The following is a 72,089-nucleotide window of genomic DNA, read 5'->3' on the forward strand; positions in this document are numbered from 1 at the left end:
CTTGTCCCTCCTTCCTCGTGTCCTAAGAGCTACGAGGCTACTTGCACACACAAAAATAAATAAATAAATAAATAAATAATACCAGCCCAATAGTAAGGGTCAGTGTTGCTTTCGTTACACCAGCCTCTTAGTACCTAAAACTAAAATAGGGACTTGGATCGTAAAGTGACAGTTGGGTATCGTAGTGTTAGGGAATGTCTGGGTGCTTTTGGAAGAACTATGCCCAAAAATGGAAATTATACACCTGAAGAGGATCCAAGTCGGGCCAAAACTGTCGCTTCTTTTAAATACACAGCTTGCAAATGTGAGAATAATTCGTCCATTTGAATATCTATCTATTTCTCTGTCTAATTATCTATATCTTTCTGTCTGTCTATCTATATGTAGTCAAACTCCTAAATGCAGGAAAGAGTGGCCACAAACAAATCGCCTCTGTAATTCTGTCCTACGCCATCAGGCTGCTCCCTCTTCAACTCACACACCCCTCATATACCTCCACGTCATTCCTCTATCTCATCCTCGGTCTCCCCCTCCACATCACTCATATACACTCTCCTAGTCAGTCTCTCATTCTCCATTCTCTCCACACGGCCAAAACACCTCAAGGAATTGTGAAATCAAGGGAACTGTGAGTACGTTCTTGTCAGGCACAATATTAGTTAGAGAGAGAGAGAGAGAGAGAGAGAGAGAGAGAGAGAGAGAGAGAGAGAGAGAGAGAGAGAGAGAGAGAGAGAGAGAGAGAGAGTTATGAGTGACTTCGAAAAAAGAAAAAAAAAACTGCCAATCAGAAATGTCAGTCGGGTATCAAACCATGAGAAAACGATAATGGCAGACTTCAGAAAAAATGGAACCAGAAGGAAAAGAAAATAATCGGATATATATCTGATCAAGAGAACGTGATAATGGGGAATTCTGAGGCAAAAAGACACCAGTAATAATAATAATAATAATAATAATAGTAATAATAATAACTGGGTGAATATCTCAAATCAAGAGAAAATAATGGGGAGTTTCGGAAATATCAGGAAACTTAGAAGAGAGAGAGAGAGAGAGAGAGAGAGAGAGAGAGAGAGAGAGAGAGAAACACATTAATACCCGTGTACCAAGAATCACAATAAATAAATAAATAAATAAAAAGCAAAACGCAACACAGACGCAATAATATTTCTCAGTATTTCATCTTGACCCATTTCATATATTAAATTTAAACTGGACCTCATAAATTGATGGATTTTGAAACAACTCTCATTAATCCCGTGAACACAACTTGGGGCGGTATTGCAATATAGTTAGGAAGCTTACTAACACCTCTTCCTTACCGATTTATTTGTGATTCTTCTCCGTTACTATATTCCTGTGTGTTATTCATGCACTCTATGTCTGTACTGAGGAAGCTTACTAACACCTCTTCCTTACCGATTTATTTCTGATTCTGCTCCGTTGCTATATTCTTGTGTGTTATTCATGCAAACTATGTCCGTACTGAAATGACATAAGAAGCAAACCAGGGGATACTAATGAGTAGTTTGGAAAATAAATCGCTAAGGAAGAGGTGCTTGGGAGTGTCCTTACCCGGCAAGAATACGGGTCTTGATCTTTCGACAACTGAATATAACGGCCTGACGGTTGGGACAAAAGAATTCAAATTTTCAAAGTAATGTGACTGTCGAAAAAAAAAAAAAAAAATCAAACAGCAGTACCTAAAATAAAATAAAATATCGTCCTGCAGTAGCAATAACAAAATAATACAAGGCAAAAAACAAAAACCAAGAAAACACCAAGAAAACTGAAGAAAAAGAAGAATAATTCGGTACTGCCCTACCTTAGAAGTGCCATGTCGAGTGCAGTGATGCCCTTCTGTCCGATAATCCGCAGGTGAAGTGAGCTGAGGTGCCTTGAGGTGTCGGGGGTGTAGGTGTAGGCGGTGGGTGTAGGTGAAGGGCTCCTGCGTGAGTGGGAGACGGGCCAGCAACACACCCACAACCACCCTTCCGCTCCCAACCACTGCCGGAGTGAGACTGGATTCAGAATGGAACACACACGCTCTCCTAACCTCGCTGCCTCACTGTCCTGCCTCACCTCTCCTCACCTGCCTCTCCTTATTGTCTTGCCTAACCCGCCTCACCTCACTGCCCTGCCTCACTTCACTGCCCTGCCTTACCACAGTCCTCCCTCACCTCAATGCACTCCCACATCTCACTGTCCTGCCTCACCTCACTGCCCTGCCTCATCTCAACTGCCCTCCTCATCTACTTATCTACAACCAGACGCCTTAATCACGCAAGAGGTAGCCACAAACAAATCGCCTCCATGTCGCTCTATCCCCTGCCATTTCGCCGCCCTCCTCCCAACCTGCTCTACAGAAACTGGGCAATATAAAGCACAGAATCAGCCCCCACAATGATGCAAGCGAAATTCGGCGGCAAATGTCCCTAGAGTACTGCGCGACACTGGAACGATGCCTGAGAGAGAGAGAGAGAGAGAGAGAGAGAGAGAGAGAGAGAGAGAGAGAGAGAGAGAGAGAGAGAGAGAGAGGTGGCACTCAGTAGGGCTTGCACCTCCACCACAGCAGAGTTAATCCCTTCAGACCGAGGACGCGTTTTCTATGCTTTTTTTTTTTTCCCGATCCTCCTGGAGCTGAAGCGGTTAAGGCTATATCTAACCCTTCGAGTTGAAATCTCTCTCTCTCTCTCTCTCTCTCTCTCTCTCTCTCTCTCTCTCTCTCACACACACACACACACACACACACACACACACACACACTCACTCACGAATGTCTCCCCCACACCTGTTTAAACATGTGAGAGGAAGATCTGGCAAATTATTCCAACCACAGTGTGAACTCTGATCCATAAAGATAGACACGAAAAGCACACACTTCATCTCAGTCGCAAGAACTAACACAAACAAAAGCGTGTGTGTGGGGGGGGGGGGTTAACAATCATTTGAGATTAAATTTTAAGTGGGTTGATAACATAAAGACTAAGAATAATAGGCAGGCAAAGAATATGTATTAAACTCATTATCTAGTTATTGCTATATACCTAATCCCCCTTGGAGTTATGCTGCTCGGTGATAGTCTCTGTACTCCCTGGACTAAAATTGCCATCTTTCAGTTTTAAATGTGGAGTTGTGTCAATAGATTACACTAGAATACGATGCTCATCGCGAAAAAATGTTATGGAAAGAATACTGAGCTACAGCACTGTTCATTTCTACCACGGAACTCTTTCGCAAAAGAACGAAAATCAGAGCCATGTTTAGGTGAAAGAACTATATGTTATCCGAGTTCACGGTATGAAGCTCATGTTGTGATGATAGTGGGCACTAAAAGTATGCCTCATAAGACCTTGCATATGTTTGCTTTCACCTCCTCACTCGTCCTACGATCTTTGCTAAATACATTTCCTGATATTCAGACTCCCTCATACACTCCACTGCATTATTTTTTTTTTTTCTCAGCCTACGAAACAACTATTACCAATACCACTCAAATACCATGAAACTACAACTTACCTTCATTTTCAGCTTTCGTTGCTCACACACACTCAGTTTCACGAGTCAGCTTCAGCATCTCTGTTTCATTCTGAAACAGCATAGCATCGTCTGTAAAGAAAACAAGACTCATTTCTTACCATTTTCCCTCTCCACTTCCAAGTTAGTGCTACACATAGTATTCTCTCCGTGACCCCCCTCATAATTAAGATATATAACATGTTTTTTTTTTGCATTATTTGGGTACCGTACTATTATAATATCTAAGCATTTTATAAACAGTATTATTAGAGTATTATGTTTTATGTAGTCACCGAATCTTTTTTTTTTTTTTTTTTACACAACGGAGGAAGGAAAAACAAAAACAAAAAAATAATCCGTACACCAGATTACTGGCGTCCTCCATCCATAAAAAATCTGTAACAGTTGAACTTGAACAGCTGTAGGTTGAAGTGTGGAGGGAAACAACTCCGGGGAAGCGAGCTCCAGAGAGATCCAGCTCGGGGAATAAAAGAATTCCGATAGGCAGAAGTTCTGCAATATGGCTGTGTGACATTCCAGTCATGAGTGGTACCAGATGCCCATGTAGCACGAGGGAAGGCCTGGGGAGGTGGCACAATGAACACAGCTTTGGGCATTTGCAACAAAAACGAATTTCCTCTACAAGCAATACACAGAACATCACTGATCTAATGTATTGCTTGTAGAGGAAATTTGTTTTTGTTGCCCAAAGTCTGCCCTGTGGTTGCCCTGAATGCAGTGTGTCTGGGGTACACTGCATTTTGATGTCTTGTAAGTGGTCCTTGAGGGCAACCATAGATTAATGAGATGCCAGATCGCAGGAAAAAAATGGGTAGCCAACTCTGAAGAAATCAGCCAAACCTAGTTGTTGAGACAGAAGGCTATGGAGTCAGGTTCACAGTAAACATTTAGTCTCTAATATTTGACATCTCTGAAAAGTTGTGTTCATTAATGGAGGGGTGCATTATAGTATCCATTATATCAAGTGTTCATGTTATTTATGATAATAATTAAACCCACTACAACTGTATTCTTTCATCCATCCATGCATCATCCAATCCTACATTGCCCCATGAGGAACGTAGGAGCCCAGGGCTAGGCAGTTGGTCCCAACATTTAAGATGAGAGTGACCAGCCTCACTAATCCCCTCAATTCTATTGGAGTGCAATAATTACCCACTAAACCACCAGGTGCCAAAATCTGATTATATGGTTACCACCCAGCATAGTACATGTAAATGGAAGAAACATGGAAACATCAAGAGAGGTAGAACAGAAGTGCAGAAGATAGTAACGAGAGAAAGACTGGAGACAAAAAGGCCCCTTTTAGTTGCCTCATAAAAGCAGGGATACTGGGGAAGTATTCTTTCCCCCCCTCCCCAAGGGGAACCCTCTATGGGTTGGAAAGAACTCTCTGATCTCTAACAAGCAATCTGCCTTGTATGGTTGCACCTGGCTAGCTAAACTTCATTGATCACTGGTATACATATATTTGCCACAGGAAGATAATGTTCTGAAGAAGATGTTTGCAACCAAGAAGCCGTTTTCTTCCTCTTTACACTTGCAAAGCAGTTAATGTAAATGGCAATCCAAAGGGAGTTTTCATTGGCCTGTTTTTTCTTGCCACCCTAAAAAGTGCATCTGGGGTGACACGCACCTGATTTAAACTAGGTGATAAAGACTGCTAATACCCCTCTTTCAGTAACAGTGATACTGATTGGCAGATGATAAATGTAATGGAAATGAACTTCTCTATGGATTGTTAGAATATTGCATCATAATTATTGGGCTGTTAAAGAGACAGGCTTTTCACCATTATGAATAACCCTCCTGGTTAGGGCAAACCTTCAGCTTGGTACAGTACAGTAGAGTGGCTACCATCAAACCTGGTAGGTAATGTAATACCGTGAGAGTAAAATGACATTGCAAACTTGGTAGCTGGCCACACAATCATCACTTTTAGGCAGGAAACATTCAGCTACTCATTGAGCATTCTTCTGAGTGACTGTCCAAGCCGAGATAATCACACTGTTACAAACCTTATTATACATCTCAAATTTCTTTTGCCCAACTGCTTCCAGCAACTGTCGTGAAGCAATTAGCTGGGGCTGGCACTTGGTGTAGCTTCCAGTACACAGAAAACATCAGCTGTACCATGGTCAACTCCAGTATGGGGATTCTTCAAGAGGATACATGGCATCATTTTTAGAGTACATTAGATTTGATTCAGTGATAATTTTTAATGCCTAGTTCTACATGTCTGATCATGCCAGATACTCAAAGCTCAACTTTTGGCTAACTTTAGATATTCTACTGGGTTTGATTAGAGGCAATATTTGTCATAAACACATCAAACATTGCAATTGTGCATACTTTATGCTTCTAGTATGGCTCTCTCATACCAAAGAGACACCTGGTAAGGCTGATGTGCCACTGAATATGCTTATGGTTACAAGGTCAGACCACAGAAAAAATATTCTGTACCTGAGACTGATTTATTCATATTTTCTTTTCCACTTTCTGAGTCAATCAGAACAGGAGTAAGCACTTAACATTTGTTTTCATTTTATAAAAACGTTTGATCCTTACATGTGTCAGTGCTGTTCCCCTCAGGATCTAATCACATAATATTTGCAGCTAATCAGAGAAATAAATATCCAAGTACCTATCTCCACACATATCGTAAAACAAACTTCTATTAACATACACTGCTGCCTTCACCATTCAGATCAACATCAAGTACAGCAGCACAGAAAGAAATGTGTCTGTAACTGTTTAGGATAGGCAAGATCTGTGTAAGCTTGTATATAATACTGTACTGTACTTGTATTTTACTCATATACAGATCAAAGGAACAGTATTCTGTTCAACACTTGATACACAAAGTTAATCTTAGCATGTAAACACCACCATCAGTACATTATATGCAACAGGGTAACACATCCCCAAACCAAAAATATGCAAATAATGTGCAAGATCTGTGTAAGCTTGTATATAATACTGTACTGTACTGTACTTGTATTTTACTCATTTATAGATCAAAGGAACTTAGTATTCTATTCAACACTAAATAAACTAAGTTAATCTTAGCATGTAAACACCACCATCAGTACATTATATGCAACAGAGTAACACATCCCCAAACCAAAAATATGCAAAATACTGAGCAACAATATTTCACTCTACTCCTAACTTACCTGCAATTAGTTGATTTGCAATATATTTGATTGTTAGGTTACATACTATATGTGTAAAACTGCTTGGAAAACCATACTGCAAAAACTGTCCAACAGTTCAAGAACTAAAATGAATAAAAGGTGATAACATAACAAGCTACATTAGCTGTACTTTAAGTTAAAAAAAATTAGTATCTAAGCTGAATCAACAATAGTAATAAGACAATCATACAGTACAGTGTTAATTATAAAGTACAATGTTAATAATTAAAAAGATGCAGTGAATTCTCTCCTATATTATGAATGCTCTGACAAGCAATATCATCATCTGCAGTTGTTGTTGCTCAACCAAGGTCTGTCTGGCCAAGAAGACCCACTGACCACAGGTAAACAACCACTTCTGTGGGGTTGTCCTACATATACTGTGCCTACACTTTGTTGGAAACTGGTGTTCCCTTGTGGTAGACTGAACCTTCCTAGGGTTGGATTAGGGTTCAACCCATGGCAAAGTTCTGGGAAATATGAGGAGATTGGACTCCTGGGTGCATGCCACAGCTGCTGCGCTCTACCAAGGGTACACAGTGCCACAACGTGTTGGCTTCTCATCAGCGCCTAATCATTTACATTAATTCCAAAAATAATCATGAATAAAAGAAAAATTTTTTTTTGGCATGCTTCACCTGTATGTAACTTCACAACAGCGCTGTGTATGAAGCACAACTCAAAAATACCATATTCATTTGATACTGCACATGGGCCTAATCACTCTTTAAAAAAATTAATGCAACACGCATATATAAGTGTTGACACTATAATCGGAACAGCCTTCATTTTGTGTACAAAACTGTAATATGGCTATACAGTGTAATACTTCCATTAATACAATCATAAAGCAAGTAAAATCAGCATTAAGAACTGTCTGATAAAACTCACTGTGCTGCACTTCAGAGATGCTATTTGTATTAGGAATCTGGCATGTAAATACTGTACAGCACTTCTTTTATATTATTATTCTGTCCTCGTACAACATTGCCAAGGACCACTGCACTGCCACAGGGAAAGATGGGATAGTGATAGTGAACTGTCAGTATACCATAACCTGCCACATGACTGAAATTTAAAGGAATACCTGCCTACATTCTAACATCCATCTTTTCTGAACCTTCCAATCTTTCCAGTCTTTTAAATGAAGTGTCCACTCACTTCAGAACTAAGTAAACTTTGACTTAGGCTCATTGTCTATAGACTATCTCCATAAGTGTGGAAGACATACTGTAATATAAATAACCACATCATTGTTAACACTGACTGTAACAGCTTATCACTTCCATCTTAGGTAAGAGAGGCAAGATACCTTAGGATGCCTCCTTTGTAACAAGAGGTAATCACAAGTGCAATATGGGTAGACCTCCAATATCTGGTTTGCATCAGACCTGAACTACATATATATGTGTACACTTCTGAGTAATCAGCTTCTATCACGAGGCCACTGGTAACCTCCTTAATTAAGTAAATACATAAAAAGGTAAAATATAAATAACTGGAATAAAGATGATGATGATGATGATGATGAATAAAAAATAAACTGAAACAATCAAATACATTCTGAAATAGCAGCCACTTGTAAGAGAAAAAAAATAGTTAAGCTGCTACGGTTACTGTATACAGCTTTCCAGGAGTAATTTTTTTTTTTTTTTTTTTCATTTTAGGTTAAGGGGTAGGTGCTGGCTAAAACACTCTTCTGAGGCATTTTTCTTTTTAAATACTACTGAGGAAGTAATACCCTGTTTGGCAGGCTAATATACCTATCACAGTTCTTGTTTGTTATCCCATACGTTGCTGAGTACGAACACTTCATGTTACCAGTAAAATAAGATACCTCTCAGGGCAAAAATTTCCTCACCATGCTGATAATCAACATCTAACAGTACTGTGGAGCTACAGCACATGACTAAGTACCAGTAATTCTCTTTTTTTTTCTCTCTCTCTCTCTCCCTCTTTAAATACTGAAACCTGTCTCAGCACCAACAAGGACTTACATCACCAGGGTAATTGCACTACTGTCTACCCAGACACCAGTGAAGGGAACATAACAAATAACTGACATCAATGAGACAGCAGAAGTAACTCTATTAAATGCTCTATAAACCTACTGCTGAGTCACATGCCTTAATTCGAGTGGTCATGAAAAAATTGTCTTCATATCACTTTGTCCTCCACCATCAGATGACCCTCTCATTTTCTCATACCACCATCACCCTATACCTCTCCACTCCCTGCTAAAAGTTAAAATATGAAAAATTTATTAAAAATGCTTTACAGATGAACCCTTCTCACGAACTCCAGTTTCTATATACTCTTCATCTGCTGATCAACTGTCTTGCCTTCTTACTCTATTAATGGCTGACAGTGTTGTGGCTACTGAACTCTACAGTACCTGACTCTCTTATATTTCTCCTTTGTTTCCTATAGAACTCTTTCTTCCTTCGGCTAAAGGTTAAAATCTCCCTTTTAGTTCTCATTAATTTCCTACGTGTCAACAAGTGGGTTGGCAGAGGGTTACTGCCCCTCCCTGTAAAACAATTAACTCAAAGATAAACAGCCACCCCTTGAGGGATTGTGGCATCTGGTTATAAATAGAATAGACAGACTCTGTACTAGCAGTAGTAAGAACTCCACATCGTTTACGCTTGAATCATATTGGCTATTCCTGGGTCTGGATAAACTCTTTGCCTTCACTATTAATTTATCATCCTCACCCTGCCCTAGGATGGAAAAGGAGGTCTGGATGATGATGATGATGATGATGATGTTGTATATTACTCCTTCCCATCAGATCTTTTGAATCATTCAGTATTTACTCAAGGCAACCTACCCATACAAGTGAATGAATACCCTCCTCTTCCCAGATACACAGGTTTTCAGTGCACAGGCCCTTTTAGTCCTTGTTACTGGATTGCCTACATCAAACTATGTTCACACCAGATCGCCTTTTATGGTGAAGATTATATTTAACAAAAGTTTCTGATATGAAATTTTGCATGGGCTGGGAACCCCTCTTCCTCTTTGTATTGATGTAGTGACATATTACAAGCACCTCTGTACCTCCTGCACAACAGTACTGTAATGGGAGGGAAGAGACTACTTGTCACTTCTTCTCCTTGACATCATTGTTCCTAAAATTATTTCAGTCTTGCTGTGGATCCCCTCTGGCCCATGGGCATGGGAAACTGGTTTATGATAGTAATGATGACGTATTTTGCAAAACTAGCTGTTACACTATAGTGATATCAGGCAACTTATTTACTACTTTGAGCAGCTCTATCATTGATACATAACTCTTCTGTTATGGTTCTACTAATCTACGACAATGTCACATCACATGCTGCTAATTTTGTACCATTTCTTTTCTAACTTGATGTCTACCAGATGACACTACGCTTCTGTAACTGCTACTGCTACAAAATATTATACAATAACATATCAATAACGGATGGCTATCTCTTCTGTGCTTACAGAACTAAATTTACTTTTATAAAACTACTACTATATTCTTTCATCACACAGATGTCATCTCAGTGAAAGCCTGCTCTCTCCAGGCAAATCCCCAGCTGAGATGGTCATGGCAAACCAGTTTCAAAAGTTCTATACTTCTATTAGACAATACTCAGCTAACAGTCACCTTCAGTTAATGTAGGAACCACCTGTAGAGCCCTTGGTATTGGTGTACTAACCATTACATAAAAATATTCTTTGAATATTCCTGATTTTTCTATGCAAAGGGACACCCACCATCCATTCATTCAATGTAGGGCTACCTTTAGGTGACTCCACACTGACAAGTAAATGGTTTCCGGTAGCCCTAGAAACTAACCGTTTATTATACTCACACACTTCATTTCATCTCTCAGCTAGAATTATCTAATGATTATCACATCACCAGGAAAAAATGGAGACCTAACCTTCGTCCTAAACTCCTGTGGAAGGTTCATCCAGCCTGCTTGATCCAATGTGGTAGTTTTGCATATTTTCCCTTGCAAAATCTGGTAATTAGCTGCCTTCCACGTAGGTGGCCGAGATGCCTCTGTTTGAAGAAGAATGATGACCTTATCTATGTCTCAGCTCATGAAGGAGAAAATGTGTTTCATAACAGCAATAAAATGTAACACAATAACAATAAAAGCAACAACTTCAACCTTGTTCAAAAAGATACAGACTGCTGATAATATGTTTGCAATATCATCATCATCTCCATCTCCCTGCGAACCTCCGACCAGGGAATGGCCGACAGAAATGCCTCCAGGCTACCTTAACCTCACACACCTCTCTCAAACATGCTTCTTCCTCTTCCATCTCTTGAACCATTATATTACTCTGCTACTTTTTCATTTCATGTCACAGCTATTACAGGGACTTCTGAGAATATGAATGTTAATTAAAGTTTGCAATACGTTTTATCTTCCCACAAATACATTGTAAAAATATCCCTACTTATACAATACCATGGCATCAGTACTGAATGAGCTATCCATACTTTACCATATCAAAATATGGACAATCAGAATTAGTGCCAAAGTGATGACATGTGAAGACGCATGGAACAACCTGTTATTACAGTATACACGTGGACTACTAGGCCTCAAGAATACCTTCTCAAGTTATGTATACATTAGGATACCCATCTTGCAGTTTACTTATGCAGTGAAATCTGAATAAAAATAAAAAAACAAAATAGTATATAGTCCTACCATGTGGTGGTAATGTTAAGTACAGTGCTGTCTGATGGGTAGATGGGAAGGCAGGTGGCAGGATGGATGTAAGACTGGTGTAAAAAATATTGGCAGAGTGTAAAAATTGGCAGAATAAGTGTAAAAACTGGCAGAGTACATGTAAAAACTGGCAGAGTAAGTGTAAAAACTGGCAGAGCAAGTGTTAAAACTGGCAGAATGAGTGTAAAAAGTGGATGAAGGCATTATCTCTGTGACTGGTATGAATTTCTCCCAGATGAGTAAAAATGTCTTTGATTATAATAAAATACCCAAGTCTGACAATACCAGAGATAGGGTTAATAAGCTATGGTATTTCTTAATCATCTGACTAGTAGGAAAGTCCCATAGCTCAGTAAAATTGTGTCCTTTGCCAGAATAAAATACATACATGTAACAGTACCAGTAAAATCATTAACCTACCGAGCCCAGGGACGTCTTTCTTATTTATTTATTTATTTTTTACCATTTACCGTCAAATTTATTCAGCTCAGGATAGGACTTTCTGAACTGGAGGGGTCTGATGTAGCAATAATATACTCCTTAGCAACAAGAGGAATATCCTAAGCTGATAAAGCTGTCTTACAAAGCAAATCTACAAACAGTACTTGTTATAAGTAAGATGTGATTTACTGCATTAAATATCAAACCTTTTTACAATACAAGATGCCCTTGTTTTACAACTGTGATGTGTTTTTGAAAATGAAGTGTATTATAGCTCTATAGCAATTGTATGGGCGAGAAAACTGATTGTATAAAGAGAAATCAAACCAGAGTGATCATATATGTGAAAAACAACCTTAAAAAAAAAAAAAATCCTTAGAGATTGTATACTTAGGGTGTACTGTACATTTGCTAATATAAATTGGGAGAATTGGTATAAAAACTACATGGGTGTCAAGGGAACTTTGATACATAAATTTTCTTTGATTTATAGAAGGCTTACCAGAAAGGTTACTTATAACAAGGACAGTCCAAAAAACTAAAAAGGACGTCACCCAGGTTCAAGGTGTTAGCTAGCGAAAGACCTCCGTGGGTGTGTCTTGGCTATCCCTGGTGGGTGTGGAGGAGTCGGACATCCCTCCGCTGGAGTCCTCTGAGCCGAGTCTAGCCATGTGCACCTCACTGTCATCACTACTGGGGGTGGATAAGTCCTGGGGTGGGCAGGGTGGGGCAGTAGGGGCAAGTATCTGATGAAGGGCCACCACCAGCAAAGCCCCACCCACTGCCCACGACACACGGTAGATGTGGATGCTCCCCCCCAACAAGATCACAACAGCAACTCCATGTAAGCACCACGATACCACTCGATACCACCTCCTGTGTCAAAGATATAATCATGTTCTGTACCTCAACAGATATAAGATATGCTTGTTATTTACCTATCAGCAAAGAAGTGAAGAAAATAGTGAGTCGTAAAACAATGCACTCCAACATAATACTGGGAAAATTTGGTGAATGAAGGATCTGTCTACAAACTAACCAATTACACATGATTTAATGAACAAAGAGCTGTTCATGTAATTCAGTTAGATATGTGAGATTTCAGTTATGAAGCCTATCTGTGCATTAACTTTAATTTGGGCTGTGATTCCCCTCAGCTGAATATAACTGTCTGGCAGTAGCCAGAATATAATACATAAGAATCCTGCCTTATAAAGGAAGGATCAAGACTGAAACACAACCCTCTTGCAGGCAGGAGTGCCTCTAAGCTGAATGAAATCACTTGGTGACAGCCAGTATAAAATATAGCAACTTTCTGCACTGCAAAGAGTTAAGGATGTAAGTGCTGTAAATGGTCAAATAGCTACACTAAGGATCTACTGTACATGAATATTTATCCATCCATTCATTACCCAACTCTACGTTGCCCCGCGAGGAGCGTAGAAGCCCAGGGCTAAGCAATTCGGTCCTAACATTTAAGATGAGAGTGACCAGCCTCACTCATCCCTGAGTGGCATTACATGAGCAATAACCCCAACCACCCCTTGGATATAAACCTTCACCGGCTGAATCCGATTGGAGCGCCTTAATTACCCACTAAACCACCAGGCACCATAATTTGGTTATATGGTTATAAAAAAATATATATATATTAGAGTAGCTTACTTGTTAGCATTTGGCATCTTCTTCTGCCAGAAGACACATAGTGTAAGAAGTATAATCACACTCACAGTCAGTGTGGGATCTTCCTCCAGCTGTCCTTTACTCCTGTGCATATAAGATAGTTTGATATTTAGCTAACTTACAAACTAAACATCTTTGCCTGTACAATGGAAAATTATCAAAACATTAGATTCACTGAAATACACTGAAAAACAAGAATGTTTAAAACATTTGAATATTCACTTTAGCTTATATTTTATTTCATCATCATCATCATCCGGACCTCGTTTCCCACCTTAGGGCAGGGCAAGGAGTAGCAATGTCCAGACAGCTCAAATTTGCCCAATCCAATAGGCCATTCTTCCATTTTATTTTATTTCATTCTTTTTTTACCACTAGATTTAGTTTTCAGTCTCTATGGTTTTTTGTCAAGGACTGATGAGGAAGTTTCACTATGCAGAGAGTAACCCAATGCATTATAGCTGTTTTTATACTATCTATAAGTCTGTATCTGTTTTCAGTGATTACCTACCTAATATACCCAAAATACTGCTAACTATCATTTTGTTGTAAACTATAATTTATTTGGTTCCAATACTGATGCCTAAAACGTTTTGTTACTGCTATTAATCATCACCATGTGTAACAATATAAAGTCCTTTAGGAGCAAAAATATTTAAATAATGTACTTTAAAATATGTATAAACTGCAAGTAGCTTTCAAGCAAGCACAAGATAAATGGCAGTACACTATGCTATATAAGGGGGAAAAAAAAAAAGCAACACTCAAAAGAGCAGAGGGGTTTTATAGGTCACATGTGCATAATATTGTACTGTATAGTGGTGTTGTATTCCTAACTCAAACATACATGTAGCAACATTTGTATAATTACAAGTATATATCAAAGTACTTTTTTTATATCTTGGAACAAACACTCATCAGCATTTGCATTATTATCATTAACATTAAATCATACCTGGCCAGCCGTGCCCAGATGACAAGGGTTGGTGCATTGAGGACAGCCACCAGAGACACCAGCATCAGCAGAGTCAGATGGAAGTGTAAACGGGCCAATGCACGCTCCTTCCCACCTCCAGTCTCGTCTCCAACAACCAGCCCCAATATCATTCGTTCCAAGTACAACTCATAGTGTCGAAACACCTTGAAAAAACATCAACAGACACTCTGACTAACTTTGCCAACAAATTACAATATGTTGTTGCAATCCTAAGCTCACCTGATTGTGAATCTGGCAAGCTGCAGTTTAAAGTTAACTTCTGCAGTCCACCATCCTCCTCACAAAGGATGGGAAAAAGGCTGAGGGACATTTGTAAAACTGGGCAGTAGAACTGCCTGGCTAAATTGGTGCTACCACAAGACAGCATCCCTCACCAGCACCAGTAAATACATTAATACAAAAACATAAACCATAACTAAGAAAAGACAACCAGATAATTACCAACCATATGGAAGAAAGTAACCAAAACACGGGGCGAGGGGTAGGAACAACCAGAGAATCCTATCTTGTTAACCCCACTTCCCACTAACACATGGGGTGGGAGGGTAACAGGTACAAGAAAGCAAAAAACCTGAACCATCAACAGAATGCCCATTCAAATGGACAACACATCCATCCCATCATTCCCATCCATCCATTTATCATCCAATCCTACATTGCCCCATGAGGAGCACTCTTCTGAAATTCCCAACTCCACCTCACAAGTGAAATGATCCATTCAAAAAAAGTGTCTTATATAGTCTATCAGACAGATAACTCTGTTAAAATGACAATTTAAATGTAAAAAGGCATAAAGCTCAATTCATGTGGACAATACTTCTTAAAACACTATCAATTTCCATCATCAATTTTTCTGCTTCTTCACCTCTTATACCTTATTTATTCATACATTCATTTACTATATTCATCCATTATGCTGACAAAGTTTTTAACACATCCCTATATACTGCCCACTCTTTCTTACCTTCAGGAAGTAGAAGACAGCAGCAAGAGTAAGTCCCAAGGTGCCACAGGTAACCCAGGCAAGAGACATGAGTGCCACCCCAACAACAATTGGCACTTGTGTAAGTCCAGTCATGGCCACATCAACTGTCACACCTGTCCCACCAAGTGAATGTCCCAGCATTCTGTGGTGGTGGTTCAAGTACAGTTCAGTATACAGTTGGTCCTTGTTTTATTTAATGATGCATTTTCTACTTCATTCTTGCTACTCCCAGACAATTTTTTTGATCTTTGGAGAGATTATTTGTTGTGGTGGGGACAAAAACTATCTATTAACAACTTCACCATCTAATGTCTCTCACTTAGCTGAATAAAACGTTTTGGTGGTGGCAAGCATAACACACAGAATACATCACTGAGGTGATGGGATTACAGTTGGTTCACAAAAAGTTGCAGATAAATTACACTTTTTCTTAACTTTCAGTTGCTCATGAGTCATTAAAAAGTTGTTTTGATGTCTTAAATGAGTGCTGTTTTGTGCCTCCTTAATCCCTTAATCATGAACCAAAAGTATGTCTCAAAGGTATGCTCTCCTATGCAAACAAAAACTGTCTGGCACAAGCAACAATAAAACACACATGTTGTCATTATGTTGAAGGGTTATTGAAGGCTTTTCAAGCCAAGAGAAATCATACAACAGTAGTTTTGTTACATCACACATCACATTTTTTAAAAAGTACCTGATAAATATAATGTAAAGCCACATTATAATACAGTATACAATTTCGGGGAAACTGTGACTGACCAAAGCAACGCTGGACTACCGAGAGGTTGGAATAAAGGAGTAGTATTAGATATAAAAATGGAAGGTACATGTCTACAATATTTATCTAACCTGATGATAAGGGAGTGAGCAGCATGTCCTGAGAGAAGGATGAAGCCCCATGTGATGGCCCCAAGCATCAGACTGAGGGGCAGGGTGGCCAGGAAGAGAAATATGGGTAACAGTGCCATTTCCTCACCAATCTGACCCATGAAGCTGAAGTCATCGATAATGTCCAGGTTCCTGATAGACACAGAAAAACAAAACTCATCTTAATTTTGCACTGAGACAAGTATGACAGGGAAAAGACACTCTAACATTCCCACATAACTGATCATAATTAGAAGAAGAAAGAAGAGTAAGAAATTGGTTCCTAAAGAGAAGTGAAGTGAACAGGTGGTGAGCTTCATAACCTTGGTAGATAAATGAATCAAGTAGGTTGTGTGTTCTGCCTTTCTATCTAGAAGCATGCCCTTGCACAATGAAGTTGCCAGCTAGCTAAGATTAGCAAAATTACAGTGTGCCAGAAACACTTGTACAGAACTTTCTCCTTTACTGTACAGCCAAGTCATACAACAGCCTTCAGACTGTTAAAGAGGATTCTTTCATACTAAAAATTCTTAAATCTGAAAAAGTACACATGGAACCAACATGAAAATGATTCAGGAAATCATACTCTCTAGCTCAGATAGGGTTAACTAGGGAAGTAAAATTCACAGGTGGGATGCTGGAGGGGGTCAGTGAGACTACCCAGCCTCATCCATCCATTCTGATACGTATCATTTTACACAAGATGGCTACAGGAGGCAATAATAGCGCAAATCACCACCAGATGACCAATAAGAATGTGCCAGTCCCACCAAGCTTCAGTCAGATTCACACAGAAGCCAGAGAGAGCAATGGATATTTGAAGAATTTATAAATTTAGTCAACAAAACCAACTTTAATGTACCAACTTTGTTATCTGGTATATATTTCATTTCAAATACAGTTACCTTATTAATGTTTTATCATATATTTGAGAGAACATCTGGTATGTTGGGAAGAATGGAGGACAACAGGTCCTCAATAAACTCTACTTGAGCTAGAAGATTAGAATTTTGCATCAGCTCCCATAATTCATTTAATGGAATAAACTGCCTACAGAAGAGCCACAAATACCACACAAAGCAAGGAATCACCTTCATAATTGTGCAATGATAAGAATAAGCTTCCAACTGATTTTGTGACTTAGAAATTAGCAGCTGAGAGAAAACATGAAGTCTGAAGAAGCATAGAATGGCCTGAGACAGTAAACTGCAACTGTTTAAATTACACTCCAATAAGATGACACATTCCAGGTAGCTACAAACAAGTTTTGTTGGAACACTGTAGAGTAAGACTATAATCCAATGCAATTTACAGCCTTACTAAACACCAGTGTATACTCCTTGGAATATTTTTCTCTTGGACAGAGATTTCCATAGGTTGTTTCAATAACTGTTCATTAAGAAGCAAGTAGGATTTTAAAAATTTCTTGTGACTTCCATTACTGGAGAAGATAATAGGCATGGTGCCTTACAACTCTGTCCTAGAAAGATATTCACTTTAGGTTATACCACAACTAATGCAGCAGAGCAATGTCCTGGAAATAAATGTTTACTATACAGAACCAAACAATCTCATAATACCTAAGGAAAAATGATACCATTCTGTACTGATGCTTACTCAATACCTACTTTAAAATATTCATACCTAAATTCATAATGAAAAAAGTGGAGTGACAGCAACCAATATTAAATACATAATAACACAAACAGTATTTCTTATATGGATATTATATGATACTGTTCCAAACAAGAGGCAATAATTTACCTGAGAATAAGATTAGCAATCTTGACAAAAGGTACAACAGCTACTGGTGTGAGGGTGAGCATGGAGGAGAAAAAAGATGGACAGTAGCCCTCTGCACCTATAGTCTGTGAAAAGCAGTTAATTAAAACTATTTATATACATTCAGATTAGATATTCTTCTGCCAAAAAGGTTAATCAAGCAGAAAGTTGAAAATAACCACATATCACACAAACTGACATCTTACTACGCCAATATCTACAATAAGAAGACAGAGACGATGAGAACTTAACTGCAAACTCTTCATTTTACCACAACTATTCACTTTAAACTTTTCATTATGAGATTAGAACAGGATAGCACTAACACAGAAAACAGAGTACTTGCAATTAAAGCATGAAAATTGGCACCTTACACCGTCAAACTTTTATGTACAATCTAGGAGAATATGTACAATGAAGCTTTTGAATATTCATACCATATTCCAAACAAGATGGTCCTTGCTATATTATCTGAACTGTATATTATGTTCTATGTAACTTGAACTTATAAAGACTAACCCCTTAAATATCTGAGTTCTCCTCTCTGGCAGTAGAAAAACAAAGTACAGTACAGTACATAAAACGTTAATGGAGATACTACAGCTCCTTAACCCCTTTAAGTACAGTATAAGCAGTTATATCCTCAGGAAAGTACAGCAAAGTGGTAATTTACATAAACTTTATCTACCCAGACCATCAAATTTATGGGAGAGTACCAATGGGAATCTACAAATGCTTTATGGTAAATGTGGAGCGTGTGATAATCAAAACATGATAAACTTAAGGGATAACTCAATGCAGAGAATGTAGTACTGTAGTCTACACTAGGGTAAGTGGTGTGAGGCTTACTTCCATGGCTCACTAACTTTCCTGTAAGAGGATGACAAAATAGGGTATTTCTGGGTCACAAACAGCTTACAATATCATCATTTCGACTCTTTATACATACATATATATATATATATATATATATATATATATATATATATATATATATAAAGTAAGTAGAAGTGTGTGGTGATTTTCTAACCTTTTTGATGAATGGATGCATTATTTTTACTTATCTACTTATTTACTTTTACATAAATAGGATACCATACTCACTGTGAAGTATATATTGCTATGATTTTAATTAGCATCATTCACATTATGTGGATGACAATCCAGGGAAACTCAAAACTAATGCAGAGGATAACACCAGAGGAGAATAATCTGGATATATATACCAACACAAACCATATTTCTACAAATAACTGCCTGACAATATGATTTAATAACGTATGACAAGGTAATTTAAAAATCCTTACCTTGAGTTGATGTGCAAGAGTAAGGAGGAGGTGTACAGCACAGTAAGTTGGAAGCTGTGACCCATACAGCAATGCAATCCGTCGGAACACTCCCACTAAGCTACTCTGAACCCTATAAATACAAGAAAATTAATCCATGAAGTTTTATCCATAACACTAATCTTTTCTCAATAAACCAGCACTAAAGTACTGATACGATTCTATATCTGATATAAAACATTGCCAAAAAGTTAATGGCAACAAAGGTGACTCAACATGTCAGGTGCAGATGAAGAAAGTGCTTCATGTGATGCAAAACTTTTAGTGTAGAGCACTGCAGGTGTGACTGACAAACTACTGAGGATGTGCAACTAAAATGGAAAACAAAGTAGCTCAAGGAAGGAGGGAAGGAAGATGGCTTGTGTGATGAATGCATGCCAAGCAAAGAGACCTATACATGCTAGCAGTTAATGGTTTCTAAATGCAAAGCAATCTATCACACAGAAACTGCAAGAGTAATAAATGAGTCAACTCATATAGATGCGAGACACTGGTGTGGCCTGAGTATTAAAGATCCAATTGGAGAGAACTGGATACATATATGTTTGGGGGCTGTCACATGTAGGTACGGTACTTTAATTTGGCTGATGGCAGATAATTTTACTCAGCTATAGGAAGTCTCTGCCAGTCAGAAGGTCAACAGCTGTCCAGTCATCTCTTTAACTTGCAATGTTGAACACAGGTATCATATTGTAAATAATGCATGGTAATCTTATGCCACTACTGGAAGTATATACCAAGCAAAAAGGCTATGGCTACAAGTAACTTTGCATTATCCAAATTAACAAAACTATTTGCCTGTGTGGATTGAGCTAGACTGTCAATAAGAAATTTTACGGTACAAATGACATGTGGAAGCGTGGTAAGAGCTGAAAAGGTTGTTTTACAGTGCAATGGTCATATGGAGACAGAGGATGATGCAAGAAAGAAGAATTTGTAATGCTCGGAAGTAGAGGGAGTAAAACACATGGGTAATCATACAGAAGGTTGAAGGATTGTGTGAAACAGATTTTGGTTCATAAAGGTTTAAGCAGCTAGGAGTAGGAGGCATGCATCTAGCATAGCAAATTGGAATGAAGCAATTTATGCGATGAGCAAGGTGTCAGCTATTTATGAGGGAAAGAAGTGATTAATGTAAACACAGAGTGATCAGCAAGGCCTGGATATGAATGTTTCAAATTTGCTTTAGTATACATCATTAAAAACTACAGCTGTGAGACTGAATGGAAGTGAATGAAACTGTTTTCTCTTGCTTTTGGACACAACCCCACTGGAGTAGGTAACAGCAGCCATGCATTTAAAAAGGTAGAAAATGTTTGAAAATCAATCCAACACAGTACTGTATAAATAAAATGAAACAGTTCTTCATCAACACAACTACATTATAAATTATAAAAACAAATCAATATTTGGCATTCAGTTATTACAAAGAAGTATTTTATATTAAGTGAACCACAGAAACCGTCATCATCATCATTAGCATTTCCAGTTTTACATCTATTTATTCACATATCATGGGTCGGACAAGTTCACATGACAGCACTCCACCATCTTGCTCAGTTCTGCATGAGCTACCGCATAATACCTCTAGATCTAACATCAGCGCATACCACCTAATTCCATGTCTTTCTTGGTCTCAGTCTGCAATGCCCTGGTACCCATATACGGTACTCCGCTTCTACACCTTCTCCCCAACTCCCCTAATCCATCCTCTCGACATGTCCAAACTATCTCAATCTCCTTTCTGCCTTCTTCTGGATGCTTTCCACTTCCGGCCCTCTTCTGAGTCCTTCTGAAGATGTCCCGTCATACAGTTTTACTCCACAAAACCATTCTAAGGACATACCATCACCCAGCTTTTCACCACAAATCCACTGGATCATTCTCGTGTTATTTCATTTGTCTGACCATTGCACATCCTCTTCTTTTATCTACTGTACCTCAAGTCACTGCCATACAATATGGCACTCCTAATGCAGGTATCAAACACTTTCCCTTTTGTAGACAATGAAATTGCTCAAGACATGACCATGGGTAACTATTCTCTTAACACCTTCCCACCACTACACCCCATTGCAATGATGCCCTGCTTAGCACCATCCCTGCACTGATGACATTATCAAGGTAACGGAGTTTGTTCACAATATTCAAAGAGTCATCTTTGATTATCATGGACCTTGAACATCTACCTTCAAGTGGTGTGGCTGTGCCCCTACATCTACTACACCTAAAATTCACCACCAGCCGCCTGCTGTTACTGTTTTCAGTACATCTCCTATGCATTTTAACGTTAATGAAAATGAAGAGTATTCGATACTTTCTTGTTCTAACTAAGAGGTTTTTAGCAGTTGTTTCCCTGAAACCCACCATTCTTCTTGTATGCAACAGATGTCATCAACTCCTTCTCATGTTGCTGCTTGGGTGGAAATATCATACCATCTATACTGAAAACATGCAAGGACTGTCTCATTCCAGACTGGTATGATGGTATTAGTTGGGGGGTTTTTATGACATATCAGTGTCTTGCAGATCAGTTAAAATCTTCATGAAATTTAGATTTTCAAACTAATACCTGCCCCAACCTGGGATCAATCTCAGAACTTTTAGGTCAGCAGTCCATTTCTCAACCATTTGACCACCACTGTCTCAGCCACCATAAAGTACCTTAAGGATAACAAAAAAAGAAGAAAAAAAAAGTTATAGAGAACTGTACTAAATGAGAAGGTACAGTAAATTTGGTGTCAATCATTATGTATACAAAGAGACTAATTTTAGAAATTTATATTAGGCCTATAATTATCAGATTGGCAGAAGACAGGTGCATGTGTGTGTGTGTGTGTTTGCATATGCATGTATGTGTGTTGTGTGAAGATTCGTGTCTCTGAATGAAAACAAGCATGCATGTGTGTGTCCATATGTATTCATCTGTCGTGGAGCTACAACAAAGAGCTGACCATTCCATCAACATTCAAAGTCACTTATATATATGCACTATTCACCAAACTGTTTATGTCTATCCTCTTCACATAACCTAACCATCAAACCACTCTCTCATGTAGTTAAGAATCACCTTTTTATCTCACCAACCATCAACTTACTCTTATCTACACTAAATTTTGAAAAACTGCACACACAGCTATTCGTAAAGCTAATCTGGTCTGCAAAGCTCCTGATTATGATTACCAACACAGTACCATCTGCACATATTAGATTTGAAATAATCATCATCCTCACCCCTATAACTCAAGCTTTAAATTACCTCAAAACACCATTCATATTTATACCGAACAACAACAGGGACACCACATAACTCTGGCTCACTCCTACACCAGTACTACACCATGCATTCAAACATCCACCTACTATTACATGTATTTTCACAACAACCATAAAAATTCTCATCAGCATCCAGCATCTTTCTCTCTACACCACATACCCAAATCTTCCATCCCTACCAATGAGAAAACGTATAGCAAAATCAAGATGATATTGGTTTGAGACGTCTTGGCATATTTTGTTTCTAAATCTGAGATCCAAAGCTGAAGGGAGGACAGACTGATGACTATACTGGTCTTCTAGCCTCTATTAACTCTCATGGTAGGATTTTCCAGATCAGATGATAAACACCTTAATTCTCCTTTCTGTCATCATTACATTTCACACTAAAAATTTAAGGCAGGTATGATCCTTACCACTTATTGCAATGTTAACAATACTATTCTGAGAGCTTTTAATAGTATTGCTATTCTGAGAGCTTGATACTATCATATACCACTATCAGGCATAATACTGATGAAATAAAATGCTGAGTATATCTTACAATATAGTGTAGGTGCATTCTGGGCTGAGCATAAACTGGATACTAGCGGTGGCGTTGCTCTCCATGGGCGGGACATCCAATTCAGCTGTATATGTGATCCCAGGACCACTGAGGAAAATATTTTGATAATACAGATATTCTTGAATGCATAATAAGAAGCAGACTAGTTTTGTTGGCTCTGGCAATTTTGTATTCCTCTTCTTCATCTACTTATTTTACCTAATACCTGTACTGCACACCTAATATCTTCCTGTATTTTATCTGGTAATGATTTAAATTACTGGATGCTGGAATTAAAAATGATATATGATAACACTGATAACTGGGATTATTAAGGTTTTATATAAACAATGAATCATCAAGGGAGAAGTGCTATGAAGTCTCCTTTGCCAGAGAGAATGCAGTATTTAGTGCAGGGACAATATGCTTATTTCTAGACTGGAAAAAAAAAAAAAAAAAAAAAAAAAAAAAAAAAAGTTACTGGATTCTTAACTTTACTGACAGTTTATCTGGTTTATGTAATAAGAAATTTTGAGTGGTAACTGGATGCAGTCCACAAGAGTTTAACAAAGACATTATAGTATTGGGGTAAACAGTTCACAATATGCAGCTCAAGAGACATATGAGTGGTTACCCTTGCCTTAAATGTCTAGAATAAGTAGCCTACCCCCAGATTCCTATCCCCTTACTGAGGCAAAAAGGACTGGGTGGACAGAATGGCCCCTATGCTCTTATTAAGGTAAAAAAGGATTGGATGGATAGTGGAGCCACTATGCTCTAATGAGGCAAAAAAGGACTGGATAGACAGAATGGTCTTTAAGTTCTAATGAGGCAAAAAGGGACCGGGTAGAGAGAATGGTCCTTGTGCTCTAATGAGGCAATAAAGGACTGGAAGGATGGAATGGATGGGAACACAATTTCCATACCTGCTCTGCAAGTAAGACTGGTGTTGTGCCCAGGGTATATCCAAAATAGCCATGGGTGCTGCCTGTGGAGCACAACGCCCACGAGGTTTGAGGGTGAATCGAAAGGACTGCCAGAGCTCAGAAAAGCCCAAAAGGGTGACATTATATGATACAGCTTTCAGAGGGGTTGTGTCTTCCACCAACATCTGATTGAAGGATCGTATAAAGGCTGGAAGATGCACTGTTCTTGACCGACCATCCTTGCTGTGTACATCCACCCACACCTCAACCTGTAGAAGGATATCAAAACTAATCACTGAGCCCACAAGCTGTTAGCAACACAATCTTCATCAATACACATATCTTACAACTAAATCATACACCTGCACAATATATGGCAGATTAGCACCCTACAACTCCTTCAAATATTATCACACTCAAAGTATGGCCAACTACTCTACATTTCTCCAAACTGAGCAACAACTAACTGGGCTTTTTATTAAATATACAAAGGCTGCTGCTAAACAAACAATACTACCTGTACAACTGCTAAGATTTCCTAATTTACACTTGGGCATGGAAATCTACCCCCAACAAGATCCACCAATACTACTGGGGTGAAAATGCTTATAAAAAGTAACCCTTTTAATGTGATGATAAATTTAATTTCATGCTTTTTTACACCAAACAATCATATCCAGTGTAGGTGAGCTTTTTTGACTGGAGATGTTGGACACAGCCTTTATTAACCTTTCATAACAAGGCATCTTCCATCCATCCATCATCCAATACTATTTTGCCCCATGAGAAGCGTAGGAGCTCGGGGCTAGGCAAGTTGGTCCTGACGTTTAAGATGAGAGTGAATGCTCTAGACTGGAAAAAAATCATCTGTATGTTGCACGAGTCACCAAACTGAAGGAGTTAGCCTATGTTTGGAGGAAATATGATGTTACTTTACTTTATTTGACTGGGTGAAACATCAATGTTTCATATAGCTTAGAGAACTGCTGCACTTGTGCTACATGACAGGTATCACAGCATTCTTTAAGAAAATGGATCTCATATAATAATACAAATCATTAAGGTTTAAGAGAAAATACAGCCACTATCCAGTCCATGACATACTGTATACTGTAGTCCAATATGACAGAAAAAGCATACTAAATATCCTTTGAACCTTGTCATCTGTGGGTGGGATGTTGATGAGGATGTGAGTGTAGCCAGCTTCTCCAAGGGTCATCAGGTCTAAGTTCACCACCTTCATTTTGCCAAAGATCTTCTTGGTTCCACTTGACAAATTCACAGCACTCTTACTGTCAAAGAAGGGAAAACACTAATTTGACACCCTCCATATTCAGGGAAATAGCCCCTGTCTAAGTGTTCATAACCAAGTATAGACGGCAGCTTCCGTGTAGCTCTGTTTAAAGAAAAAGATTTGTTTTAAAACAAAAAAAATACATTTGTATTGTTGTCTATCCCTAACTTTATTTACCTTCTGCAGTTCTGCCTAACAATATCTTTCTTTTCAATGATGCCTCCTCATGCCAAACATTACCTAAATCAACAAAAGATGTGTAAGTTAATAACAGCAACTGACCAGATTCTCCCATCCTTGCTTGTGGCATTTGCAGTACAGGCTAAGACCCAGTTTTTGGTTTCCAGTGCAATGGCAATAAATGTGGCTCTTTCATAGACGTTGTTGCCGGGGCTAAGAGGGAGTGTGAGATAGGTGCGACGAGGAGTGGAGAGAGCAGAATGGGTGTGCTGACGTCGGTCCACCATAAGCCATTTTGCGTTCTGTTCAATATCCACCCTCATAGGATACTGACCAGTCTCATAACGCTTCCCAGATATTCTCTGTTCAGGATATAATGAAAAACGATCATTACTTATATGTATAGTATTCTCAAACAGCCTATTTAGAGCAAATGGATAAAATAAATACAGTATAAATTTTTCTGAAGCTATTGCCATATCAAGCCAAAATATTCATTTTACACTTTGTTCACAGAATCTAAATTCAAATTCAGCCCGACAAAATGCAGATGCATTTGGATGAGATTTCTGATGCAAAACACTATACTGCAGCTGTAAAACTGAATGATATGATGATATATGTGATTAATTACAACTGCTACACATATCAAACATCAAGTTTAAGGCAAAATATACTTCACACAAGTCTGAAAAACATTTGATGAATAATAAGGTAAAACTTACAAACACAAAAGTTTATATGAACCTTAACAAGATGATAGTTAAAGACATCAATTATTAATGTCCTGTTGGTGGTGAGCTTGTGAGTACTGAGGTCAATACAGTCAAACAATGCTCGAACAGTTGCCAACACCAGTTGCCGGCACCACACAACAGCTTGGTGATCTGCTGTTAGCCAACAGTATGGTACCTGAAAAATGGGAAATACCTTACTTAGCTGTTTAATCAGGCAATACATAACAACATTTTTAAGTTGCACAGCACATACGGTAATATAACAGGTGATACAAGGAGAAAAATCTAACAATAATGATAAAAACAAATAACTGTTTTTATGCACCTTTTGTAAATATACAGTGCATGACATACTATGATGATGATAATGATGACGAGGGTGACATACTATAATGAAGCTTAGTAAGGAACAGAAAGCTAATGGATCATGTACACTGTACTTTGGGACTAGGAAGCTTCTTAGTTTAGTTTTATCCAGATGGCAATACTCAACAGAAAAGATGGGATCAAATGGCAGGCCAGAGAGAACCACAGGTATGCACCCTGGATGTTTAAAAGTCATTATTCCTCCACTATGCATGAAGTAACTACCAAAATGTCAATTAGAAACAGCATGGCAGCATACCTCCAGGAGGTACAACAAGAACCAAACATAAGACGAAACACTGGGAGCTGATGTGCTATCATCACCAATGAAGCAATAAGTAAATAAGGAATAATCCTGCAGAAACCCTAGGAGTCAATGGAATGCTTAGCATTACATTCGTAAATACTTTACCATACACCTCCATTACTCTGAACACCCAATTCCATGATGATTCTGCTACCCCTTATTTCCCTGCTCTTTGTACAGTACAGTACTAAGAAATTATACCTGCTAGTACCAATACTCCACTACTGTTTTGCTCTCATGTAGCCTGCAAAACCACCTAACTCTCTGCCTTAAGCCAACTGCTCATCACTACTATGCCTTCACATTTTTTTTAAAGTGTATCCTTGCCAATCAATATATGCATTTTCATCAAACTCTAACAGCTGCTCACTTTTCCCTCTTAATTAGTTCCTGTATTACAGGACCACCAAGACTCTTCCTACACTCCAACATTAAAGTACTTTCTTTGCTAGTGCCAAACCACAAAAAAAACTCCATTCACCTTTTCACCACACCATCTTCATCAGCTAGTACTCTTTCCACCTGAAGTCCACATCTCTCACCTATGCCCCAATATCAACTACATGATTATGACATTACTTACATTAGCTGTAGTAGTCGCCACATCAGCCAGTGGAGTGTTAGTATGGGTAGTAGGCACCTGTATATCATTCCTCCCACCACCTACAGTTACCAGCACCACATCCTTCAGGTTAAAGCTCCTCTCCATGGTCCAGTATGTATTGACCTGCAATATGATAATATGCACCAAGAAAAAAACATAGCTACATCCATATTTTGTGTGTGTGTGTGTGTGTGTCTGTGTGCACATGTGCATGCATGCATGCATGCGTGTATGTCCAATAAAGATGAGGTATATTACAATATATTAAATCAAGTAGACTCTTTAACTTCTTGTATGGCTCATGATATCTCAGTGACACTGCAACAAAACCTAAGCTAAAGTGGTGGCATATATTATATGAAAAAAGTGATATGATGATGGAAACAATATCACTCACCTTTTCATAGAAATCATGTAGGTGAGTGTCAAGCATGAGAACTGGACGAGTATGTGGTGTGGCCTGAGTCACCACCAATGGTACCATCTTTGCTGTAATACCTTCATGAGTAAATGCTGCACGACCTACCATACCACCCTGCAAAATTGACAGAACAGCGCAACATTATCATTAGCAACAGCAGCACCATCCCAACCCCAATTCCCACTTAACACAAGGGGTGAAGTAGGATCCAGTAACAAGGAAAGCGAAAACACATGGGATAGGACGTACCATGGAATGCCCCACCAGGATGACAGACTCTGGCTTGATTTTGGCACCTTGGTACAGCTCTAGGATGCGCTTCAGTGAGATGGCTACAAATTCAGTCTGCTTTTCCAGGGCTGGACCATATAATGCTCCCAGATCTTCATTGATATCAACAGTGAAGAAGTTGAAGTGTATATCTGGGCCATCATCCAGAGATTTCCGGTATGCAACTGATGCCAGGGATCGAACTGCAATGAAAAGCAATTCTGATGCATGGTTATCTATAACTAACTTGGTACTTATGGTATACTGTAGATACTAAAATAATATGGGTATTTGTGGCCACAATAATAAACCAGCATTAGCAAAGCCAAAATCTAATACAGTACAGCTAACTATACAGTAAACTCTCCATTATCCATCATTGCAACATCCTGCACTGCTAGCTCGGCTTTATAAAAGCAATATCCAGCGAAATTATGTAATTTCAGGCACCAAAAGGGGACGTACGGTAACTGGCAGTTCTATACGATATCCGGCATTGAGGTGTATCAACCAACACGTAAATGGTAGCCAACTGACTCTGTATTATTCTATTACTGTACTGTATCATTATTTTCTTGTATTTTATGTTTAATTTTCATCTTTCACTCACGAGGAAGTTATTAGGATAGAGGTTCAGGACAGTAACGCAACATCCAACTCAACGCCAAATACTATGCAATATCTATTGTTTTGCTTTAACCAGCCTAGGGTCTGAATTATGCCAGAAAATTTAGAGTTTGCCTTACAGGGGGAAAAAAAGAAAAAAAAAAGAAAAAGAAAAAAACTTCTGTATTTCAAAATGTAAAATGCCACAATAATATCTTGCTTCCCCCCAATAGCTGGTCATTTTCAACAACTTCATGAAATGAGACAACACTGTCAGTAACCATTACCAACAAGCAAAGTTATCAATGAGAGGACCATCCTGACACACACATAACACCTTCAAATCCAGCGATATATTTTTTTAGTTGCTTTCTTGTAACCTCTAGAATAGAGGATACTATTCAGTATATGAGATTCTTTCCAACTGAAAGGTTAGACATAGCATCTGTGTGCTAGTGTACAACTTGAACAAGTTTAAAACTAATATAGCTACAGTATTGCTAACTTTCATTTGCAATGAAACAGTGAATCACTTTATTGTTTGAAGATTATGATATCAAAGGTTTTAAAAATACAGACTTTAACTGTCACCTCAGCCTCTAGGTTAGATCTACAAACAGTAGTTTATGAGCTATGTACCATACTGCAAGTCTTCTACAATTCTAGTGTTAGGATCCTTGTGAAGTGAAAGCTGATGACAGATCAAGATTTACCAAAAAGCTAGAAGTTTCACACTTTCTATCAGAAACAGCTATAGGGTATAAGCATGCTGCTCCAACACTGGTACTTACCTTGCTTATGTGAGCCACCATTGCCTGGGACAAACAGCACTGGTACACCTGAAAACTGTCCTTTTTTTAAGGAGGGAGTGTAGTCACCTTCCCCATAAGCATATAAGCCATAATGAGGGAAGCGTTCAACAACTGGTGCTGGCAACTCAATAGGCTGAAAAAGAAAAATTATAATAGTAGTAGCAGTAGTAGTACCTTAGTAGTAGTAGTAGTAGTAGTAGTAGTAATAATAATAACAATAATACTAATACTAATATTAATAAAATTAATAATAATAATGCTGTAACATTAACAATAAATTCCCATGAAAGAAAAAACTCAAGCACAAATAACTTAATAGAAAACTCAGTAGCATAAAAGATTGCTGCAAGGCTTGAAATATTGCTATTCAAGTGGCAGATGGCTGGCTACCACAGACTCTGCATGATGATGAGGGTGTTGCCTAGCGGACACCATCACCTAACTTCTACTTGCCTTACCTTAGCTAAATTTCACAGCCTAACCAAACAACCAAAAAACAACAAAACAATAAGGAAATCATACAAGTACTGGACTACCGGTAAAAGAAATGAAAAACAGTCTGCAACTGTCGTGAACTTACCGGTACTTATTTCCATTGAAATTTCAAATCCTAAAAAAAAAATAAATAAATAAATAAAGTTCTACTGCTTGTTTTAAAAACCATATAAAAGTATAGTAAGACTGATCATTTACTGATAAATGCCACAACCCAGATACCAATCTCCTAGCAGTGCAAAAATGGTGGTGCTATGCATCAAGGAATAGCCTGTTACATTTACATAAACTGTACCAGCACTATACAGAACAATTTACAGACAGACCCAACACTGATGGAAAGAAGAGTAACACAAAGATTATTTCCGCAGAATCTGGGTGTCATAACAGAACTACACAATTATGAAAGATAATACCTGTCATAAAATTTTTATCATTCGTTAATGGGAGCTCTACTGTACTTTGTCCCTTGGTTATACTGGGAGCATACTCAAACTCAGAGTAAGTCTAGAATGAGAGATTTTTTAAAGTGGTGCCCCTGAATTAAGACACTACCAACAATTTCATACTTACAACAAAATCTGGTCGCTGGAACATGTAGGTCATTTCACACTGATTTGGTTCGATATTGAAGACATGTTCAAAAACCCCACACACTAGCAAGGCAGACAGGATTCCGGCAAACACTAACTTCACTTCAGATGCCATTTCGTGACTTGATTTTAGTTACCAACACAGGACAGATCGCTAGTTTTTCTTGCCCTTAACTTTTAGCAACACTGTGATTAATCCGTAGAGTGAATAAAGCCATTTCAATCGTACTTCTGCTTCGTTTACATTCCTCCCTCAGCTGCCGGCCACATCACAACACTTTAGTTGTTTCGGCACATAGTTTGTACTGCTTCTCTGCACGATTTATAGTAAGGATTATTATATATTTTCAACCAAATTACCTAATTTTAGAATATCACCAACACGGGTTCATTTAACATGAAGAATTGATGATCAACGACATTAATATAGTGCTTATATGAACCGAGGCATCAAATATTCGCCGAATATCAACTGCCCGAAACATGCATTTTTTGTTTACAAGTGTTCCCTTTAAATTAATTATTAATCCTCCGATAACCTCGGCTTAGAATTGGGTAAATGTTACTAATAGACGGTCGTCAATCAAGGAAAAATTATCAACTGTTTCTTAAATAAGCATTTTCAGTACCGTCTCGAATATCTTCTTATAAGAAATATCCTAAGGAAATGAGAGGTGGCAATTGTATCATTATATGAACATAGAGAAACATTTTTTTATTAATATTTTTCCACAGGAGCGCGGACCATACAAACTTCAATAATTTTTTCTCCCTTCATCAGTCTATCCACCAGTCCTTCTTATTATTCTCAGGTATTCTGCTCTGGAGATTAATTGACTATACCTATTCCCTTTCCAAATCAGCATATTCCTGCATGTGGCTCGTTAAGACAAGACCCATCACCTTTTGTTATACTCGTATTAGCACTCTGTACCTTTTACAATAAATAGCTCGCAACACAAGAAATACTAGAATATAAAATGACGGGAATAAGGGCTCATCTGTAACCATTATCATCTATAATAATAATCTAAATGAATTATGCATGTTAGCAAGTATATATGCCATTAATTTTCTATTCCTTCCTTCTTCAGTGGTTTTCAAATTTCTTGTTTTTTGTGTTCATTTCAAATGCTCATCATATTTGATCAATCAATACGAATTATTGTTTTTTTTTTTATTATTAGTATAATACTTTGGGAGTATGAAATAAAATAATGGTACTTCCTGCGCTCGAATGCTACCTCCTCTTGATTTTCACGTCTGACGGCATCGCAGGTGAGGGCATTTAACTAGCATTTAAAAATGGCTCCTACACTTGTGCTGTTCTTTATCCTCATCGTTTTTCCCTCTTTTCCTTATATATTCGTTCAAGTAACTCCTCACACTTTTTAGTACGTATAACTCTGGCTGTTTTCATATTGCAGGTGTAAGTAAATTATGGCCGCAGGTGTTCGGGTCGTAGGCAAGTGGAACTTTGGATGCCAGCCCACATGCACGTTTTTTGTATTTATTTTAATATGAAAGATCCATACCGCCATCATAATCAGGATTTCACCAAACGAGTGGAAAGGAATAGCCCGTGAGCGATGGTAGTGGGAGTTGATGAGAGGTGGGATTACACGGAGGCCGTTTGTTGATAACCTACCCTGGGATTTGCCAATGGAAGTAGAAAGCAGTGTATTCATTTATTGGAGTTAAGTGAAACTGTAGCAGAGGTCCCATGCTTAAAATTTACAGTTGTATTTTTTTCTCAATAAACAAAAAAGTAATTATCTCTGGTAACTTTAAGAAGTTGCCAAATGTATAGTTTTAAAGGTATCATCAATAAAACTTCTTGTTTGTTTTTTTAGTTAGTTGTTTTCCGGGGAGGGGCACTAACCCTCCGCCAACCCTTTTAGTCGCCTTTTACGACAAGCAGGGATACTGGGGGAGTATTCTTGAAAACCCCCTACCCCCAGGGGTAGTGAGGTGGAGGGGGGAAGAGGGAGGGGGAGGCTGAGGATGAGATGGAGGGATGGGGTGGAGAGGTATATGAGAGAGGGGGCCCGGGGGTGTGAGTTGGGAGCAGGGCAGTGAAATGGCGGGGGACAGGGCGACTTGGAGGCGATTTGTTTGTGGCCACCCCAAACGGGATTGAGGCGTCTGGCAATAGATAGATAGATCAATAAAACCACTCGGTTTACCATGGTAAGTGGCCATCCAGTGTGTCAGACTTCAAGGTTTTCATCTCCAGAGTTGGTCTGTCATTAATTGTTCATCTCTACTAACGTAATTTAATATGACATGAACTAACTTAACCATATTCAGCCAAACCTAAAAATTTAGCCAAACCTAACCAAAATGATTTGGGGATAAATGAGTTTTGGGTCTGAATTTACCCATTGCTTTCAGTAGGACACCTCTGCCGACATCAGCAAACCTGTATACCAGGAAACCATTTTCTACACTGGGTGGTAACCATATAGGCCAAACCAAATTATGGGGCTTGGTGATTTAGCGGGTAATTACGGCACTCCAATCGGATTGAGCCAGTGAAGGCTTATATCCAGGGGGTGGTTGGGGTTTATTGCTCATGTAATGCCACTCAGAGATGAGTGAGGCTGGTCACTATCATCTTAAATGTCAGGACCAACTTGACTAGCCCTGGCCTTCTACGCTTCTCATGGGGCAACATAGGATTGGATGATGGATGGATGGATTATTATTATTAATACTACATTATTATTATTATTATTATTATTATTTTATTTTTTTTATTTATTGCCAGATGCCATAATCCCATAAGGGGTGGCCATTTGACTTTGAGTTATTTGTTTTATGGGGAGGAGCACTAACCCTCCACCAACCCACTTGTTGATATTATTATTATTATTACTACTACTACTACTACTACTACTACTACTACTACTACTATTATTACTATCATTGTGATAAGATGGAGCCTTACCTTCAGCAACAGTTGATGTCATTGATATCAATGGTGCCATGAGGATGTCCAGTGGGCTACTGGGTTAAGGTACTCCAGTTGACATGACACAGTGATGGTGATTGAAGAAGACCAGTCACATGATGAAGTCTGGCTGTGACCTTTGTTGTCGCACTGTCAGGGTCTTTTATTGAAATATGATGAGATGGTAAGGTATTCCTAGAAATTTTGTTCCATTGATTTTAGTATAGTAATGCCTTATTTAGCTTGCTGTCACTTGATAATTTTTCATTATAAGTCTGTTAATCATCCTAGGAGTAGTTTTCACTGAACACTCCATTTTTCATTATTAAGTGATCAGGATGTGCATTGTAGGATCTATCTATCTATCTATTGCCAGACGCCTCAATCCTGTTTGGGGTGGCCACAAACAAATCGCCTCCAAGTCGCCCTGTCCCCCGCCATTTCACTCCCCTGCTCCCAACTCACACACCCCTCTCTCATATACCTCTCCATCTCATCCTCGGCCTCCCCCTCCCTCTTTCCCCCTCCATCTCACTCACATACACTCTCTTCGTCAGTCTTTCACCCTCCATCCTCTCCACATGGCCAAACCACCTCAGTGTGTTCCTCATAACGCTTCCTATCATGATGGTTGATATATCTCACAGTAGCATTTATTTTTGAATATCACTCTTTTCATATCGTATTGTTTATAAAGACTCCAACATGCCCTTCAGCACCAATACTATAGGGCTTGATTACCCGTCCCTGCCCTGGAGGGGCTCGGTGATGGGTATTGTTTTCACTGTGTTTGTCTGTCTGTTTGTTTATGTCTTTGTCTGTCTGTCTGTCTGTTAACAACTTTACATGAAAACTACTGGTGTGATTTTGGCTAAAATTACAGGGATGATGGGCTGTGACCTGATCACTTGATTAAATTTTTGGCCAAATTGGGCCAAGGCCCAGACTTTAAGCCCAAAAATGTTAAAAGAAAAAGGGGGGGGATGGGTAAAAATTGTTTTTTCGTTATAATGCCTTTCAAATTCATCATATCCACATTAAACCAAAAGCTAAAGGTCTATCTATCTATCTAGGCCAGACGCCTCAATCCCGTTTGGGGTGGCCACAAACAAATCGCCTCCAAGTCACCCTGTCCCCCGCCATTTCACTGCCCTGCTCCCAACTCACACCCCCCTCTCTCATATACCTCTCCACCCCATCCCTCCATCTCATCCTCGGCCTCCCCCTCCCTCTTCCCCCCTCCACCTCACTCACATACACTCTCTTCGTCAGTCTTTCAACCTCCATCCTCTCCACATGGCCAAACCACCTCAGTGTGTTCCTCATAACGCTTCCTATCACATCCACATCCACACCACAATGCTCCTTTATATCCTCATTCGTCAGCCTGTCTCTCCATGTGACTCCACAGGCTCCTCTTAAATAACTCATTTCCACTGCTCTCACTCTTGACTTGTGTCCTTCCAACAACATCCAAGCTTCACTTCCATACGTTAGAGTTGGTATCACAATACTGTCATGTAGTAACTTTTTCACTTCCATGCTCGCTTCCCTGTTTCTTATCACTACTTTCAAAGAACCAGCAACCTTCCTTCCCTGCTGTACCCTTTCAAGCACTTCACCCTCCAAACCTCCATCCTTACTCATCACACTACCCAAGTACTTAAACACACTCACATTTTCCAATTCCTCACCATCCAACCTCGCTGTCTATTCATTGACTTCACCTCTCTCAAAGACCATCACTTTACTCTTCCCTACATTCATCTTTAGATTCCGTTTCTTACACGCTCTCCCAAACTCATCCACCAAGCCTTGCAGCTCCCCTTCGTCTTCACTCAACAACACAGTATCATCTGCAAACAACAGTATTGTTGAGTGAAGACGAAGGGGAGCCTCATTTCTTCAGGGGGGGTCACCTCCCAGTTAGTGGTAGGGGGTCAGTGTCAGGTGGGTTGGGCTAAAATTTATATCTATCTATCTATAGCCCTACGCCCTAATCCCGCAAAGGGTGGCCGCAGACAAATCGCCTCCAAGTCGCTCTGTCACCCACCATTTGACTACCCTCCCCCCAACTCACCCCCCCCTCCCTCATATACCTCTCAACTCCATCCCTCCACCTCATCCTCGGTCTACCTCTCCTTCTCCCTCCCTCCACCTCTCCCTCCCTCCACCTCACCTACATACACCCTCTTAGTCAGTCTTTCATTCTCCATTCTCTTCACATGTCCAAACCACCTCCGTGTATTTCTCCTAATCTTCTCAAACACATCCACATCCACCCCACAGCGTTCCTTCACTTCTTCATTCGTCAGCCTGTCCCTCCACGTCACTCCACATGCTCCTCTCAAGTAACTCATTTCCACTGCTCTCACTCTTGACTTGTTCTCCTCTGGCAAGGTCCATGCCTCGCTTCCATACGTCAGGGTAGGGATCACAATACCATCATGCAGTGACTTATTAAAATTTCAGAAGGGGATAAAATTGTCAATTTTCACTCGATTTACTCCAAATTTGATACCGGTATGTGACATCTTTGCCTAGATATCCCGTTGTGTTTATACGTCAGCACCAAAATGACTACCGGGGACGGGTTTGCTATGCCATGGCACTGGTTCTTGTTAAGATCTATATTGAACTCCTCCACAGACAAAGGGTGAAATTATCAACAGTCCTGAGAATATCCCCTTAAAACTTGCCATATTTTCAGGGGTCTCCTGTTTTATGCATACTGCTGTTCGTGCTGTTGCTGTTGTTCCTGTTCCTGCTACTGCTGCCACGCTTGGGTTGGTTGTGGTGGTGGCGGTGGCGGTGCTGCTGCTGCTGTACTGGGGTTAGTGGTAGTGCCGCTGCCACACTGGGGTTGGAGGAGCTGCTGCTGTTGTGCTGGGGTTGGCGATGTTGCTTTTGTCGTGCTGGGGTTGGTGGACCTACTGCTGCCACACTAGAGTTGGTGCTGATGCTTCCCCTTGGGTTGGTGCCGATGCTGCTGATGGGGTTGGTGCTGCTGCCGTCAATGGGATTGATGGTGCTGCTGCTGCTGGAGTTGGAACTACAGCTACCACTACCTCCACCCTTCTGAAATGTGAGTTGAACATTTTTTGATTCATCCACCTTGCCTTGGCCTAGATTTTTGTCCTTTGGCAGCCTAATCATCATAGCCTAGAAGCAGAGTAAGACAAGGCTGGCAATACTGTGGCTCTCCTTCCTTTCCAAATGAATTTAAAGCCAAGTTAAGGTGGACAGGGTATGTTAACAGTTGCTCCCCTACTTAAAAATTTTTTATTGAAAATTCCTTGTCCCATCCTTGGGTGGGAAAAAAGGGAGGGGTGCTGGTATTGATAATGCTTAATGATGATGATAATTAGGATTAGATGGTGGCGGTGCTAGGCTCAGTAATTAGATCTTCGCATCACAAGAGTATACCAGGCCACATAACTTAATCTAGTTACTCATTTCACTTGCTGATTGACGACGACGATGATGATAACGACGACAATGATGATGATTAGATAGGATGATGCAGTGCCAGGAATCAATCCCTGATACTATGAAACTGTGAGCTTAGTAAGAACAATGCTAACTACAAGGCTTAATCAAATCTCAACCTGGCAAGTCTTTAATCTTAACAGCAATAGTTCTTAGCTCAAATGGTCGTAAGTGGGAGAGCAACTGTCTTTATTCCAACAAACACCAGATGGTTTTATTCAGCTGAAAGTAATGCTTGGGGGTCTAAGGATAATAATGATCTTTATTATTAATGTATTTATATATATTAGTCTGTGCTCAGTTATCATAGTTCCTGCACCTTAACTTGGCCCAGGATTTGTCCCATCACCAGCTTTTTTCATGTAGCTCAGTGGTAAAATAACACAGTATTACAGGTGTACATCCATCCCATTGCAGTTCTTCATGATTAGCATTCTACTTGATAAACTATTGCTGAGATTGTTATTTATGCCAGGTTAGAGTAACAAGAGTAGAGTAAGCAAATTCCCCGGGTATACCAGTCGTGGATAGTTTTCACACCTTTCCATTGCACTTCTTCATGATTAGCATGTCTCTTTGCCAAGCAATTGCCTCAGCCCAGCATTATTTTAAGTTGATAAATAGATAGACAAGTACAGATAGATAAACATTACACAGATGCACATAGATAATAGATAGATTGCAATAAGTGTTAGCTAGATAGATACACTGCAAGAATTTTGTGATAGAAAGGTTCCTCGTGTTAGTTTTGATGCCTTTGACTGCTAGTACAGTATTTCTCTCAGTTGAACAATGTCTGGTATTAGTTCAATGAAAGTGGCTTGTCTTCTTTGTGGCTGTGGTGATTTCCTAACATGATTTCTTAGCATGCCTCCTAAGCCACCTAAAAGACACCCCAGTGTATTATGCATATGATTATTGACTGATTATTATTATGATGTTTGTTTTGTAATTGATGCACAGTGGGACAGGTTTTTATAGCCTGTGGTTTGGCCAGTTGTTTCATTTCATACACTTCAGATTAATGTGTTAGATTAACATACTGTACTTGTGCATATTGTTGCTATGTTTTCCGTTTCAATCAGTCGACCCTGCAGTGTCGGCGTTATTCATTGTTTACAAACCTTGGCCCCATCGTTTCCTCCATGTCTGTAATTAACCTTATCATTCCATCAAAGCATGTGCGGCAGGAAAAGCAATTATGGTATGCTTAATATCTGATAAGAATTGGATGTACTTCTAAAAATGATCTAAAAGGTTAAGGTTAGTAACAAGTAAGGTATAGGAACAACCACCATATATGACATAAGGCAACAGAGTATTGTATAAGTTAATAAAATTTTGTGCTGGAAGTTAGAATGCCAAGTAATGGTATGCATGTAAAAAATAAGCACCACATCAGACTGAGGAGATTAAAGTTTTACCCTGGCAGTAAATGAATGAAAAGTCTGCATTGTAAAAATAAACTTAAAAAATTTCTTACTGAATTAATTGCTATTGTACCATCATGTAGCGTGGCCCCACGTCCCCTTGCTACTAGTGGGGTTTCCGGGGATTGAGGAATGAATGGGGGAGTGGGAAATTACTTTCACAGCACACACAACCCACCATTGTGTGCCATGATATATATATTAGTTCCAACATTGGTATGTGTGGGGCTTTGGAGTTCTAATTTTTGACAAGAGAAGTGGTCCTCATTGCAAATGTTGGAAGGATAAGTGGCGCACAGGTGGATGATTATATAAGCAAACATGCACACAGCCCTTGCATGCAGTAACCACGTTGTGCCTGTACAGTAAGGGGGTGGCATGCTTTTTGAGGGGGTTGTTATCACGGTTCTTTTGTTCCTTTATTTTTTACAACCCACGCAATGCTTCAGTGATTGGGCATTCGCCCTTAATGTGGATATTGCAAGCCGGACGCTGCACATTTTGTTCACATCTATAAGATATTGAACCACACATTCACAGCCACCCATTCACTCGTCAATTTTTGTTTCCTCTTTTTGCAAGAGACCTGGGACTAGCTACTGACTGATGTAATATCATATGGGGCCACATCCAGCTGGAATGCCTGAACACCTTACATCACCATGTGTTAGTCTAGTTGTATGTTACCACCTAGTGTAGTAACTTAAATCCTGGGCAGCAAGAAGCTACTTGGCTTGTCACTTAGTGTAGTTACGAGATGTCCACTTTGATTAATAGCCATATCAAATAACCAATTTCATTACATCCTGCTATCAGCTCTGAAAGAAAACATCTTCACCAGATTCGAGTAAAGTGACTAAGGTTAGAGACAACTGGCTGGCCGTACTCTGCCACAGGCTATACATGGTTTACCAAGACTCCTGTCCTGAGCATGAGCAAAAGTATGTGGACACTTCTCTGCCGGCTGTAGTAATGGAAGGTGCTGTTTGAATGATTTTATGTGGTAAGGGCTGCAGACCGAAGTTATCATTATTTCATAGTCCACTATCCTCCTTCAGGGGAATTGTAAAGGAACTGAAGGATGTTAATATATCTTGACAGCTTAAATATCAGATCATTACCATATGAAGGTGTCTTTTCCAAGCATCAGTAAAAAAAAGTAAGAGTAGGAAATTACTCGCTGGTCATTTGGGGAAGAGTGATAAATATGGAATACGAGTTAGTCCCGGCAGAGTATTTTTGGCATACTTTTGCACATGCCTGTACATCACAAACAGATGCAGTAGGTCCTGGTTATATGCCACTGATGCTAAAAAATACAGGGTGGTTCATGTATAACATGTCTGATTCCATGTGTTTTGTCCTTGCTTTTTGAACCTTACCTTACCCCATCCTTAGGTGGGAAGAAGAGGTTATGATGATGATTATTGCAATGATGAGTATAATGATAATGGCTGATATTGATTATTATAATGATTATGATGATGATGATTGATGTGGTAAAGGCTCAGTCAGCATTACCAGTGTCTACCCTGCGTCATTTTCTGTTCCCCATTACCCCTTCTTACTTTAAAGTGATTGCTTGTTTGTATCCATTATTTGCACTGTTTTTTATAAAGTAATCAAATATCTCCTCTTGCACTTGCTTCCAGTAATTCCATAAAGTTCACTCATTTTAAGTTAGCAGAGATTTTTGCCCTCTGTCTTTTATTCATCAATCAATTGCCAACACCTCAATAACATAAGGGGTGGCCACAAACAACTCCACGTCACTCTGTCTTCTGCCATTTGACTGCCCTCTCTCCAACTCTCATCCCCCTTCCTTGTATGTCCCTCCACTCCATTCATCCATATCATCTTTAGTCACTCCCTTCTCCTCTTCCCCTCCACCTCACTTATATACACTCTTCTAGTCAGTCTCTCATGTCTGTCCTCACAGCATGGCCAGACCCTCTCCAAGTATTTCTCCTAACAGCACCATGATGCTTCTTTACTTCCTTATTTGTTTGTCTGTTTGTCCATGAAACTCCACACACTCACTTCATTTTCACTGCTCTCATTCTTGACTTGTGTCCTTCCAACAGGATCCAAGCTTCACTTCCATGCTCACTTCCACCCCCCCCTCCTTCATAAATCTCTCCATCCTTCAATCTCATCATTGATCTCTTCCTCCACCTCACTCACATACACTTCTGGTCGGCCTTTCATTCTCCAACCTCTCTATATAGCCAGACCATCCCAGAGTATTTCTCCTAACAATACCACAGCACTTTTTTACTTCCTCATTTGTCTTTCTGTCTGTTCATAAAACTCAACACATATATTCCTCACTTTATTTCCACTGTCCTCACTCATGACGTGTGTCCTTCCAACAGGGTCCAAGCTTCACTTCCATGCTCACTTCCCTGTTCCTTACCACAGCTTTCAGTGATCCAGCAACCTTTCTATCTTGCAGTACCCTTTCAAGCACATCCTTCCATCCTTACTCATCATGCTATTTAAGTATTTGGATTCACTCTCATTCCCCATTTCCATCCAGTCTCACTGTGTATGCTGTGACTTCATTTCCCTCAAAGACCATAACTTTACTCATATATACATCCCCTGTTAAATTCCATATCATACATACATCCCCAGACTCATTCACCATGCCTTGTAGTTCACATTTATCCTTACTTGACAATACAGTATCATCAGCAAGCAACAGTTCAGGAAGTTTCCACATCTTACCCTCTCTCATTAGACACTCAAGTATATTCACATCCCTGCCTATTATCTCTTTTATACCTCCATCCATATACAAATTGAACAGCCACAAGACATGACACACACAAACATGACACACAAAAACATGACACAAGGAGACATGATATAATACAAAGACCTGATCAAAAACATGACACAGAGGTGTGACACACACAGACATGACACAAGAAGACATGAGATTTTGTCCTTATGCAGATTCATTTCCCATACCTGGCTGGCAGAATAAGATAGCACAGTGGCTCTACATCCTTTCCATTGCACTTCTTCATGACTAGCACCATGTTAGTCTTGTTTCAGGTAGCATTTACAAAGGAAAGCTGGCACAGTAATTTAATCACCAGTAAACAGAGCCTAACTGAATAAAGTCGTCAAAATATCTACATGCCCCATACCAGCAGACTGAGCCAACCACACCAGATATATGAGCAGCCCTGTATTGCATGTTAGTAAATTGTGGGCTGCTGTTGCTGTGGTCCTGTATTCCTTTGTAGTGGTGCTGTAACCAAACCACTTCTTTGAACCAGTATACAGTAGCCTCATTTTCAGTAATATTGCCTATACAGTGTTTGCTCCCTGACTAAATAAAACAGTGTCAGTTGTTTGTGTAGCCTATATGTGTGTGCTGATCACCTGGCTTCTTGAATGAGATATAGCTAAATGAGCTGAGAAATTTTGCTAAGGCTATATGCATGTCATTTTCTAAAGTAGACTGCTGAAAGATGCACACACACGTCAGAAACAGATTATTAGAGGATAATCTTTGTTGTAAGGATAATTGCTTAACTCATCCAAAAGCTCATAGTGCCTCATTTCTTTCAGTAAATTCCAGTACTTAGTTCTCCAGCACTGAATGTGATTCATAGTAGTTTTAATGAGCCTGGGACCACCACAACAGCAGGTATTATCAGCCCAAAAGATCATAAATAAATGTGGCAAATAAAAGGACTTTGCAAAAAGCCATAGTGCTTTTTTACCCAACAATAAAGATAGATGTTTGCATATATTATAACTGAAGTATTGATAGTGGATGTTACATTTGTATGCCTGTTTTCTTGTAGTGATGTGTTATTTTTGCATTATTATTATTGCCATGTCACAGTGATTAACTGTACAGTCTGCCACAGGGAAAAAAATATGCTGAAAAAAATCTGTACTCTTGTCCTTGTTTGGAAGATTTTATTTGGCAACAGGTAAACTATGAAATTGTCTTCCTCAATCTGTATTTCCCCCTGCCTATGACCTCCAGTCTTTTAAATGCAATGTCAGCTATGAAGTTGTCTTCTTCAATCTGTATTTCCCCCTACCTATGACCTCCAGTCTTTTAAATGCAGTGTGCAGGAATATCAGAAGTAACAGATCTTGAATTAGGCTCTCTTTTGATAATTTTTCTTGCAGCCATCAGTTTCTTCTCTCCTTAAAAAAAAAATACTGGCATGAATAGCAATGAGAATTAAAAACTACAAGTATCCTTAATTAACATCCATTTATGTCAAAGATTAATGAGCATCTTGAGTTGTGTCCCTTCATGTATATCCAGGAATAATGATCGTTCTAAGTTGATTCCCTTCATTAAACATCCCCAGTTGATTCCCTTCATTTAGGTCAGAGACTATCATGTTTTTTTGTTTTTTTTCATTCCTTCAGTTTATGTTTTTTGTTATATATTTATTTTTTCCTGTGGCTGACTGGATGTTTATTTATATGGGCATGTTTTTTGGTGCCTTTTTATTTCTGTTGAGGTATACTATAGTCAGTTTGCTTTCACCTGACAGAGATTCATATCTTCTTAGCTTGGATTATGGCCAGGTGTAGTAAGACTGGAGAGTTAATGTGACTAGTAACCAAGGAGACTCATCACAGAGATTTACTGAATTTTATACACTCTGAGGTAGTACTGAAGTTGTAAAAGTTGCCTTGTTTTGTCAGATGAAAATAAACTGGCTGTAGTTATGCATGTGTTGAATTGTAATATGTTATCTTTATATCTCTATTCTTATTTTTAATAGTTTCGGAAAATGTGTCCTTCATAATGTCATCTTCAGGTGTTTAAAATTTTATTACTTTATGGGCAGATCCTAAGGTGCCCAATGGACTGAAGTATTTTGATATACTGTTTCAAATCACACAGTCATTTGCTATATTTTCCTAAGCATGTGCAAGAACTACTTTGCCTGTCAGGTCCTTATCGTCTGTTAACCCATGGCGTTTCAGAAATCAGCAATATTATGTGTTGAGCAGATTATTTTGTGCAGTATGCAATATTAAGTTAGGCAGACTGTGTTGTATAAAGTTGTAAGCTCTCTAACATCCCAGCCTCACAGCCAATTGTTTTTACATTTTAAGAATTACTGTCATTATGCTTATTCTTAGGCTGTGCTGTTGATATTTCTCCTACTTTGTTGCTATTTATTTGTCTGTGGATCTATGGGGGATTTGTGGTGTTGGTGTCTGTTGGATTAGGTTGTGGTGGTATATGATTCTGGAGAGAGAGAGTGCAGTATGTAAATGACAGTGGTTAATATCAGTGTTGGAGTGAGCAAGGTTGTCTGGTATCCTCATGGTGTGTGTGTGTGTGTGTGTGTGTGTGTGTGTGTGTGTGTGTGTGTGTGTGTGTGTGTGTGTGTGTGTGTGTGTGTGTGTGTGCATGCACATGCGAAGATTCTGGGATTTGAATGGTGAGTGAATGAGTGTATGAGCCATTTCATTGGGCTTGCAGTTGGCCAGTTTCTCTCTCTGTTGGGTTCCTCTTTGCTTTATGGGCCCTATAAATTATTTCCATATGTAAAAAAAAAAATGAATGGGGGGGGGGTGATGGCCGCTTAAAAAAAAATGGTTACGATGATGATTGAAAAATAATTGGTTACGAAGATGGTAATGATGGTGATGATTAGTGCACTTCACTAGGCATGATACAGATAGCTCTCCACACTGAAGCATGTTCATTCTTTGTTCCTGGTTTCTTCCTCAAGTGGTTCTAGCTGGAAATAAATATAATAGAGAGAGAGAGAGAGAGAAACCTTGCCCTAGTGCCAATAATCATTACAGGCCTCTAACCCTCCCATCACCTGTACTGAGAGTGTTTCCCCCCCATCTTCGCTTCAAGCATAAAAATTAATTCTTATGTTTTATTCCTTTGTCGATACATGATAAACCTATTAGGTCAAGCTTATGCAGTTTTAAAGAATATTCACTACATATTGGTATATCTTGGCTTGTAATCCCACGTGACTGACTACAGAAATCCTAGTTGCCCCAAAGATGTGTGTTAGATTGTCTGTTGTGGTAGTGTGGTGAGTGTGGTGTGGTGTGGGCGGAGGCATTACACTGTGGTACATGTGGTGAGTGTTTTGTGGTAGTGTGGTGTGATAGTGTGGTACATGTGTGTGATGAATGTGTTGTGGTAGTGTGGTGCAGTAGTGTGGTACATATGGTGTGTGTGTTGTGGTGTGGGAGGAGGCATTACACAGATGTATATGTGGTGAGTGTGTTGTGGTAGTCTGGTGTGATAGTGTGGTATGTGTGGTGAATGTGTTGTGGTGTGAGAGGAGGCATTACACTGTGGTACATGTGGTGAGTGTGTTGTGGTGTGGGAGGAGGCACTACACTGTGGGCATAGTGCATTGTTTGAGAGTTGTTTTAGGTGTGAGCATTGAAGTAGAGAAAGATGATGACTGTGAGTCTGGTTATACTCATCTAACTCTAACTTGGCACAGATTTTCGTATCTTTGTGGCTTTTTTCACATTGTTCAGTGACAGAAAAAGGAAATATTACAGACCTACATTCTTTCCACAACTTTTCATCATGAGAGGTATCATATTTTAATGCTTGTGGACTGTATTCTTATAATTCATGAAAGAGCATAAGCCATTTTTAGACCAAATTAGAGTAGAAAGAAGAAGAGAGAGAGAGAGAGAGTGTAGGTGTAATTGTTTCTTTGGGTAGGGTTGGTTCTGAAGGGTGGGTGTCTGGTGATGGTTTTTGAAGGCTGCTGTTGGGCTGGAGATGTTTGGATGGTTGTAGTGGCCATGTATATTTAGGTAGTTGGTGTCTGAAGTCTGAAATAGTAGAAAAGTTGAAAAAATAAAAAAAAGGTGGATGATGACCACAGCCATTGGCGGAAATCACATACTTGTATTGCGAATGGTTGAAGCCGATGACCTGCACTGTGAAATTCTGTATGCTTTTCACAGCACAGTTCCTTTGGAATGGGGTCATTTTAGGGGGGTAGAAAAAAATATGTATCTTTGTGGTATTTAGTGTTGGGTATAGGATGAGAACAGATGTTTCTGAAGCACTCTGTTAGTGTAGATTTTGATTACATTCTCTCCATAGGATTTCTTCATAGCAGGCATCATATTTTAGTGCTTGTGTAATGCATTCTTGAAGTTAGGCATTCGCGAGAGAGTAAAGCGCATCCTTAGGCCAAGTTAGAGAGAGAGAGAGAGAGCATAGGTGTACTCATGTTTTTCTGGGTAGGGTTGTTTCTGAAGGGTGGGTGTCTTGTGATGGTTTTTTAAGGCTCCTGTTGGGGTGGAGATTTTTGGATGGCTGTAGTGGCCATGTATATCTAAATTGTGGCTATGTACAGTCTGAAATAGTATAAATAAAGTTTAAAAAAAAAAAATTGGTCGACTACCTGTCATTGGCAGAAATCGAATGGTCGGAGCCAATGTCCTGTACTATGAAATTCCATATGCTTTTCATAGCGCAGTTCCTTTAGAAGGGGGGTCGTTTTAGGGTGGGGGAGAAAAAAATGTATCTCTGAAATTTAGTGTTGGGTGTGGGATGAGATCAGATGTTTTTGAAGCACTAGTGTAGGTTTTGAATGGGTGTAGTTGGTGGGTAGTGACTATCCACAGTAGCTAAAACAAGCACAGTAAAACCTCACTATAACAGACTCATTGGGGCCCCAAGCCATTCCGATAAAAGCGAAATTCAGATAAAGTGACATCCGGACTTGCCTCTGCTAACCAGGACTTTTTCTGATATGTCAGACATTGATCCGTATTGCACCAGTGGTTTTTAAACTGTTTTCACCGCCATTGCATTACTGTACTGTATTATACATTCACTGCAATAATCAAATGGTATAATATATATAATAATATTGTACTGTACACAGATAAACATCTCTTTAATTTACCTTATTGTGGTGAACATAGCTGAAGTGGTCAGGCAGTCCAGACTGCTTCTGGCTTTATCGGACTTTTTCCGATAAATTAGAATTTAGCCTGGTAGCTCCTCGATTCTGATAAAAACGAATTCTGGTCTATTGAAGTCCATTGTATCGAGGTTTTACTATATCTCTGCTGGACAGTGTTTCCAAAATTTTAAATGTAAGAAGTGAAATCTGAGGAGGGTTGATATGCATGATCTCACCCGCCTCCGTTTAGTGTTGCCTTAAAAGAACAGTGTTATGTGATTACTGTCTCTCAGTTTAGGGAGACAGTTCTAGCTAATAATTGGCTTACCTAGTCTATAGCCAGGTGGCATAATCCCATAAGGGGTGGTCGTTGTCTTGAGATGGTTATTTTACGGGGAGGGACACAAACCCTCTGCCGACCCACTTGTTGACAAGTAGGGAACACATATAGGTTGGTAATATGGTTACCATCCAGTGTTGTAAATGGTTTCGTGGCTTACAAGAAACCATTAAGCTTGTCACTTAATGTAAAGCCACTTGAAAAGGAAAGAAGGGTAATAAAAAATGACAGTGGATTAATATGGCCCTAGATTTAGTGCATACAAATTGCCTTGACACTGAATGCCACAGAATCATAAGGCCAAGTTTGTTTTTCAGGAACTTGATGCACACAACATCCCACAGCAGGTTATGAGCTCTGGCAGGGCTAGCTTGTGGCAGTATCACATTTCACAGTATTAACACTTATTTAGGATGCCATGTCAGTACAAGAAAAATTGTACACACACACACACACACACACACACACACACACACACACACACACACACACACACAATACCTATACTGTTTTGTGACAGTGGTTACTATTTATTGGAAGATATAAGCCAACACTGAAATGGATCATCATGCTTTCACAGACTTGTTATCATAAATTATATTATTATGAATATTATCATGAAGCTGTTTATGATATTATAAGCTTGATGCCCCAGAAATCATAACCTTAAATCTGCAGTCTGAAGGGAGTGTGTCCAAGCACCTGGAAATGAATGGATCTTTAATTTGGTTCTCTCTCTTATATTTATTTATTTTATTTATTTATTTATTTTTTTTGAGGGAGCAGTCATGCAGGCTTCTGGCCTTCAGTTCCTTCTTCCTTACATAAAAAAAAAGCCTTTTCATATACTATGCACAGATAATTGTTTTAGCAACTCAACTGTATGAAGTATGTTTGTAAATAAAGTTTTATAAATAAAGGTAGAAAAAAAAAAAAAAAAAAGATGGATGATGACCACAGTCACTGGCGGATGGTTGGGGGCAGTGACCTGTGCTGTGAAAAGTAATATGCATTTCACAACACAGACCCTTTAGGATAGAGGTCGTTCAGGTAGGGAAAAAATTGTCTGAGGTGTTGTGTTAGGTAGAGGAAGATGAGGGAAGTGTTGTGTTGGGTAGAGGAAGAAGAGGGAGGTGTAGTGTTGGTAGAGGAGGAAGGGGGAAGTGTATAGTTGGGTAGAAGAGGAAGAGGGAAGTGTAGAGTAGGATAATGGAGGAAGAGAGAAGTGTAGAGTAGGGTAGTGAAGGAAGTGGGAAGTGTAGAGTAGGGTAGTGGAGGAAGAGGGAAGTGTAGAGTAGGGTAGAGGAGGAAGAGGAAAATGTAGTGTTGGTTAGAGGAGGAAGAGGGTTGTTGTTGAGGCAGTGCGTGTGGTGTTATAGGCTTTGAATGGCTGTAGTGGCTAGGTAGTGAGTATGTACAGAATATATTATTAACCAAAAGAGGAGGAAAAATAAAACAAATGGTTGCACGTTTTATTTGGATGGAGGTCACTTTCAAATTAATTTGGGGCAGTGGTCGTGATAGGTCTAGTACAACTTCCTTGGTGTTTTGAATGGCCCTAATGCTTTTATTTTCCTCTGACAAGGTGAGACCAGGCTGGAGGGTCAGTTTAATTAGCAGTCATGGAGATTCATTCCTGTCTCATTATTGGTCCACTTCTGTCAGATAAAAAAAACTTATTTTGAACAGGTACTTAGTGAGACGGGGGAGGAGGCAGTCTTATAAGTCTTTGTGGAGGTCTTGTTGGGGTGTGGTGGTTGTTTATGTGTTCGTTTTTTTCTGGATTGAGAGTCCCATGGTTGTCCTGTGTCTGTGTGTTTAGCCACGAGGGATTTTTGGCACCGAGAACACCAGCTGGTATTGTCTTGGTGTTGATGTTGAATGGGAAAGTCATGAAGATGATAATTACGAAGCACCTATGTGGAGAAAAATGTGTGAGGTAGTCAGGATTCCAGAGGCTTAAATATTTAAGGTCAGTGAGTGAGCATCTGGCCTTTTTACTGGACATGGCCTGGTTATATCAGTGCCACCACATGAAGGTGTCTCCCTAGCACCACATTTTTATATGGTAACAATTGGTTGCGGAAGGTGAGAATCGGGGGTCGGGTTGTGAGAGGCAGACTGAAAAAAACCTGGAATGATGTCATTATGTGTGAACTCAGGGATAAGGAACTGAATAGGGAGGCTGCCAGAAATCAGGCAGTCATTAGGTGACCAAGGCCATTGCAAGCATGTTGGAGCCTTTACAAATTATGTATGACCAATACGAAAATACTGAACTGCTTCTGCAGGCCCACCAGGCACTCGTAATTTCAAGTTTAAGAAGCTCAGTATATATATGCATTAATTGAAGTATATTAAAACATCATCTGAGATGTAAGGGCACATTTTTCACACTATTACAGACTAAGTATGTGTAAATTGTGAGTTTTGTTTGTGTATAATGCCAGCAAAATGTAATTCCTCATTTAATAATTGATGTATATTACCGCAATTAATAGGTGAACATTGCATGAAGTTAGGGTTAGATCCCAGCAAAAGGGACTTTTTCTCAAGCATTTAAGGATCATATGCAACAGTAAACGTCAAGATATGTATTTGTGTTAAATTTAAATAAATCATATTTTTAGATTAATTAATCTTGATCTTTCACAGCACTCCTTTGAGATTAATTAAGAAGCATATTATGTGAAAAGCATTTGTATTTTTGACTGAGAGATTAAGAGAAAAACTGTGCCTAGTGAAAGTATCTTAAATGGGGAATTACTGATAGGGGTTTGCCAGTAAGTTATTATTGTTATTATTATATGACTAACAAGCAGTTTCTGAAGCTTAAACTAATGATAACCCTTGTTGGCATTATAGGCCACCACAAATGAAAACAGATTTGAGTGTTTATTCTCGATGTTTCATAGTTCATATACGTAGTTAAGTATTGTATTAGGCTCCCTTCCTCCATCTGTTTCCTCTTCTCCTCCTCCTCCTTGCACATCTCTTCCTTCCACTTCTTCCTTCCTTTTCCTCTCCTCTTCCTTCCTCCTCCTCCTCCTCCTCCTCCTCACCTTACCACCCATTCAGCCTCTCAATCACCACCAACCCTGCAACCCACCCACTCTACCACCACCACCCTGCAACCCATCCTGCCACCACCAACCCTGCAACCCACCCACCCTACCACCACCACCCTGCAACCCATCCTGCCACCACCAACCCTGCAACCCACCCACCCTACCACCACCAACCCTGCAACCCACCTGCCCTACCACAACCAACCCTGCAACCCACCTGCCCTACCACCACCAACCCTGCAACCCACCTGCCCTACCACCACCAACCCTGCAACCCACCTGCCCTACCACCACCAACCCTGCAACCCACCTGCCCTACCACCACCAACCCTGCAACCCACCTGCCCTACCACCACCAACCCTGCAACCCACCTGCCCTACCACCACCAATCCTGCAACCCACCTGCCCTTCCACCACCAACCCTGCAACCCATCCTACCACCACCAACCCTGCAACCCTCCCCACCACCACCAACCCTGCAACCCACCCACCCTACCACCACCACCCTGCACCCCACCCACCCTACCACCACCACCCTGCACCCCACCCACCCTACCACCACCACCCTGCACCCTACCACCACCACCCTGCACCCTACCACCACCACCCTGCACCCCACCCACCCTACCACCACCACCCTGCACCCCACCCACCCTACCACCACCACCATGCACCCCACCCACCCTACCCACCCTACCACCACCGACCCTGCAACCCAACCTGCCACCACCACTACCCTGCACCCACCACTACCCTGCACCCACCACTACCCTGCAACCCACCCACCCTGCCACCACCACTACCCTGCACCCACCACTACCCTGCAACCCACCCACCCTGCCACCACCAACCCTGCAACCCACCCACCCACCCTGTCACCACCAACCCTGCAACCCACCCACCCACCCTGTCACCACCAACCCTGCAACCCACCCACCCACCCTGTCACCACCAACCCTGCAACCCACCCACCCACCCTGTCACCACCAACCCTGCAACCCACCCACCCACCCTGTCACCACCAACCCTGCAACCCACCCACCCACCCTGTCACCACCAACCCTGCAACCCACCCACCCACCCTGTCACCACCAACCCTGCAACCCACCCACCCACCCTGTCACCACCAACCCTGCAACCCACCCACCCACCCTGTCACCACCAACCCTGCAACCCACCCACCCACCCTGCCACCACCAACCCTGCAACCCACCCACCCACCCTGCCACCACCAACCCTGCAACCCACCCACCCACCCTGCCACCACCAACCCTGCAACCCACCCACCCACCCACCCTGCCACCACCAACCCTGCAACCCACTCACCCTCCCACCACCAACCCTGCAACCCACCCACCCTCCCACCACCAACCCTGCAACCCACCCACCCTCCCACCACCAACCCTGCAACCCACTCACCCTCCCACCACCAACCCTGCAACCCACCCACCCTCCCACCACCAACCCTGCAACCCACTCACCCTCCCACCACCAACCCTCCCACCACCAACCCTCCCACCACCCACCCTCCCACCACCAACCCTGCAACCCACCCACCCTCCCACCATCAACCCTGCAACCCACCCACCCTCCCACCATCAACCCTGCAACCCACCCACCCACCCTCCCACCATCAACCCTGCAACCCACCCACCCACCCTCCCACCATCAACCCTGCAACCCACCCACCCACCCTCCCACCATCAACCCTGCAACCCACCCACCCTCAACCCTGCAACCCACCCACCCTCAACCCTGCAACCCACCATACAACCGCCCCTTGCTATGCCCTGCCAGGTGTTCCTTGCTGTTCCTGCCATCCATATCCTGTCACTCCTGTCCTGTCGCTCCTGTCGTGCCATCACTTACCTGCCCTGCACCCTTGCAATACACAGCCATGCCCTCCCCTACACCCTTGCAAATTAGCCATATTCTCCTCTGCGCCCATGGAGTACACAGCCTTGCCCTCCCCTGCACCCTTCCTATGCCCTGGCATGTCACCCCAGCCCCCTCCTTCCATCACTGTCCTGCCAACCCTATCCTGCCCTGCCGTTCCTGCCCTGCCATCTCTTACGTGCCCTGCTGTCCCTGCCCTGCCCTGTCCTTCCATCTCTGTCTTGCCAACACTGTCATGCCATCTCATACTTCCCCTGCACCCTTGCTATGCCCTGCCCTGCCATCCTTCTGAGATACTCACCGTTGTCTGCAGTGCTGTCCTTCCTCTGCCCTGCTCTCGTCTGCTGCTTTCTCCTTCCCTACCTTGCATTGTCCCTTATGTAATTTGCTTAGCCTTTTTTATATACCTGTATTTCATTTATTGTATTTTTATGTCTTTCAATAGTTGTATGTTTATACTCAGCTCTTACATGTTCTTCTTTTTTGAAGCTGATATTTTACCAATGTCATGTTTTATTTTAGTATTTTTCTAAGTTCATGAAGTTCCATTTCATATTTTCCATGTTCTGATGTATCTTGTCAAAGTCAAAAAATTTTCATTGCATAATTTTTTTCATGAGTTGGCTTTTCTGTATATATACTGTGTAGTACAATGTGATCTCTCCATAATGTGTACAAAATGTGGACTTTGAAAAAATATCAGTGAATAATACCAAGACATATATGAATAGTACGAAGTTATGTCTCCTTCGTACTATTCATATATGTCTTGGTATTATTCTCTGATATTTTTTCAAAGTCCACATTTAAATATATATATGTACAAAAATTATATATGTAAAGAAAAGGTATATAGTAAAGACAGTGTAATAATGCATTGGTTTTATTTCCACTAGATATACATAAGAGTGGTGGATGTCAAAAATAGTGGTGGATGTCAAAAATAGACTATGGATGTCAAAAATAGTGGTTGATGTCAAAAATAGACTATCTCGATAAATCGGTCCTGATAATACGGACTGGTAACCCAGGTGTGAGGTTTGCCAGTCCGTATTTTCGTGGCCGATTTATCGAGATGGGTTCGGTGCCCCTGAATTTTATGCCTCGCGTGCCCTTCTCATCACTTTGTATATGCCATGTCTTGTATTGATCTGCCCAGCTAATGCAAGGCAGAGCTATACAAGTCAACATGGCATACAACAAAGGATGAGGAGGGCTTCTTAACATGCATTGTGCAACCATGCCGCCTGTGTTTGCTTTAATGCATGTTAACACAAAAATCAAAATGGCATATGGACTGAGTTGGGACAATCAACCTCTTCAGTACAAGGACATTTTATGCTTGCTGACACCACACAATTTTACTCAGCTTTACGTGACATACTGAAGGGGTAGGGCGGCAAGAGGGTGACATAATGCACAGGCATGGCTGGTTATGGCAATGTGGTGACATTCTTAGAGGGGGGTAAGGTAAGGCATGGCAGCTATGGGAGGACAGAGAAGCTATGGAAGGGAATGGCTGGGTATAACAAGGAAGTGACATACTGCAGGGGTAGGGAAGGGCAAGAATAGCAGGTATGGGAGGGCATGGCACATGGTAGCGCATGTATAGGTACAGCAAGGGGGTGACTTCATACTGGAGGGGTAGGGCTGATATGGGAGGATACAACTGGGTATAACAAGGATGCAATGTACGCCAGAGCCAAGAGAGGAGGGCAGGGATGGTGCGAGAATTCCTTCCTAAGCTGTAGGAAATACTGTGGCAGCAGCAAGAATAAACCTCAATAAAATCATCTGGGATGTCAACAATAAACAGAAAAGACATCACAGTACTGAAGGGGTTCAAAGATACTAACATGCACAGATTATGATGCATGTTAAATATCCATCAACAAAATCACATTCCATTAAGCATGATAATTTTTATACACTCTTCACTTAGGCCTATTTTCGTTCTCTTCCAGCTGTGTCACGATTCAAGGCATAGAAAGGCAATGCTATGGCTCAATATCCATTTCATAGTATGTGGGTGACTACAAATGTTTTAAGTTTCTATTATTACAACTCTTAATTCAGGCTGGAAATGTTAAAATTTTAGGCCAAGTTAAAGTTCAGAGTAGAATCTCAGCAAACAAATCTTTTAAAAATATGTAACTCATGGCCATATTACCATAACAGAGAATGTGAATGTGTGGACGAGCTATCTATCTATACCTAAGCCAGATTCCCTTAATCCTGCAGGGGTACAAATTCCCTCCCTGTTCCCTGCCATTTTGCAGCCCTCACCCCAGTTTAAACACCCCTCTCCCATATACCTCTCTACTTCATCCTTCCATTTCATCCTCATTCTCCCCCCCCCCCCAACACCTCAATCACGTAACACTCTCCTAGCTAGTCTCCTACTCTCCAGTCCCCCAACTTTACATTCCCCCTTTCTCATGTAGCTCTCCATTCCATCTCTCTATCTCATCCACATACACTCCTAGTAAGTCTCTCTCTCTCCATCCCACCCAACTTACACAATCCTCTCTCCCATACCTCTCTACTCCATCCCTCCATGACATCCTTGGTCTTCCCCTCCATCTCGATCACAAACACTTTCCTGGTTAATTCTCTCACTCCATCGCACATCACTCCATGTCATCCTCAGTCTCCAATTTCTAATGTTTGGAGCAAAAGGCAACAGAATGAACTATCATTTCTGACTAGACTCATGTGGAATGCCAGCATAATACTGTATATCTAACATTACCAGCAAATCCTTAAAAAGCAAAAATCACTCAATGATAGGCCTACTATGGCCACAAGTTATATATTTAAAACAAGTGATATTTCTCGCCTTGAAGACTTTATCCTAAAAAAAGTTAGCTTACACTCTTATGAACAGTTTACACCCTTTATTATTTTCTTGATCATATAATAAACCAAGACACACATCTTAACCAAGACTGGTTGAAATTTATCACTCGTGGTCTATTGAAAGTACGCAACTAATTATTTAAAATATTTGGATCTTCAGTCAGCTGTTCCCGGCCTGCTCAGCCATTTTATAATATACGACTGATCTCTGATTAAGGCCAACATAACAGATGAACACTAGAGCAGCTAATTTTTCAGGAAAGATGTTCCCAGCAAGATTTAATTATTAGAAGATATTTTTTTATTAACACAAGCAAGGAGGGGCCAAAGGCTAGGAAGCCTGCAAGATTGTTCCCTCCAAGGAAATAGAGATATATTCATTTCGAGATGCCTGGTCACACTACGTATAAAATACTGGAGATCATAGACAAATGGAAATACAGAGGGAGACTTCTAAATTTGACCTGTTGCATACATGAACCGACTGGGAGTAACAGTTAACTATTGCATTAGAGAGCTGGACAGAAAGGTAAGAAAGTTTGCTGCTAGACAGGTGCTATGCACCTGCCATAGTGGTGGGTGGATACAAGCAGACAGTTGAGGAACAGTGGCCAATGAAGAAGTGAGAGGAGATAAATATGCAACAGTTTTACTCAAAGGGAATGAAAACTGGCATGCTTCATCACGATGTGCCACTGTCAGCAAAATGTCAAGTTTCAAATGACTTTTTGTTTGTGCACTTGGAGAATGGATTATCCTTAAGCTGCAAGTCTTGGGTTGTGTGTCCTGTAATTTGATTAAGATTCCCCCAAATACTTAACCAATTGGCAAAACAACTAAGGACTGAACAAAAATTATTTTTACTATTTCCAAAATGTTGGATATTCTATGACTGCCTTGTCAAAATCAGGCTGTTCATTCATATTAAAAAATTCTTCAAGGAGAAAAATAGCCTACTCCAATAGATAAAGTATTAAAACATGTATAATAAAGCAGACTCGTTTATTAGCAAAAAGAAAATGTTTTACGGTCAGCACTCATAAAAAAATATATATAAGGTATGGATGTGGAGTAATGAGGGCCACAATATAAAAAATCTACACGAATTAAAGTTGAAAAATTAAAGGGTCTGACTGAATGGCCAAGCAATGCTCCCACATCCACAAATAAATAGACAGTGTATATACAGATGTCCTCATTTAAGGTCACAGGTATGGTATAAACACGCAGTATTCCTTCCAACTGGTGTAAAAAAAAAAAAAAAAAAAAAGTACCCTGCTTAAGTTTTATCGGTACAGCCTTTTCACCTGACAGAACTGGGCCCCCCAAAAATAAAGTGCTTGTATAGTTAGATTCATATGATTTTTTAATTAGTCTCCTTGGTTACTTAGTTTTTTTCATAAGGTTCCAACATGCTTGAGTCTGCCTTGGTCACCTAATGGCAGCTCTCCATACTGCTCAATCTCTGACAGCCTCCTGTTCAGTCCCTTATCCCTTATGTCACTATGACTTCATCCAGAGTCTTATCTGGTCTGCCTCTCAACTCCACCCGTAACATTCACACCTCTCACCCTCCACAGCAAATTGTCATCCTCCCTCCTCTTCACATGCCCAAACCATCTCAATCTACCCCTGCATCACTACACCAACACATTCAAATCCCTCTTTCCTCTCAACCCTTCGATCACAATCCTAACACCCTTCCCCAGGCCTGTCATTCAAGGATGCACTACACATCCATCTAACTGTCATTTCTGCATGCTTGGACCTTCGAATATCCTCTTCCTTTACTGCCTAGGTCTCATTACCATACAGCATTGCACTCCTAACACATGCTGCATACAAAGATCCCTTAGTATGGAGGGAGAACCCTCTCAACGTTATAAGAGGCAACAACTCCCTGAACTTCCTCCAATCACTTCCCATACTAGCCACAGAAACAGTTCCAGCCTTACCTCCAGCACATAACATGTCCCCCAAGTAACAAAACTCTTCCACACACTCTAGAGACACCCCATCAAGACAAATCCTTTCACACCTGACAATCTCCACCTGCTCTCCCTGACACACCACACACATGAATTCAGTATCATCTCGCAGTCTACTTCTAATACCACCACATCTCATACACCCACTTACCACAAACACTGCACAAGCTGGAGTTACCTCCCACACCCTTGTGGCAAACCACACATAGGCACACTCCCTCTGCTTTTAACAGTACTGCCACCAGCACTAGGTATCATCACTTTTATTTACTAGTCATATCAACCTTCCATACATACTGCCATCAATTGAGACAAAAGGAAATAGGGATCTGTAGGGCTTGAAAACATGTTATAACAAGGAAACTTTCTATGCAATGGAGAGGTCTTTCTTCAAGGGGTTGTGCCGTCTCCTTCGTTACTCATCATACAGGACAGGTGAGGGCTGCCTTCACGAGTCCCATTGGTTACTCGTCCCTTAAGCGGTAGGTGGTGGTAACCACAATCCACTATGTAATACTGCCTACTTCTTCCTTCACCTCTTATCATCCTGTGTGTCCTCTTCGTATTTCTCTTCTTTCCACTTCGAGTGGTTATAGCCTATGCTGAGTGACAAGCCTAATGTTTTCCTGCAACCCAGGAAGCCCTTTTACAATGCTCGGTGGTGGCCATATAACCAGATAACTTTTCCTGCAACCCTGGATACGATGCTGGGTGGTTGCCACAAGAGAACACTGGTTCACTACATGAGGTGACCCTCTGCTGTCGCTTGCCTGTGGTTGATGAGTCTCCTTGGCTGCAGACTGGGCTTCAACAACAACATCTAGTCCCTTGATTTACAATCCCATTAAACAAAACACCCTTCGATTCCCTCCCTATCCTACCTAAGGATAATGGTGGACTACAGAAGGGCAAATTCAGCCTGCAGTCTACCATGTTCGTGTAAGGCTCTGGGGACAAAATAATTCAGAACCATGACTAGCATATAAACAAGCTTCAAGACAATTAGTAAACTACTGTACTTTGGTTTTTAAATAAATGTAAACAAGAACTTTCTGTATATACAACTGTAGTTTTTTTCACTGTAACTTCCCACAGCACTTTGTGACTAGCACATATACAACTATACAGTAGTTCTTTCACCTTAACTTGGCCAAGATTTATCTTTTGGCAGTTTACTTAGTTCATTAGGAAGCAATGACAGCAATGAATCTATATCCTCTCCATAGCACTTCTTCATGATTAACATCACTAATGTTACTGTTAAATATTTAAGATTCAAAGATGTTAAGTTTAGGCCAAATTAAAGTAAAAAGAGAGATTTAGATTTAACACATTACCAATCTTCTTGGAACCAAGCATTTTCGTATACACAACTGGGTTGATCTTGCCATCTTGATACGATCTTCAACCATCTTCTGTCAACTCACCACCTGCAAATATTTAAAAAAAAAAAAAAAAAAATCATTAACTGGTTTGTTTTCATCTGACGAACTGAACCACTCCCAAAACTAATACTAAGCTGTTGCTGGTGAAATGGGAGAAATGGAGTTCCCCCGAGCTAAGCCCTGTATTGGACTATAATAGCCCCGCTAGGGTTACAGGAGGGAGCTACCCCTCCCGGCACGGCGCTGTTGCTGGTGAGACAACGGGTACCTAAGCACACTAATCTCACCTATCATTAACACACCTTACATTCAAACACCCGCCATCATCATCATCTAAAGATCAGAAGTTTAAATCCTGTACCTAAAAAAAAAAGACCTAATATTCCAAAGCATATCTACCTAGACCACCTAAATCCAGTAGACCCCAGGCACCTAGAGTGAATAACAGACAGTAGCAAACACACCCACTCAAACTCCAAACATCAGCCAATGGGAGCACCTTAACCCACTAAATTATATCATGATGGCCTAATTACAGGTGGGTTTCATATTTGTAGATTAAGTTTATCAAGACTAATTTTTTTTTTAACTGAAGGCAAAAAACTAAACCTTGTCAATACACCTAAAGATAATCCACCACACTCCATCTGTGCTTTGTATCAATTTAGGTATCTATATCTATATTGAAGTAATCAGAGAAACAGTATTTTAGTCTGGATGAAAAAAAAAAAAAAAAAAAGTCACAGGCAAAGGGAGAGAGTCACAGGCAAGAGGAGGAGAGGCAGTCACAGGCAGGAGAAGGAACAGTCACAAGCAGAAGGAGAAAGAGAAGCAGTCACAGGCAGGAGAAGGAACAGTCACAAGCAGAAGGAGAAAGAGAAGCAGTCACAAGCAGAAGGAGAAAGAGAAGCAGTCAAGCAGAAGGAGAAGCAGTCAAGCAGGAGAAGAAGCAGTCATATGCAGGAGGAGAGGCAGTCACAAGCGGGATTTTTTTTTTTTTTTTTTTTTAACGAGCATACTTAAAAAATGGGGAGCTGAAAAGACCCTGTGTTGGCCCTAGCATAACTGGCCTGCACATCTCCCTGATAAAAAAAAAAAAGAAAAAAAAAATTATCCACTGAAGGGAGGATGGTGGACTGAAGGAAAAGGGCACCTTAAGCCTCCAGTCCACCTGGTTCACATCTGAGCCTTCAAGATTTATGATTTTAGGCAAAGTTCTATCTATCTATCTATAGCCCGACGCCCTAATCCCGTAAAGGGTGGCTGCAGACAAAACGCCTCCAAGTCGCTCTGTCACCCACCATTTGACTACCCTCCTCCCAACTCACCCCCCCCCCTCCCTCATATACCTCTCAACTCCATCCCTCCACCTCATCCTCTGTCTACCCTCCCTCTCCCTCCCTCCACCTCACCTTCATACACCCTTTTAGTCAGTCTTTCACTCTCCATTCTCTCCACATGTCCAAACCACCTCAGTGTATTTCTCCTAATCTTCTCAACCACATCCACATCCACCCCACAACGTTCCTTCACTTCTTCATTCGTCAACCTGTCCCTCCATGTCACTCTACATGCTCCTCTCAAGTAACTCATTTACACTGCTCTCACTCTTGACTTGTTCCCCTCTTGCAAGGTCCACGCCTCGCTTCCATACGTCAGGGCAGGGATCACAATACTATCATGCAGTGACTTCTTTACTTCCATACTCACCTCCCTATTTCTCATCACTGCTTTCAGTGAACCAACAACCTTCCTTCCCTGCTGTACCCTTTCACGCACTTCATCCTCCAAAGTTCCATCCTTACTCGTCACACTACCCAAGTACTTGAATACACTCACATTCTCCATATGCTCACCAATGGCCAATATTTTGGTTGGGTAAGGAGGCTCCTCAACACCTATTCCTTAGTGATTTTTGGATATGGCTGATTAACATCCATGATGAGAAAACACTGGATTACTTTAAATTTTTAACCTTAGAAAAATCACTTACTGAAAAATTTCTTAAATGATTATAAAATTATTCAGCAAACTGAACTGGGCCAACCCACATTACCTTTACTAAATCTTGGTTGCAAGAAAGTGTTAGTTTGAGGCATGAATGGCTATTTTTTAATTCAAACTTTTCAATCTCGCACATTTGGCCAACAACTGAGCTTAAAGGGGTTAGGGATCTGTCAGGTTAGACAAATGTGCTACAGTGCTTACCTGAACAAACTTCACTTGTGTTTATGAAGTCCCTTTCCTTCATTGCACTCTCACCACTCCAGACCTCTCCCAACACTCTAGGCAGTTTCACTCCCACCACACCAGCCATTCTGCACAGACCATCTTGCATCAGATATTACGTTCTCACCAACATAAGCCTGGGGTCATCCCTGTAACATGTAAATGTATAAATGTTGACATTAGTATGAAAGGTCGAAATATAATGTAAACACATGCACAGGACAGTAGAACAGGCACTGTCGAAATAGACTCCTCTTCTTTCAGCTTAACTTTTTCCAGATTTGTCTTCTTCCAGCCAATTACAGTTATAGGACAAAATTCAACTGCTATAAATTTTCCCACAACACTGACAAGCATAATTTTAGTATTCATCTATTCAACTATGTAATATTCATTTGTTGCTACAATTCTGGTTTCTAGGTGTTAAGATGGCAATTATAGGCCAACTGAAGATTACAGCACCTTATTCTACCTAGTTACGATGGAAAAGCTGCCACTTTTTGACCAAACTGAACAGAAAAGAGCATAACATCATATTCTACTGTTAATCTATCCTTACAATTCCATATTCAAGACTGATGTCATTTTAGGCCAAGTTTAAGAAAATAATATGGTTGCTTCGTTTGAAAGGAAGGCATTTTTAAACAAGTCCTTCTACCTTAACCTGGCCTATATTTTTGTTCTTCTGCAGCTTATTTCATGTAACTCAATGACAGAAACAATATTACAACTCTACATTCTTACCCCAGCACTTCATGACCAACATCACTACAGTGTTAATCTCTGACTAGGGGGGATTAGGATTACAACTGAAGTGTTGAGAGGAAAGATTGAACTGGAGTGCACTAGTGTTGTGATAAAATGAGGTAGGATGAGATGGTTTAGACATGTGGAGAGGGTGGAGGACGACAAATGGGCGAGGAAGGTGAAGTATAAACGTAGAGGTTGCAAGAGGCAGACTGGTCGAGAAGACCTGGGACAAGGTCACAGTATGACCTCAGGGATAAGGGATTGCTTAGAGAGGGTGGCAGAGCTCGTTCAGCATGAAGAGCTGTCATTAATCGACCAAGGCCAATGCATGCAAGCATGTTGGAGCCTTTATATATTATACAATATAACTCTGGAATAAAGATGGAGAGAGCAATTTTAGGACTGGCTAGAGTAAATAGATATAAAGCTATTTAAACTTTTATCATAGTTAACAGTTTGGTAAAATGAAAAATATAACTTTTCAGTAATGTATGACCTACATATTCTTGCCCCTATAGCTGGTTTAACTGATGGAAATGGCCCAGTCCCATAACCCAAGGCTGTGGTCGATGGAATCTGAAGAGCCTTATGCTAGGAGTTAGGAATGAGTCCTTAATTACTATACTGCTTTTACTCTAACACTGCCTAAAATTGCCATCTCTCCATCTACTAGACTATGAAGCTAGTCATTAAGTGCTAGGAGAAGTACTGCTGAGCCATACCACTTCTTTAACCGATGAGGTTGCTACAAAAGAATGAAAATCTGGGTCAAGTTAGTATGAATGACCTATAGTCAAATTACCCTCCATAATATGACAAACACCTAGTAACTGAAAAAGGGGCTTGGGATCTTTGTCAGGTGAGAAATTTGATGTACCAGATTTTTATTATATAGTTGTGAAAGTGAATATACCTATCCCCTCCAGAAAATCCTAAGCTAAATAAATCCATATGGAAGCAGCAAGCACAAAAAAAAATAATAATAATAACAGGATTGAAAAAGCTCCGCCATACTCATCATATTAGTATCCAGCTCTGTGCTTCCTACAAAGACAGCACAGAAGTGGTTCGTGTGATGGTTGTGGTTGCGGTAGTAGGTAGTAGTTCCGGTAGTCGTGGTTGCAGCCCTCTACAGCAGAAACTTCTTGATCCAGAAGGGGTGCCCACAAAAGATTATCAGTGTTCATCAGGCTGCCTCCTCTCCAACTCACACACCGGAAACAGAAAACCCTCATAAGCCATCACACAAAAACTCCATGAAAAACAACCATAAATAAACACACTGACAAAACTTCACATCCAAAACATGAGCTCCACACCACCCCAGATTCCACACTCGTAGACCCCATCCCAAACTACACACACACACACACACACAGACACACACACACACACACACACACACACACACACACACACACACACACACAAACCCCACCTCAAACTCCACACACATGCATCCCAAACTCCACACACACAAACCCCATCCCAAACTCCACACACACAAACCCCATCCCAAACTCCACACACACAAACCCCATCCCAAACTCCACACACACAAACCCCATCCCAAACTCCACACACACAAACCCCATCGCTAACTCCACATACACACAGACCCCACACGAAACTCCACACACACACACAGACCCCACACGAAACTCCACACACACACAGACCCCACATCAAACTCCACACACGCACACAGACCCCACACCAAACTTCACACACACAGACCCCACACTAAACTTCATACACACAGACCCCACACACCAAACTCCACATACACACAGACCCCACACTAAACTCCATACACACAGACCCCACACACCAAACTCCACATACACACAGACCTCACACACCAAACTCCACATACACACAAACCCCACACACCAAACTTCACATACACAGACCCCACACCAAACTCCATACACACACACAGACCCCACACCAAACTCCACACACACACAGACCCCACACACCAAACTCCACACACATACAGACCCCACACACCAAACTCCACACACACAGACCCCACACACCAAACTCCACACACACAGACCCCACACACCAAACTCCACACACACAGACCCCACACACCAAACACCACACGCACAGACCCCATACACCAAACACCACACGCACAGACCCCATACACCAAACACCACACGCACAGACCCCACACACCAAACTCCACACGCACAGACCCCACACACCAAACTCCACACACACAGACCCCACACACCAAACTCCACACACACAGACCCCACACACCAAACTCCACACACACAGACCCCACACACCAAACTCCACACACACAGACCCCACACACCAAACTCCACACACACAGACCCCACACACCAAACTCCACACACCTAACTCCACACACACAGACCCCACACACACAGACCCCACACACACAGACCCCACACACACAGACCCCACACACACAGACCCCGCACACACAGACCCCGCACACACAGACCCCACACACACAGACCCCACACACACAGACCCCACACACACAGACCCCACACACACAGACCCCACACACACAGACCCCACACACACAGACCCCACACACACAGACCCCACACACACAGACCCCACACACACAGACCCCACACACACAGACCCCACACACACAGACCCCACACACACAGACCCCACACACACAGACCCCACACACACAGACCCCACACACACAGACCCCACACACACAGACCCCACACACACAGACCCCACACACACAGACCCCACACACACAGACCCCACACACCAAACTCCACACACCAAACTCCACACACCAAACTCCACACACCAAACTCCACACACCAAACTCCACACACCAAACTCCACACACACAGACCCCACACACTAAACTCCACACACACAGACCCCACACACTAAACTCCACACACACAGACCCCACCCCAAACTCCACACACACAAACCCCACACACTAAACTTCACACACACACAGACCCCACCCCAAACTCCACACACACAGACCCCACACCAAACTCCACACACACAAACCCCATCCCAAACTCCACACACACAAACCCCACACCAAACTCCACACATACAGACCCCACAGCACACTCCACACACACACACCCATCCTCACCTCCTCACACAGTTCTGCTATCCTTCTGTTTTCAGCTAATGCAATTTCAGCCATCTAAGTAACTTTCAAAAGGCCTCAGGAGTGGGTAAAAAAATAAAAAAAATAAAAATGGCTTACCTTACATCAGAGAGATCCATCACCGGACGTTGCTTATGCCAGACTGCTCGTCCTTACTTGATTTTTCAGCCACCTTGCCTTCCTTCCTCCCTCCCTCCCTCCCCTCTTCCCCCACCCATCCCCGCTAGTTTCCTCCCTCCACTCAAAAAGCCGGCTTCCTCCATCCCCTCCCCCTCCTCCTTTTCCCTCCTCTCGTTCCCCTCTTTTCCTTCCTTCCTCCTCCTCTTTCTCTCCACCTTTCCTCTCCTAACCTCTCTTTTCTTCCTTTTCTTCCTCTTTCTCTCCACCCCCCTCCCCCCTCTATCTTTCTCCCTCTCTATTCTCCTTCCATCAAGCCGGCTTCCTCCACCTCCCTTCGTCCCTCCCCCACCTCTCTCAGTCCCTCCCCCCTTTCCCTCACCCTCCATCCTTCCTCCACCCTCTCTGGTCTTTCTAGGACTTTCGTTACATAAAGGTAATTGATCAGCTGGGATGATGATGATGCATACATCAATATTATTGCTACCTCAAAAAGAATTAAAACTAGGCCTACCACAGTTACCACCACCACCAACAACAACAACTATGGTACCACCATTATCACCACACCACAAACTGATACAGTTGCCTTGGTCACTTTCCCATACTAGGGAATTCTAACCCACCCACAGAATGTGATATGGTTGCCAACAGCAATGCCTTAACACTTCAGGGGGCCCTAGGCTGGAGACACATGGGGCCCTCCGGCATAAACTGTGATTTCCATATGCTGACGTGAAAATATCTGTGGCTTTTCTACATAGCAGTCAAAGTTCTAACATGTTTTTACTTAACAGTGCTGTTAAGTGACAGAATAAAACTAAAATGGTATAAAATATCTTGCATCAATATTATTTTAGCCAAAACTGGGGGCCCCCTTTGTGAGGGGGCCAGCCCAGCCCAACAGCCACCACTTGGAGGAGAGAAAAGGTGCACAGACTGAAGGATTAGGGGGAAAATGGAAAGGGAAGAAAGGAGGGGTGAAGAATGAAGGAAGGCATGCTTGAAGGTAAAGTGAAAGAGGGGGTGGAGGAGTAAACGAGATGAGGAAGGAACTTGGAGGAATGGAAATGTGGGGAGGAGAGTATGGAAGGAAAGGTAAGTAAAGGGTGGGAGGAATGGTGGAGGATGTAAAGAAAACGAAAGGAAAGGATGGAAGGAGTGGTGAGAAGGTAGGGAAAGGAGAGGTAAGGGAGGAACGGGGTAAAGGAGAAGGGATGGAAGAAAGGTAGGTACAAAAGAGGGAAGGGAGGAGAGGTAAAGGGCAAGAAAATACGGAAAGGTAGAAAGGAGAGGGAGGACAGGAAAGGCAGATAAAGGATATTGAAGGGAGGTAAGGTAGGTAAAGGAAAGGGAAGAGAGGGGTTGTGGAGGAAAGAGAGGATGGAAGGGGCAGTGGAGGGATGGAGGAAAGGTAGGTTAAGAAGATCGGTAGGAGAATAAGGGAAAAAAGAAAGGAAGTAGTGAAGTACAAGGAATTCAATGGAGTTGTATAAAAATGAGCTAAACTGACCAATATAAGGCTTGACTCAGAATTTTATGGTGGGGAAAACTGACCTACACAACTATACGTAAGACAGAGCATGGCAGTTTCAGCCTGCAGTACACTGGGTTCATGTTTCAAATGAACCTGGGGTTACAATTACTACCACAAACAGCACCACCACCATTACTTAATAATATTAGCATGCAAAATAAAAAATAAAGTGATAAGAAAGAAGTGATATGAAGGTATTTCCAAGCCATCAATTTCTGCTTTCTAAGCCCTTCTTACTTTAACTTGGCCTAATATTGCTACCTCTCCACTTTGAATGAGAGATAATACAAGCCATGCAGAAGTGAAGAGTGTGTGCTTGAATGGCATGTTCATACAGAGGGAATGGATGTACTTACGCAAGTTATTATTGCTTAAACCAGATCTGTCTGGCTGAGCAGACTCATCAACCACTATTTCTGTGGGGCTCTCCTACAGGTACAGTACAGTACATACACTGTGTACGAAACCAGTACACCCTGGCAGTAGACAGCATCTTATCAGGGCTGCACCAGGGTCCATCCCCATGGTGAGGTGCAGGAAAACATGGGGAAAGTTTGGCTCGTGAAATGGATGCCACAGTTGCTTCATTACACCCAAGGTATACAGTATCACCACATGTAGGCTCCTGGTCAGTACCAGACTGGATGGTGAAAAGTGTATACATGAGAGAATCTGAAGGTGGATGGATATGGTCAATAAGCGTGTAAGAAACTGAAGTATGGAAATTGCTGAGGCTAGGGAACTGACTTGGTATCGAGTTCATTGGATAAATTAAGCACTAGGGAGAAGACAACAGTTCTGGCACCCCATTTTTTTAACTAGTTAACTGATTAAATGATTATCTGGCCGGTGTATGAGAAGTATACCTAGAGAAGAGAAAAAGTGAAGGCAGTCATACCTATGAGGTGAAGACGGACAATGTGCACAAACAAATGAATAACTATGTGTCCTATTTCACTGAGCCTGTTCTTCCACTTTCATATTTTCTTCTTTCAAGACTTCCCCACCCAATCCTTAAAAAAAAAAAAAAAAAAAAAAAAAAAAAAAAGGACACTGATATCTTTAAAATATTCCATTCCACTTCCGGGATCAATCTTGAGTCCTAACTGTCTGCAGCCCACTACACTAAAGCCTGACCATTACTTCCCCAAACAGTAATGACACTAAGCACTATTTAACATTTTCATAACTAATATACAGTTGTGACCTATTATATATACATAAATAAATATGATACCAAGCTTCCTTTTTAGGAATCCCCATGCTGAGGTTGACCATGGTACAGCTAATGTTTTCTATGGATCTAAACCAAGAACCAAAACGACCAATCACTTTCCAACATTTCTTGGAAGCTGTTAGGAAAAAAACAAGTCTATGATGTGTATAAAGATTTGTAACAATGTGAGAGTCTCAGCTTGGACTTAGACTCTATTTAAATGTGGCTAAGTTCCTAGCCAACGAGTCATGGTTGAGTGACTTATTACCAAGTTTTTCACCGTATTTCACACTAAACTTAACTCCCACAGTTAACGGCAGCCAATCATCTACTGCCAGAACCGTTATCAAAATAATCTCATGTTGCATCCACAGTGTCTCAATCTCTCCTCTGATGATCTGCACTACCTCAGGAATATCCCTAATGGACGGCATATGTAAGTTCCTGTAGTTCTGTAATCAATTCAGCTAAGCATATACAGCACAATGATTCCTAGCCTCTGTACCTACCATAATATTTTCCTTGTTTACTGGAACCAATACTGTATCCATCCATCATCCAATCCTACGTTGCCCCACGAGGAGCGTAAAAGCCCAGGGCTAGGCAAGTTGGTCCTGACATTTAAGATGAGAGTGACCAGCCTCACTCATCCCTGAGTGGCATACTGTATCAATCACTGAGTTTCTACTGTGAATTATTTTAATTCATATTACACATGATAAAAAGGATTAAATGATCTCAAATATTACACCATGAAACAAAATGCTTTAATAACTTATCCCCAGCCACTCCACGATTCTGATTTTTAATGATTCACTGAAAATATCAAATGAATGCAATATATAAAATATAAAGACAAAAATCCATATATAAAAGGGAAAAAATCAGTCTACCCTTTTACAGTTTATTTACAAGTGCTTACTTACTATACAATTCAGTTCTGCAATTACTATGCCATATAATATTACTTATTGCTATGCACCTGTATTATTTTTGGCATCTGTAAAAGAACAAAGGAACGAATGGTTATCTTGGTAACAGTTGAGTGCTGAGATCTTTCAACATACTGGTATTAAAAATGCCCAACTTCAAAACATGGACCTTGTTAAGAGCGGTTGTTTACCATATGCTGCACAGTGTGCAGCTTTGGACTAAACACAAACTAATAACTAAACCGAAGCACATTATTATAATCCATATTTAGTTAACTTTCCCAAAATATTCAAGTGAACCACTGGGGTCAGGCTTGATAGTTGGAGAATCAGGTTGCCAGCTGGCTGGACACACTGGAAAGACATAATGTATAAATTACTGGTCATGTATGACATCCTAGTTCAGAATTACTGTATGAAACAGCAGGAAAAAAAAAAAAAAAGATATCAGTATGGATACAGCCCATACAGACAACTCAAATCTTATCATATTCTAGAAATATAAGCAATGAATCTGATGCATGATGCTGCATTCTGTAAATGGTGGCCTCAATAAAAAGGGATCTTCAGAAATTTCTGTTCTTATTAAATAATTACCTTTCCTCCATTAACACCATACCCTCCAGCATATACGGTACAGTATTTAAAGACCTGTTCCTCTACACTGCTCTTGGTCTACCTCTCCTCCAACTTCCAATCATGCTTCTCTAATACATACTCTGTATAATTCCTGTCTTTCCACTTGCTCCACATGGCAAAAAAAAAATCTAAATATTTGCTATTATTTCACAACCTCAACCTCAACATCATACTGTTCAAAAACTTATTCACCTGACCATCACTCCAACCATGTCACTCCAAAAGCAGTGCTAAGAACTTGCTTTAACAATCGTCACTCAGAACTTCCGCTTCTCTAACATCATTCATGCTTGGACCAAGCACTCTATCAGCTAATACAGTACTTACTTCACACTTCCACACAATCATGTCCCACCCCTTTCAAACATCTATGAGTACCATCACTTCATTATTCAAAACTAGCTTCAGCCTTTTTTCCATGTCTTGTTTTTTAGCTACCTCTCTCAAAACCTAATATGTATAAATGATGTCATTACCCCTTACTCATTCAATCTGTTGCCATCTACATACAGATGCTGGCAGACTTACCTTCCCCATGCTCAGCAACAAACTGGAATGCTTTGAGTAGTCTTAATGTCTCTTCCACCGAGCGTCCAACTGGGAGATCATTAATGCTCATGTGCCTGACAATGCCCTCAGGGTCAATAAGGAAGAGACCTCTCAAAGCCACTCCATCATTCTCCAGCAGCACCCCATAGTCCCGTGACACTGTCTTGTTGAAGTCTGCTAGTAATGGGTATGCTACTCCTCCTAGACCTCCTTGCTGTTTAAAGACAGGGAAATAATATATAGCATGCTGGTGATACTTCTTTTACTATAGCACTGTACTCTCTCCTTCCTTGCTTTCTGGACTCTCACCCCATCCTTAGGGGAAAAAAAAAAAAAAAAAAAAGGATGGTGAAAAAATATACGCTATATCAGCTCTTATCAACAAGCATGTGGACATAATGGGAAAGATGTACAGTACAAGATATAGTGTACACTTGTAGTTATGTTCTACACACTGGATACAATGAACACATGGCCTAAGACACGAGAGCAAACAGCACAGTAACAACTTGTTCAAACAAGTACCAGGGAGACCAAGATATTCCTAATGAGTGTTGAGAATGTCTTTGTCCTGAACACAATTCTTGCTTGTCTGTGATGGTCTGTGTTGAACTGCAGCACTTTCTTAGGTGCCTCCACATCACTTATCAGTGGAAAAATACGTACATGTGCACCAAATCCTTAATTCCCATAACCCCTGCACTTTCTCCAATGCATTTCTTGTGTTTTCATGGACATAATCCCCATGCAGAAGTAAGCCAGAATGTAGTCTCAGGGTTAACGGACTTAAGAGAGACGCTGCTCGAGACTGAGTAGTATAGAAAGCTGACAATGGGTGACCAAAAGTGACACATGCAAGAACATTAGAGCCTTTATAAACATACAAACACAATACAGTAATAAGCCTGACTTATATATGCAACAGCTACATCCACTGACCTTCCTGGGCATGTTATTCCATGCTAAGTGAGAGAAGTGAGAGTCAGTGGACACGCCCACCACTTCACAATTGAGCTTCTTGAAGGCAGGAAGGTGTTCACTGAAGGCAATCAGCTCAGTTGGGCACACAAATGTGCTGCAAATAATCAGAGTGACATTTGTAAATGAAACTGAAGTGAAAAACAGGGTATAAATAAGAATCTTCAAGTATCCTGTGCTGCCCTGTACTAAAATATTCCCTAATCCATAACAATTACGGAATGGTTTAATAAAGATTTTCAGCAAATCATGAACAGCCAAAGTTTCTCATAAAGTTCTTCAAATACTGGTGCCTCTTTCCATATTGTTGTCCTACCCCCTTTAGTTCAGTGTAGTGCCTATCATAAAATACTTGCCTTCATCAATATATTGCTGATTTCAGCATTTTCCTAATACCGTACAGATTTTTGCATATAAAACTCACAAATAAATAATGAAAAATATGATGATGCTGTATGCATTAATTTTAAGGATTTGTAGCATTATCTAGCCTTACAGTACTTTCAGTTAAGAACTATGGCCAGTTGCTCTTGAACAGTATCATCTGCGTAACCTAAAGACTGGGTATCAAACAACATATTAGAGTATCCGAAAGTGGCATACTCCTGAATATGAAAATAAGCTAGCTTATTTATGTCAATCTGACACTCACTTTATCCACAAATCATTTCATTAGTGGACTATGTTCAGAACTAATTAGCACAAAGATACCAAGCACACTGTAGCTACTTTTAAAACGTGACACAATATTGCATTACCACCCTCATGGTCACACCTTCTTTAATACTGTATTTTAGCTATTCCAGTTAATGCCAGATGATTTTGTTCAACTGACAGAGTGCAAGAGCCTCTATGAGTCAATACTGTGACCATTAACCCTTTCATGATTGGTACAGCTTTCAGAATTCTACAGTTATCAAATGCATGGTTAAGATCATGTAAAGAAAAAAAAGTTCAGTATCTCCATATGTATTAAGGGCTTCTATGGATGAGTTATTCAGTTTACACAATTTTGCCTTACATTAGGATTCTTAGTGAGAGTACCCTGCCTGGATACAGAAGGATACCTGCACTGTACTTAAACAATGAAGACTCACAAATCTAATGGGTAGAAGAAGAGAACAAGGTATTTGCCTCTGTAGTCCTCTAGGGAGATTTCCTTAAAGTCACTTCCCACCACTGCCTGGCCCTTGAAGCTGGGTGCAGGCTGAGTGACTGCAACTGCCAGGGAGCGTGTAGTGGTGGACAGATGGCGCTCTACACTGCTCCTACCCAACACAGCAGAACGGGCAGCCTGAGGAATATATATAAAAAAAAATCAGCCTTGTACCTTTCCCCGCACTCCATACGCATGTTTCATATCCTTAAGCTAATTACAAGGTATCAACAGTGACTGTAGTAGTAAACAGATGATCACAACTGACATGGGAGGTACAGATACACTACGGTACCATGACAGTTAAACTGGAGTGTGACTACAAGCTCGGTATTCTGCCAAGTAACAGAGGAGTCTAAGGTGAAGAACTCAGTCACAAATACACTCAAACCTTGATTTAAGGGACCTCCATTTCAGGGATTTCGGATTTAAGGGACTCCATATTCTACTGTACCTGAGAAACGGACAAGACCAGTGAAAAGTGATACGTAATATCTAGGGTATACACATTAATATGTTTCTT

At 40.7% G+C, this 72,089-nt stretch overlaps 2 protein-coding genes across 2 annotated transcripts in view; both read right to left on the minus strand.

Annotated features, from left to right (window-relative positions):
* Window positions 1-12,248: 12,248 nt before the first annotated feature.
* PGAP1 (GPI inositol-deacylase) lies at window positions 12,249-31,253 on the minus strand. The gene is made up of 17 exons (XM_080278992.1): window positions 30,977-31,253; window positions 29,888-30,041; window positions 28,470-28,693; window positions 28,197-28,334; window positions 27,779-27,922; window positions 26,533-26,697; window positions 25,888-26,147; window positions 25,468-25,603; window positions 24,312-24,580; window positions 23,386-23,493; window positions 19,527-19,638; window positions 18,202-18,305; window positions 16,420-16,590; window positions 15,547-15,709; window positions 14,541-14,725; window positions 13,568-13,669; window positions 12,249-12,778 (listed from the first exon to the last, which is right to left on the minus strand). The coding sequence occupies exons 1-17, from the start codon at window positions 31,109-31,111 to the stop codon at window positions 12,475-12,477; spliced, it is 2,874 nt and encodes a 957-aa protein (XP_080135118.1). The 5' UTR covers window positions 31,112-31,253; the 3' UTR covers window positions 12,249-12,474.
* Window positions 31,254-68,202: 36,949 nt separating this feature from the next.
* Window positions 68,203-72,089, minus strand: part of LOC145408240 (peroxiredoxin-like) — a 5,828-nt gene continuing 1,941 nt past the window's right edge. Inside the window, exons 2-5 of the mRNA XM_080279003.1 lie at window positions 71,508-71,704; window positions 70,372-70,507; window positions 69,412-69,646; window positions 68,203-68,598 (exon numbers count right to left, since the gene is read on the minus strand). Of these exons, the coding sequence (XP_080135129.1) occupies window positions 68,513-68,598; window positions 69,412-69,646; window positions 70,372-70,507; window positions 71,508-71,704 (654 nt within the window). The 3' untranslated portion in view covers window positions 68,203-68,512. The remainder of the gene's footprint in view (window positions 68,599-69,411; window positions 69,647-70,371; window positions 70,508-71,507; window positions 71,705-72,089) is intronic.

Source organism: Coenobita brevimanus, chromosome 8, assembly GCF_032717465.1.
Source record: "Coenobita brevimanus isolate Jiangsu-jjx chromosome 8, ASM3271746v2, whole genome shotgun sequence".
Lineage (NCBI taxonomy): Eukaryota > Metazoa > Arthropoda > Malacostraca > Decapoda > Coenobitidae > Coenobita > Coenobita brevimanus.

What these genes read in the sequence shown, in the direction of transcription:
- PGAP1 (XM_080278992.1), bottom strand. Translation starts at nt 31,111, where the DNA reads ATGGCATCTGAAGTGAAGTTAGTGTTTGCCGGAATCCTGTCTGCCTTG. An exon ending in TACATGATTTCTATGAAAAG is followed by an intron (nt 27,923 to 28,196) that starts GTGAGTGATATT and finishes ATCATATTGCAG; the next exon opens with GTCAATACATACTGGACCAT. An exon ending in ATTGCTAATCTTATTCTCAG is followed by an intron (nt 16,591 to 18,201) that starts GTAAATTATTGC and finishes TGTGTCTATCAG; the next exon opens with GAACCTGGACATTATCGATG.